At 37.8% G+C, this 72089-nt stretch overlaps 1 protein-coding gene and 1 long non-coding RNA gene across 3 annotated transcripts in view; one reads left to right on the top strand and one right to left on the bottom strand.

Moving 5' to 3' along the window:
* Positions 1-2113: 2113 nt before the first annotated feature.
* On the bottom strand, positions 2114-55051 carry IREB2 (iron responsive element binding protein 2). Of its 2 annotated transcripts, XM_086364024.1 has the most exons (22): positions 54782-55051; positions 53220-53309; positions 35195-35360; positions 32043-32180; positions 30938-31156; positions 28564-28633; positions 27877-28060; positions 26756-26895; positions 24444-24615; positions 22292-22392; positions 20436-20552; positions 19201-19360; positions 17946-18081; positions 15214-15298; positions 14711-14867; positions 14276-14400; positions 12225-12329; positions 11984-12126; positions 9440-9587; positions 9233-9355; positions 5960-6145; positions 2114-5232 (listed from the first exon to the last, which is right to left on the bottom strand). In XM_086364024.1, exons 1-22 carry the CDS (start codon positions 54798-54800, stop codon positions 5122-5124), a joined length of 2895 nt encoding a protein of 964 aa, XP_086220150.1. In that variant the 5' UTR covers positions 54801-55051; the 3' UTR covers positions 2114-5121. The 2 variants fall into 2 exon arrangements, with proteins under 2 accessions (XP_086220150.1, XP_086220152.1); XM_086364026.1 differs by lacking the exons at positions 2114-5232; positions 5960-6145; positions 9233-9355; positions 9440-9587 and adding an exon at positions 10380-11729.
* A 13365-nt stretch (positions 55052-68416) lies between these two features.
* LOC147349455 (uncharacterized) overlaps positions 68417-72089 on the top strand; it is a 4552-nt gene continuing 879 nt past the window's right edge. The window contains exon 1 of the long non-coding RNA XR_015149836.1: positions 68417-70449. This is a non-coding gene — a long non-coding RNA (uncharacterized LOC147349455). The remainder of the gene's footprint in view (positions 70450-72089) is intronic.

Consider the following 72089-nt stretch of genomic DNA (forward strand, 5'->3'; position numbering starts at 1 on the left):
CTTACTTCACTCTGTATAATAGGCTCTAGGTTCATCCACCTCATTAGAACTCACTCAAATGCATTCCTTTTTATGGCTGAGTAGTATTCCAGTGTATATATGTACCACAGCTTCTTTATCCATCTGTCGACGGACATCTAGGTTGCTTCCGTATCCTAGCGGTTGTAAATAGTGCTGCAATGTTTGTTGTTTCTACTTTTCTTAGGATTAAGAGATGGGAATGAAGATCAAATCTGGAAGGTATGGTGAGAATTGAAGAGACGGGACTCTAGATCCACAATTACTTCCTCCAGCAAGCATCTTTCCACTCACTGAACCTTTTTTAGAAATACATTTTGCCACTTGCCTTTTTCACTTTAAACAAGATTTCCTTGTCTTTAAGAATAATATTCTTACACATAAATTTTTTGTCCTTTATGAGTCTTTAAGATACACTGCTCAGTCATACACTGAGTATGAGAGAATGACCATTTCTAAGGCTCTTAATACATGTTTTTTTTTTTTAATAATGCCAAAATTGGATACCATGATAATGAATAAAGCTCCAATCCGATAGACAAGAAATGTCATCACTGTTGTACTAACAATTTTTTTCCTGTTCCACCTGGCCACTAGGACACTTAGGTAGTGGCTCTCAAAAAATTCAGTGCAAAAAATTGGAGTGAAACAAAATGAACAATGTGCAGGGTGAGATTATATATATGGTTTTATATTACGATATCCTATAAAATGGCCCACTAGTCTTATGACACAACTATATACCTACATTGTCTAAAATGCTAAAACCTAGTGCCATCCCGTGAACACAAATTCACAAACACAGTTATCAGTATACAAGCAAGTTTTGTGGGGATTAGACACACATCTGCTTCTGCAATAAATGCTCCATTTTTGAAGTATATAAACCACAAGCTTTATAATCTGATATTTTGGAAAACTTATGAGCTAAACTCACATTAAATCAAAACAAGCTGAAGCTAAATTATTTTATAATTAAAAACCGACATCAAGTGGAAACCATAAATTAACAAAGTACAACACTGGTGTTGCACTAGGCTTCCTTGAACTCTGGGTATTCAAACTACACCATGTGCCTGTCTTGGTACTGAGCAAACAAATTTCTTAGGATACTGGAGTCCTTAGAATACTCCTAATAATGTACCAGTTTTAATTTATGAATATCAAGTTTTAACAAACTTTACTCATTTAGGTTGCTGTTGAGGAAAAGGGCAGTATTTTTAGGTCAATGGGCAGCTGACCATATTTACAAAACATTTATCATAGAGACTCATGGTCCTGGTTCACTGCTCCAGATGACTCACTTCACGGGTGCTTCATCAGTGCTGATGAATGGCCAGTGGAAGGAGGAAGTGACGCCATCAGCTAGATCTAAAGCATGGAGGCTCATACAAACATAGCACTTCCATCCTGCACCTCTCAAGGAAAGGCCCTTTCCTCCAGTAATACACAACTTCGTAGCATGAGATGAATTTAGTCCTAAATGTTCACTTTAACATAAGTTACCATTAAAAAAAAGATCTATAGTATGAAGGTTATGTTCAGAGCAATTTGTGGAGGGTCTAACTTATTCATTAAATTTGTATTTTATATATAGTTGTACTAAAGCACTTTAAGAGGCAAAGACAAATTAGGGAGAACTAGAATCAGTAGGTATAAGCTACAAGGAGGTGAGTTCAGCTTGAAATAAAATTTAACCATCAAAACTCAGTCAGTGGGCTACCAAGTGCAGTAGACAGTCTCCCATCTCTTGAATGTTCAAGAAAGGATTGCCCAGTTACATGATGTTATTTGTACAAAGGATCCTGCTTTGGGTGAGAGATGTCTTTTCAACTGTAAAATGTGATTTTATGAATCAAAGTACCTGTTAGAATGACCTTTGAATCAACTTCAACTTAATTGTTTCCTCAAGGCGATCCCTATTGCAAGCTTTATCTTGGCTTTCCTTCTCATTTACCAGTCATAGTGGGAATAAATCATATCTGAACAGCTAGATAACATGTTTGAAGAGAAATTTCTGGATGGCATCCTATTTCTTAAGTTACGGTATTTTATTTTCAATTATCACAAAGTATTTTATAATAAGAGTCAAATATGTGATAATACAATTTTCTTTATTAAAAATAATTTACAGCATCAGTAACATATACACAATTGTCATCAACTGAACTTTGCCTCCAATATATTTCTATACAATACTTAACATTACTGAACTTAAAACTGTTATACTGTTTTGTTGGCTTTAAATAATAGACAATGATTTATAGTTACTTAAGTGAGATATATGGTTTCATAATGACATACTATGTGTAAAACTGATAAACATCGGCACTATCACACTTCAGGGAAAAAGTCACTAAAGAAGACTAAGTCCACCTCCTTCCCCTCTCTTTTATTTAGTATTCCAAATCAAACTAAGATAGGGTCAACATCCAGTATCTTAGCACTTTCTGCTAAACCTAAAGGCAAAAGAACGATGTCTTTTAATTCAACTACAGAAAAAGGTTAGTCAAATAATTTCTCCTCATCCTGTCACTTAACACTGAGCGGGTGAATGCGCACAACACTGTTTCCCTAGCTGTAAACAACTAGAATTTTCATTTAGGTCTTAGCTGTGCTTTTTGTCCTTTAGTACCAATGAAGTTTGATTCCCAGTGAAACACTGAGCACTTTGCTAAAGGGATTCTAATACCTCTCATTCAAATGTCAGCTTGGAGATACAACAGGAAATAACAACTACTATCTCCGAAACTTTTTAGGTATATTAATGGCATCCAGTGACTGGATGACATTTTCACCAATTAGAAAAACCAAAGGCATGAACTAGTGCAATGGTATGTAGCATAATGTTTTTTAAAATATGACATAAATGCTGTTGTTGATAATGACCTTTGAAATTTTACTTTTAAGTTCATAGCACTAATTTGCTTATTTCATGGGCCTATTATATTTCTTCCCACAATATCTGTGTATTTTTTTAAAAACACAAAATTATCCAGATATAGTCAATAAAGGAGATATGAAAAACAATAAAAACCAAGAGGTGCCACATTTTTGCAAACACAATTTGGCTGGAGGAAGAATTACAGGTGCACTCAGGGTCATACACCCACAAGTCTCTCCCCAATTGATAGCCACTGCTTATCAAGTTTTTTGGTTCACTGTATATTAACAAGAGATTTTAAGACAACCTTTTTTTTTTTTTTTTCCTGAAATAAAAGATCTGCTTGTACTTTTACTGGACTAGGTAGACTGGAAACATAAATCCTTAATTCATAGCTTGCTAGCTTTATCATCTCTTCATTTCCTGGATCTGGTGTTCACGGTGATGTCCAGGCCTCTGACCACAGGCTACACATTGTATTACAGAATGGCTTAGAAATAATACAGATGTTTTCCCCACACACAATCTGGATTATCATCTCCTCAAAAGCCTATAACTGATATTTTAACTTTCAACTTGTAAATTCTCCAACCTTAATTCATGTTTTCATGTAAATTAAAAACACATGCACTGACAAATACACAGCATAATAAAATATCAAGAACACAATCTGACTTGAAAGTACCAAAGAAAATACTTATAAAAATTTTTAAATAAAAGGGAAATCGTTTTACCAAACTCTAGTCCATCTAATTGTCTAAACACAGAATATTTTCGAAAGATTGTATGACGGATTATGTGCAAAGTTCTCAGTGGTCTTTACCCACTGGTTTGGTAGTTTCAGCATTTTAGCTTAAAACAATTTATTTTGTGCAATGTAAGCTAATTCTGAATTGCAGTAACTTAACCAGGTCATATGATGATCTCCATGTGGGGGTTGGGGGCGGAAATCACTACAATGAACCTTCTGCCTGCTAACTTTAACTTCTTAATTTTTTAAAAAAGGTATAGGACTTTCGGAATTAATTATCCAACCTTTTCTTAAAAGTCACCAAACTTTTTGTTAACAGAACATTTGATGTGGTAAACAAACATGCATACAGAGAAAATATGGTATTCAGACAGCAATAATGTAAGTGTTTTATCCTAACGGTCAGCAAAAGCATATATAATTAATAGTATCATGCATCCCAGGTAAAATGATGACTCAAAATGACAGGAAATTGATTTATATAATTAAGAAGAAACCAACATTTAAAAAATGTTTAGGGTTGAACAACCATATAATTTAGGGTGGAAAATTTTAAAATCTAGAGGAAATCATGTTAGTGTTTAATGATTAAATAAAGTTCTCCTTAGCAACTGTAAATGAGTGTGGAATTTTGGTTAATGATACCTAAAATATAGGTCATAGAAGTTACAGTATCACATAAAGTGAGCAAAGTAATCTAATCCAATTAACATAATGCCATCTGAGACTTGCCAGGGTCACAGGAGCAAATTACTGAAAAAATAAGGGCTGCATATGTGGTACATATTTTCACGGCTAATACATGGTGCTGCACAATGAATTGTATTCTGTAACAGTCCATCTTCAGATGTGGAGGGAACCTCGACTGGATTGGACAGAATGATTGTGTCCAGGGCAAGTTCTATCCTTTGACTGAGACTTAGGAAAACCCTGGCTTATATTACAAATTAAGAATGCCACTACGTCCAGCTCAATTCTGGAAAGGAATGAACATATCTGAAAGTCCATTTATAAATCAGATTTCACTTTCCACAATTTTAGAATTATCTGGCTTCTTAAATTTCCATCCACTACTCTTAAACCAACAAACAGTAGTATACAGTTTTATAGGTGCAAAACTAAACAGGAGACTTCAGGAAGGTTATTCATATAAGAATCTTCAACACAAGTTCAAATTCTGCCTTTATTTACAAAATGGTCTGATAAAATATTCCCCCTTACTTATAAGCCTCTTCCACAACACACTTCACACATTGATTTTAGCAATGTTATTAGCACCATTCGTATATTATTTAAAATCAAGATTTCATTTCAGTCACTACATTGATTCATAATCATTTACATCCATGGATGAGATAAGTGGGCATACTGGGACTATCTGCAGCTCCATGGTAAGGATTCCTGGGTCCAGCACAAAAGGCTTTGTTTGCAGTCACCAGTTATGAAAGGTATTCATGGTGAGTAGATACTATGAGAATTTCCGTGCCACAAAGTTTAATAATCCTCCATGTTTGTACAATGTTATCTCCACATCATTTTCAAATGAAGCAATCACGCTGAATACTTTTCCAGTGCTTGTCTTTAAACAAACAAAAACATCTCACATGAGTGGTAAAATCTTGTAATGTTACTTAGTGGTTAAGACTATTTGTCTTCCTATTCAATGACTATACTCATCACATATTCTGTCTGAGAAACATTTCTCTTGCTTGAGAAACAAGTAAGATACCTAATTATAGGCTTCACAGCTAAGTAGAAAAACAAATATTTCATCCCTAATTCTAAAGAACAAGTACTGTTATCATTTAAAGTATTAAATCATTCAGATTTTGACTTACTAGTTAGGGATGTTATACTAATTACTCATGTTCATTTTGTTAAAAATCAAATATTCACTGCATATAATATCTGCTACTCATTTTCCTTTTTTCTTAGTTGTAAAGTCTGTGATACTCTAACCATGAACACTCAACTCTGGCTTCTAATGAAGTGGTGTACATGCCTGGACTAAAAATTACATTATCACAGAGAGCTGATAACAAGGAAAAGGAAGTTGAAACATGTAACTGGAAGTTCATGTTTTTTTTTTTCTGGACTAAGTATATACATTTTCTACTTTTCCTCAGAGACCAACTATATTAACACAGGTTTAAGTACCAACAAAATAAAGCCTTCTTAAACTACAATTTGTTTACTAGCTGACATTAATATGTAATTTACAGACATTGTTTATTACTCAGTTTACAACCATCTAGTTAAACATATAGTACTGTACATGATCATATATTTGAGAAATTTAGGTATACCTTTATATTTAATGTAACTCCAGGAGACAGTTCTTCAGGAAATGTTAAAGAAAATGTTTCTCTGCCAGAGAGGCCCAGGGAATCTGCACTTTCTCCTGGAAGGAACTGAAGTGGAGCTATGCCAATTCCAATCAAATGATCTTTGTGAATTTTTTCATAACTTTCAGCCAAAACAGCTTTCACACCCTGTAACAAACATGCATTTTATTTCCTTCATTCTACTACACAATTTTAAAAGGGAAAAAACTCTACTTTTGGCTTTTCTGTAAAAACTTCAAACCCATTACCCCATATGAAGGTCAATGTTATATCAAAGTATTTAAAGAAACCTTTTACAGATTATTTTCCTGTATCTCTAAGTAGCTCCTTAACTCTAACTGCCCCTCTGCCACTCCAGGATTAAGTACCGCCAGTGCCTACCACATACTAAATGTTCTCCATAACTGGGGGCAGTTGCTTGAAACTCAGAAAGGGCTAAAGCGGATTTCTGTTTAATTATGGTAGATCTAACATATGTGTTTATCAACACTCCCTCTTAAACTGCCATTAAAATAAGGGAATAGAGAAGTATAAATCCACAGCAACAAAGAGAACAGGATGTGCAAATTCTGTAAATATTTAGAAAACAGAGATGGGTGACTGACTTAGCAGAGAATGTTGAAACTACAGATTGACAAACTGAAATTAGAGTGATACCCAATCTAAGGTTTGAGTCACTCTGCAACAAAGAACCTAGAAATGGCTTGAGGCTCAGAGGCATAAGGTTCTCAGAATACTGGGATACTAGTGAGAAGTCTGTAAAAAGAAGTAAGATCTCCAGCTCAGTCCCCACTCAGAAAGAGTGGAGGTTATTCTCTGGAGAAAATAAGCTGAAGACTTGTGTATCTCTCCTTTTTTCCATTATTATCCTCCTAAGGAGCCTTTTTTTTTTCTTTTTTAAGACATTTCCCTTCTAAACACATCTTTCTCCTATCTGCCCACCTCCCAAAATTTAATGTCACAAAGATACTGTGTATCTGTTTAAGTATATATATGTGTGTGTACTTTACACATACAAAGAGTAAGATTTTGTGTCACCCCTTGGGAGTGCACCACCCTGTAGAGCAGGGGTGCTCTCCACTGAGGAGGAACACCAGGCTCACAGGAAGGCCAGGTGAGAATATTATCAGATTCGGGGCAGGAGTAAGTCTGTTTCTTCAGTGGGTCTCCTTCCATGAAGAAACTGCATGGCCTCAAGTGAAAATATTTACAGATACTGATATACAGGGCTCTCTCAATGAAAAAGGTAGCTTATAATTAGTAAGGCCCACTAACAAAACCCAGCCCACAATCCCAGCTTGTAATCTTTTTTTTTTTTTTTTAACATCTAACTGAATAGACAGCCAGGATCAACAACTATATGAGGAAAGCCTGAAATATTAAAAAACAAAAAAGGGGGGGGGGGCTAAAAAACTCCAGAAAAAGAGAACTTATAATTAATATTTTGTGATACAGGAGATACCACCTTTTTACCGAGCTTTCCCAATAGTGCTTTTTTGTTCTATTTTTAAAAATTGAAGTTTTGTGGCAACTCTATGTCAATCAAGTCTACAGGTTCCATTTTTCTAAGAGCATCTGCTCACTTGTCTTTGTCACATTTTGATAATTCTTATACTACAAATATTTTCATTATTATTTTATTTGTTGTAGTGATCTGTGATAACTGATCTTTGATGTTACCAAACGACGCTCAGATGATGGTCAGCGTTATCATTATTTTTTAATTAAATGTACAGTTTTTTTGATTCAATGCTGTTATACACTTAGTAGACCACAGTATAGTGTAAACAATTTTTATATGCACTGGGAAACAGAAAAACTTGTGCAACTTGCTTTATTGCGATAACTGCTTTACTGCAATGGTTAAGAACCAAAACTGGACTATTTCTGAATTACGTTGGTACTTAAAATTATTATTTTACAAAGATGAAAGAATTAGGCTTATTCCTGCAACTCCTTAAGAGTATCCACATTTTAAGGAGGGAGAGGTTAAAGATTAAAACCAAATGACATTTGTACGATTATGATAGCTAAGAAGGCTATATCTTGACCAGCCTTTTTCACAAATACAACTGTAAAGAGAAACACAGATAAGGAATGGCAGAAAGCACGTATCACACGACTATTCTCCCCAGCAGATCCCCTACTTGCTCAACAAAGAAATGGTCTCAAGAGAGAGGTCTTTTAGCTGATAGCCAGGGACCATCATCCTCTATTTGAAAACAAAACTAAATTTTGGCTCACTATCTCTAAGTCTGTTAACCCTTCATGGAGCAAATCAGAGAAAATTAAATGAAAAAGGGGCAAGTAAAACTACCAATAGGTATAATTATTATTATAAAGCAGTAAGCTGAGACAGAATCTCCTTTCCCTCTATTATATTTATTTTCACAAATAAGACTGATGTAGGTTTAATCAAATTCAGAGTACTAAGATGCAATTAGGGACTTCCCTGATGGTTCAATGGTTAAGAATCCACCTGCTAATGCAGGGGACACAGATTCAATCCTTGGTCTGGGAAGATTCCACATGCCAGGGGGCAACAAAGCCTGTGCACCACCAGTGCTGAGCCTACGCTCTCGAGTCCTCATGCTGCAACTACATAATCCCTGCTGCTGCTGCTGAGTCGCTTCAGTCGTGTCCGACTCTGTGCGACCCCATAGATGGCAGCCCACCAGGCTCCCCCGTCCCTGGGATTCTCCAGGCAAGAACACTGGAGTGGGTTGTCATTTCCTTCTCCAATGCATGAAAGTGCAAAGTGAAAGTGAAGTCGCTCAGTCGTGTCCGACTCCTAGCAATCCCATGGACTGCAGCCTACAAGGCTCCTCTGTCCATGGGATTTTCCAGGCAAGAGTACTGGAGTGGGGTGCCATTGCCTTCTCTGACATAAGCCCTAGAGTCCTGCAAAAAGAAAAGCCACGGCAATGAGAAGCCCACACACAGCAACTAGAGTGCCCCCCATTTGCCACAACTAGCGAAAAGCATGCACAACAACCAAGATCCAGTGCAGCTAAAAAGAAAATAATAAAATACATGAATAAAATCTAAAAATTTTTAAAGCACTAGTACAATGCATATAAGATCACCTAAAAAAAAAAAAACCTATAAATGAGATCCAAGTAGACATAAAAATAAAAAGTCTAAATAAACAAAATAAACTTTGATAGAATGTTACTGACAAAAAGGAATATTTAAAACTCTTTGAACTTTAAGATAAAATTTAAGAAGCAATACCAGCAGGTATGGTCCTTTGGCAGCCCAATCTCTTGAATTTCCTGAACCATATTTCTTCCCTGCTAAAATAATCAGTGGGATACCTTCCTTCTGGTACAGCTCTGCAGCCTCAAATACATCCAGCTGTAGATTAAAACAAACATAAAAATTTTAATACAAATTTTAATCTAGTTAGCAACTGCTTAAACACTCTGTATATATCCTTACCGTCTGTCCTGATGGAAAATGAATTGTTTTGGGAGCTGGTTTTCCAATAAACTTATTAAAAAGCTTGATATTTGCAAAAGTGCCTCTTGTCATTACAGCATCGTTACCTCTTCGGGCTCCGTAAGAGTTGAATTCACGAGGGGTAAGGCTGCAAGAGTGTTAGTTTTTATTTCAGATGGAAAATAATCACATTATTTAACTGTAAAACATTTAAAAAAACCACTTTTTTATGAAGATATCACATTTTAACTGGACATGTTTCAGTTTGTTTCTCTAAAAGATATGGACTTAAAAATACTACCTTGATACAAATAAACAAAACCTCTAAACTTCTTAGTATCAGCTAGCCAGTAAATACTCAAATCTCCCTGGTTTTCCTTTTTAGCTGTTGGTTTGCTCAAATCAGATCCAGGTATGTTTTATAAATTCCTTCAGTTTTCTCAAGACTTTTTTATAATCTGTATGTTCCTTCTCCCTCTTTGTCCCCTTATATACTTTATGTAAAGACATAAGGTCATTTGTAGTACAGTTCCTATATCTAGACTGCACTGACTACATCGCCACACTATCATTTCATATGTTGTTTTCCCTCCTGTATTTCTTGTTAACCAGATGTCAAATCTAGTGACCTGCTAAGAGTCAGGGTTTATATTTTTGCAATGATGCTTTATAGATCTTACTTCCATTGCTTCCATGATACCCACTTTTCTTTCTGAAATGCTACCAGTGACTGATCATCATCATCTAGACTGCATTAGGGACTGCAAAATGATGATGTTGTATTTCCATTATTCCTTCATTTTTCAAGCTGGAAAACCTCTATAAAGACAAACTTTCCTTCATCAATGATTTGGTTATATTGAAATACATTCCATACACAAAAGCCTTTATTGTTAAATAATGAGATGGTTCCTCATCATCTTCCAAAGGTAACTTGGTGTTTTTAATTTTTTTTCTTCTAGTATCATTATGAACTCATGGATTTAAACATATTCATTATGTTTCAATCCACTCCAGTTATTCTTTATTGATGCTCAATATATCCCATCTTTGAGCAGTGACAGATTTCAAGTTGGGTCCTGAGACCTTTTGACAGAAAGCCTGGTAGTTTTTCATAGCTCTTGCTCTTTCTTGGTTTAAGACATAGAATCAGCTTGTACATTTTCCAGTGCCAAATCTGGAATCAACCATTTCTACATGAAGAACTGGTTGCCTGTACTAAGAACTGGTATTTAGACAGCATAATCTGTGTGCTGTGGGTGTTTTTTTGCTACTGGATTGGTCACTATATAAATGAACTTTTAAGGACAAGAGAAAACTAGGCACAAGCATCTCAGCAACCAACAAGCAACTTCCATCTATCTTTAATTTCCTCTTCTTTGTTAAGACAACAACTGTTCTTCTAATTTAAATATCTTACCTCAGGATGTGCATTTAAACATTGGTGGTGGGGGGTTTGAGTGTCTTTTAAAAATAAAAATTCAAACTGACGACTACTGTATTAACTATGCTAAGAAATCCATACCAGAAATTACAAAAAATATAAAAATTGTGTATTTGAGAGACTTTTTTTGGGGGGTGGGGGGAGATGGAATCTATATCACAATTATGACCAAGATGGGAATTACAACCTATTAAACAATATTTGGGAGAAAGAAAATTTTTATTTCTCACCATATAAAAAGCCGTATGTAAAACAATCTGATTTGTTTTCACTAAATCACACCAAACAGAGTTGCTATTAGCGATTTCTACCAAAGTGTTTTAATTTACACCAAACTACAATTAACTAGAAATTCAAACACAGATTTCACAATAGGACTAATGAGATTATAATAAGAGCTATGCAGTATTACATGTCAAATCAAGCTGTCAAATGTAGCACTGATTTTTATTAAGATATTTTCAATGAAAATGTCGTTTGCATAGCTCAGGCATCAAAAAGCTGATCAGGCAGTGGTACCACAAGTTCTACCTTTACCAAAACTTTATCTCTGGTGTCAAAATAATTCTTTGAAGAGGGAGCAACTCTTATGTTATTAACCATGTAGAAATGAAACAAAACGTTTCTAGTTTTGGGTTTATATATCCTATGTAAACGATTTTTACATTCACATTTATTATTCTTGTGAAATTCTTCAGCTCAAGAAGACCAAGCCTAGCCTGTGCATGTATATTTTTATAGCCCCCGATACACATTTAAACTGTGCAGTCCAACACTGGAAGACGGTTAGCGCCATCAGGCTTCATTCGGGAGGTGAAACCAATTCGACTTTTCAACAAAGTAGCGCTGAAAAAGAAAAGTCTTGTTTCCAATCATTTGTTTACTTGAGGACAAGGGCTCAATTTAAGATCGGAACTTCCATTTCTAAAGTTACAAGCAAAAGCAAATACAACAGGTATTCCAGTTATTGCTTAGGTCAAATACACTGACAATCAGACACCCATGATAGCATGTGATTTTCTGAATAAAGGAACACGACGCAGTAAAAGTCTCTTAATAAGGATGATAAAACAAAACAGTCTATAAGCATACACACATACCCTCTGTTTGTCAAATACTTAGCAGCAGCACTACTCCTAGCGATGCTTCCAGCAGGTGATATGTGATCTGTTGTGATAGAGTCTCCCAGGTATAATAAGACATGGGCATTTTCAATAGGCTGGAGTGCAACTGGCTCTTTGGTCTAAAAGGTAAAAAAATGTTGAAGGCGATTAACTCTTCATGAGGTTTTTTCAACTTCCTAACAATTTTTTAAAGATTAAATAGTAAAGCAGTACTTACAAGCTTATCAAAAAATGAAGGACATCTGATATAAGTAGATTTTAAATCCCATGGAAACAAAACTGAATCTGGTGCTTCTAAAGAATTCCACCGCTTATTTCCCATCTGTGAATATGGTTTTCATTGATAAACCAAAAGAAAGATAAAATGGAGTCAGAAAATGAGGGTTATGAAAACAATCAAGAAAATTAAAACAGTACTTAAGCTAGAACGAAAAAAAGAAAACAGGCCTCATCCATTTGCAAAGAAAGCCAAGGTGGTGCATTCTATAAAATTATGACATCTTTGGACAGAATGGATAAAATCTGCTCATCAAATGCCAGCACATCAGATTTTCAGGAATACCCAAAGAAATAAATTTCAATACAAAGTGAATGTGAAAGGCTTCACAGAACTCCAGAAAATCCAAAGAATTTAGAAAGATCTAAACATGTTGCTAAAGAGATTAAGTGTGTTTTGAGGTATACTTTCAATCTTTAAGAATATTATCATGGAGAAGAACTTGTGTTTTTCAAAATATCTGTCCTATATCACTGCATTATTAGTCCTGCCTTCAAACTATATTCACAACTTCACCATTCACCACCTCCATTTGGTACCTAAAATGTTCCATCCTATTACCATTTTTTATTTTGGACTACTACATACAACAGGTTCTCCTGATTCTATCCTTCTCATCACCCAACCCTCCTGCCCCAAGATATTTTCAATTTCAAGACAGCAATCTTTTTTGATTATGACACACCTGTTCCACACTTTCCAATGACTACCCATCTCTCTTCAATCAGAGTAAAAGACTAAATTTTAATAATGGCCTGTAATTCCATATATAATCTGGACATCATTTCCTATCACCATCTTTCCTATTTCCTATGTTCTAGTCACACTGCCTTCACTACGGTTCCCTCCCTAAGGCCTTTTACACTGGTCCCTCTATCTGCTTAGTCCCATTCTTTGTTTAGATATATGACTAACTGTTTACCTCTTAAAAACTTTGCTCCAATACCATGTTTTCAACTATCCTATATATAAAACTGCAATCTACTTTCTGAATTTTACACAATTGGTTCTTTTTACCCTGCTCTTTAATTTTCTACAGCACTGATTACTTTCTAACATGCTGTATAATTTACCTAATTATTCTGTCTACAGTTTGCTACCTGCCTCTCCCCTTCAGAACTTTGTGTTTTCTTCACTGATACACTGCAAACAGCTAGAAGAGTGCCTGGCACATAGTAGGGGCTCAATAAGTATTTGTTAACTGACTAAATATCATTTTTGCTCTCATATTTATATTCTAAGTTCTTTTTAAAAAGTATGAACATACGTATTTGCTTGTAGATACACAAAACATCTCTGAAACAACGCTTAAGAAACTGACATAAACTTGTTGCCTTTGAGGAGGTAAACTAGATGGCTAAGGAATGGGTGGGAGAGAGACTTCACTGTCTGCTCGTATTTCTTTTGAACTTTGAATCATGTAAATGGGAACAATAAACAAGGGCAGTTTCTATGAAGTGTGTCCATGTTCAGGATGCCAAATATAAATGGTTGCTATACATTTCTAATAAGTAAATAAAATCAATTCTGATACTCTAAGTCTCTTAGATATTAGAGATTTCAGATACAAAATGACCATCATTCATCAAAAACTGTGTATTCAAAATAATATAATTTTAATTTTGATCCTATTCAGAAAGATGCATAAAATAAACACACACTGCCACTTCACTACGGAGAAGGCAATGGCAACCCACTCCAGTACTCTTGCCTAGAGAATCCCATGGATGGAGGAGCCTGGAAGACTATAGTCCATGGGGTCGCTAAGAGTCCGACACCACTGAGCGATTTTACTTTCATTTTTCACTTTCATGCCCTGGAGAAGGAAATAGCAACCCACTCCAGTATTCTTGCCTGGAGAACCCCAAGGACAGAGGAGCCTGTTGGGCTGCCATCTGTGGGGTCGCACAGAGTCAGACACGACTGATGTGACTTAGCAGCAGCAGCAGCAGCCACTTCACTAAACTATTTAAGAAACAAGTGAGTCTTACCTCTATCTTCTCTTTTAATGCTTTAAACATGGATAATACAACATGTTCTTCCTCTATCTGATGAACTTCTTCTCGACTAGGCCAAATATCATGCAGGTAAATGTTCTTGCCAGTAGGGTCAGTACCTGGTTAAAATTTTTTAGTATGAAATTCAGTATAAAAAGTAATTACATCAAAATGTTCACATCTTTTCAGACATATAGAAACCAAGTATATTATTCAACAGAGTGCTTCAGGCATAAACAGCTAAAAAAACTGATTACTTGTACATTTTATATTCTTCATATGAATCAAAAATTAATAATGCATGCATTGTGATAAGATTTCTTGAAATAGTTCAAAGAATGAATGGTCTAGGAAACATTTCAAAAATATAACTTTTGGGGAAAAAAGTATGTGCAGGGTATATATGCATACATACAAAGGAAAACATACCTAAAGGCTCTGTCTGGAAATCTATATTCACTGTGCCTGCTATGGCATAAGCTACCACTAAGGGTGGAGAGGCAAGATAATTGGCACGAACACAATCACAAAGACGACCTTCAAAATTTTTATTTCCAGATAAAACCCCACAAGTAACCAAATCACCCTAAAAAAGAAAAACACACACACAAACAAATATATTCAAGAGATGGTACAAATGTGGATACTCACATATAAGCAATCTCAAAATATTATATTTCTGAGGAAAAGATAACCAAAAGTATATTTCTAATTATTAGGCACAGAACTATCAATTCTGTAAACTAGGAAGGAATTATTTCAAGGATCTAAAAATGATTTCAAAGAATCATTTTATGATTGATAAGTTACTTTTCTCAAGAGATGCAAAGACTATAGAAATATAAATACATCAATATGTATATGTGATAATTTAATAGTGAAATACAGTTAAGGAAAACCATTTGGATGTCCTAGTGATCCACATAGTTTACCTGTTTTACTGCATTTAAAACTGCTTCTGATAAGGGTGCTGTATTTCCCACACATGTTGAACATCCATAGCCAATGATTTCAAATCTGCATTTCAAAAAATACAATGTGATTGGATAGAAAAATCACAACATTTTCTGGTAAAGAAAGGACCAGTCTTATCTTTCATTTGCAGCACTATAATAAGATTGTTGAAGAGAATATTAACAACACATGAACCTTCATCAACATGTTCATTTCAGAGCTCCTGAATAATCCAATCAGACTCTCAGGCATGCTGTCTGTACTGAATGCAAACTTCTAAAGAGCTGATACTTAGGACTCGCCCTAGTTAGATTTGGTTAACTAAATCTGACACAGAAATTATCACACTACACAAGAAAATTCCTCAAATATTACCTGCTAGGAATATAACGTGACCATTCAAAAAATGGATATTATACTTCCCTACAAAGAGGTTTAACTGTCAAATATCAAGAGAACCTGTCTGCAAAAATTTGACCAAAGGACCCAAAGAGGCACTGTAATTGGGTACTCTGATAGGAGTAATTTTCTAATTCTCAACCAACTAAACTCAAGGAAAGTCCCTGACAAAAATTCCACGATGATACTAGGTTGGCACAAAAGTAACTGCAGTTTCAGACTGTGAATTTTAAATCATTACAACTAGGCTTAAACACATTTTTATTAAAATCAAAATAGGAACAATTATACCAACACATTTTTGCCTATGAGAAATAAGTTGGCTTATTCCTGCAGTGTAAAAATCCATGTTTCAGGATTTGACGAACTGGAAGCATTTTCCCTGTAAAAAGTTGTCAAGATGTTTGAAGAAGTGGCAGTCAGTTGGCAAGAGGTCAGGTGAATATGGCTGATGAGGCAAAACTTCATAACCCTATTGGCTCAACTTTTGAAGCACGTGGCAGGATGTTGTTGTGGAGAATTGGGCCTCTTCTGTTGACCAATGCCAGCTGCAGGCGTTGCAGTTTTCAGTACATCTTATTGATTTGCTGAGCATACTTCTCTGATGTAATGATTTCACCAAGATTCAGCAAGCTGTAGTGGATCTGATGGGCAGCAGACCACTAGTGACCATGATCTTTTTTTTCAGTGCAAGTTTGGCTTTGGAAAGAGCTTTGGAGCTTCTTCTTGGTCCAACCACTGAGCTGGGCGTCACTGGCTATCGTATAAAATCTACTTTTCGTCACACGTCGTAATCCAATCGAGAAATGGTTCGCTGTTGTGTAGAATAAGAGAAGATGACCTTCAAAATGACAATATTTTTGATTTGCAGTCAGCTCATGAGGTACCCAGGAGAAGGCAATGACACCCCACTCCAGTACTCTTGCCTGGAAAATCCCATGGACGGAGGAGCCTGGTAGGCTGCAGTCCGTGGGGTCGCTAAGAGTCGGACATGACTCTGCGACTTCACTTTCACTTTTCACTTTCATGCATTGGAGCAGGAAATGGCAACCCACTCCAGTGTTCTTGCCTGGAGAATCCCAGGGATGGCAGGGCCTGATGGGCTGTGTCTATGGGGTCGCACAGAGTCGGACACGACTGAAGCGACTTAGCAGCAGCAGCAGCATGAGGTACCAACTTAGCCTAGCTTTATCACCTTTCCAACTTGCTTAAAATGCTCAATGACTGTACAATGGTCGATGTTGATTTTTTTTGGCAACTTCTGGTGTAGTTGTAAGAGGATCAGCTCTGATGACTTGCACTCAGTTGGTCACTATCAACTTCTGTTCCTCATCTTCAAGGCTCTTGTCTCCTTTACAAAACTTCTTGAACCATCACTCCACTGTATGTTCATTAGCAGTTACTGGGCCAAATGCATTGTTGATATTGCCGAGTTGTCTCCACTGCTCTATAATCCATTTTGAATTCGAATAAGAAAATCATTTGAATTTGCTTTTTGTCTAACATCATTTCCACAGTCCAAAATAAATATGAACAGCAAGTACAAGTCATTAGAAAAAAAATGAAGCAAGAAATGTGCATTAAATGATGTATAACATAACCATATTTATTTAAGAATGTATTCCAATATCGAATGGCAAATTTCAACAATGTAAAAACTGCAATTACATTTGCACCAATAACTGAAAAACTGTACATATAATCCTCAAAATTACTTCCAGCTACTCTTCTAAACAAAGAAAAAACCCTAAAACCCTATCAGTTTTGCTTTATGTAAGACAATATGTTTCTTGATACACAGTGAAAACATTGCTAGCATCAATTATTTTTTTGAAGTACTTAAGAAATATAAGAAAAGTTATTTTCTCCAATGTTCAGGGACAACTTAACCTATGCTTAATGGATCAAATAATCTCACAAAACCACAATTAAGACAATTTACTCATTAATAATGCAACCTATTAGATTTCACTCAGTTCTGAAAACTGATCTACATGCCTCACAGAAATCATGCCATACTGTTACCATCCCTTATCCTGTCATTGTTACTTGGCTTTACTTGTCTGTCTTGTGTTTCTATCCTTAAACTAGAGATCACATCTACTTCTCTGTAGCCAACACACTGCCTTGTTGACTAAATACACCCAGTAAATGCTGCATGATACAGCCTCAAGGATTTTCAAGCAATGGCAAGGCAACAAGTAGAACCCTAAGTGTTTTTTCCAATCTTCTTTTTGCATACAAAAAGCCCTAACAAGTAGCTTCAATCACTGCTGAATACTAATATTAAAAAGTGGTAACCATCACTTACCCAAGCTTACTAAGATACGGTAATACTCCACTTGAACTGAGGTAATGTGTAACCATCCCACTGCCTGGAGATAAACTTGTTCTTATATAAGGTTTAACCTGTAGACCAGCTTCAACAGCTTTTTTAGCCAAAAGACCTGCAACAGTAAAGAAACAATAATTTATTATGGCAAAGTTTCTCTCCCTCTTTCCCTCATATTAAAGAACAAAGTAAGAAAGGGTTCATTTTACAGGTAACCTCCAATATAGGTTAGGGTGAAAGTCTGACATTCACAAAATTACTGTCATTATCCTGTCCATTTTATTCTACTGATTTATTTCATTTAAACAAAAGTTGTGGTAGATACACTAGTGCCTTTATATTACACATTGTTAAGATATGGTTGGGTATCAAGGCGTCATGCACACAAATGGAAGAGTATGTAATAACGTCATCCACACGGGGTATTAACGTGTATCATGATTTAATGGTCCATTAAATGAACCATTTTAAATGCTATAATCATAATGCAGAAGTGGCAATTTAACATTTATTATACTTGATTTTATAAAATTTGTGACCTGTTCTATGTATATAGTTGATTTCATGTATATTCCTTGACAATGATCTTTTACTTCCTTTATATCTCAGTGGAATCTAGCACACTGCTATGGTAAATGTCTAATAGATTATCAAGAGATTTACTAATTAAATACACTTCTAAACTGATAGAAAAAGTAGATATAACCTAAAACTCAGATACATAAGTTACAATTTTGAAAATTTACCTTCTTCGTAATAAAAATAAAATAACATAAATCAATCTTAGGCTCCTTTAGACCTAATTAAAACCTCAGAAAGGCTCTCAAAATCAAACATAGAGGACTTCCCTGGTGGTCCCCTGGTTAAGAACCCAGCTGCCAATGGAGAAGACATGGGGTTGATCCCTGGTCCTGCAAGATTCCACATGCTGCAGGGCAACTAAGCCTGTGCACCACAACTACTCAGCCTGCGCTCTAGAGAGCATGCTCCACAAGAGAAGCCACTGCAATGAGAAGCCTGAGCATTGCAACTAGAGTAGTCCCTGCTCACTGCGACTAGGTAAGAGTCTACCTGCAGCAATGAAGACCCAGCACAGCCAAAAGAGTAAATAAAAATTATAAAAAAAGAAAAGCATCTTCAAGAAAACAAAATCAAGACACCTATACTTATGCATAATCTAAGAAACAGAATATGAACATAACAGAACACTGTCTCGATATAAACCACAACCTACCTGCAGCAAGCATGACAGATGGATTGCAATTATTGGTACAACTGATGACGGCAGCAATGACCACAGATCCGTGAGCCAGCTTATAGTCACTTCCTTCATAATGAATAGAGACGATATCATTTTGCTTTTCAGCTGCAATTTGGAAGCCTTTAAATCCAACCTACACAAATTTGCACATAAATATATAAACTAAATATTCTTGATATGTATAGAAAAAAAAGATGGGTAGAAAATATAGCAGATCCTTGACATCTGATAAGTTCTGACTATTTGGGAGTGATGCTGAAGGCCATGACTTTCAGTAGTTATAATTCAGTTGAAGCATGAATTTGAATAATTGTGACAGGAGTCTGGTGGTACTCCTAAGCTTTTATCTACTGAGTGAGTCCAGCCAGCTACTCAGGACCCAGGTTTTACTTGGCTTTGCTGTTCTTTATTTATTCTAATTAACAGGAATTCTCAAAAGATGGTAAACATTTTTTCTTTGTTTGAAAATGGCCCTGAAGATTTGCTTCAAAAGATCCTTATGTCTACAGGTGTGTAGAACAGATGAGGTAAGATGGTAATTGTTTAAGGGAGGTACATGGGAATTCATTACACTATTTTATTCCTGTAAAGTTTTAACATTTTCCACCAAAAAAAAAGGAAGAAAATAAAGAAATTACAAAAGGCTCTGAAAATAAAGCCAGCTATTAGTTCTCAGAATAGAGAAAGTGACAAGATTAAAGCCATGATTCTTAAGACAGAAAGTACAAACCCCAAAAGTCAAAGAGGTCACCTGGTATCCAGTTACTTTACCAGATTTAAAGACAGTCATTGCAACAATACGGTAGTTTTTTCCTAGTCTGGGAAATCACAGAAAGTCTAGACCACTGCTGCCCAATAGAACTTTCTGTGATGATATAAATATTCAATTGTTATGCTGTCCAATACAAGAGCCATGGCTACATGAAGCTATTCAACTTAAAATGAGGCTATAGTGACTAAGAAACTCAGTTTTTAATTAACTGAAATTTTTATTTAAATATACCCAGTCAACCTCTGGTCCTCACAGTGAATCTGGGAACAATCTCATGAGATGTCTGACTGACTTACATTTTGGACAGAGGAACAGTGAGCTGCTGGTGTGTGCCATAATATATAAAAATATAGCAGTAGATTGAGTTCATAGATCATCCTGCTAGTTCCTGGCTACTTACTTAGCACAAGGTGTACTGACAAATAAGGTAATCTACCTTTTCATTTAAGCAAGCTTGGAAATCACTTTTCATATCTGTCAAAGCAACTCTATCCTGAGGTCTTTTTGGACCACTGACAGATGGAACTATTGAATTCAGATTAATCTGGATCACCTAGAAAATCAGAGAGAGAGGGAGAAAAGGAATTAGAATTCATAAATACAGATTCCAACTTGAGTGCTACTTTCTGATGCAGAATGAGTATATTCATATTCGTTTTAATATAATCTGTTTCAATGATGACATACACTCCCAAGAAATAAATACATTAAAACCTATTTATGAAACGTATAAAAATTTGCTAAAAGACTAGACCAGTACACAAACTACCGCAACACCAACTGTATATAGTCTACATAAAATATTTTGTTTCTCAAATGTTTTTCCCCCGACAAAGGTAAGACTGTCTTCACAAATGCCTGGTGATAAAGTAGATGCTTGTGCCAGCTGTCACTTTATTGCTTCTGATGTCCAAATTCATCCTTTGCCTACTCTGTGATAACATGGGTAGCCTTGGTAAACATTTTTCTGTTCTCAGCTTGCATGATGTTAAGTCTGGTCTACAGAGGGTTCTGGGGGGACATAGCAGAAAAAGGGGTTTGCTAATCCTGGTTCTAATGCATCTAGCTAGCCAGGCCCCTGCAGACCATGCTTTTATTCTTTTTTTTTTAAGTCATATTTTATAAAAATCCCACCTCCCAGCTAGGTTTCTGTTTAATTTCTTCTGGTATTTCTACCATTTTCCAATATACATTTCATTTGGTATAATAAATTCAAATTAAATTTCTCTTCACTATGGCTTTCATCATTATTTAACAGCCCTGTTTATTCTGGTTCATCACAACTGAAACATCTGCTTTTTTTACACCTTTGTTTCACCAACCCAGGTGATCCTAGTCTGTGCCTTTAGTATGTGAATTTCTCTTGAAATGAACATTCTGATGAATTTTAATTCTATTTCTTATAATATGCTCAAGTTTTTTAATAGGCAAATTTATCCCATTTCACTATACCACCAAAATTTTTCCTTTAATTACATCTCTAAAAAAAATGTGGACAAAGCACTAGATTCAATAAACAGGGCAGAAAGGGACCAGAAAATAATCAAAGAAGTTCAAAGATTTACCCAAATGTCCCACAAATTCAATTCCGATGGGTTCTATCCAGCATTCAATATACCTATATATATTCACTAATTCACCTGTTACTGAACATCCGGCATTTATGTGCCAGGCATTTTTTTAGGAGCTAGGGATAGAGTGCCAAACAAAACAGGTGAAGTTCCTGTCCTCATGGGGCCTACTTGTATTCTGGCAATGGAAAGACAGGCAAATAATCATACAATTTAACAGACACAAGCTAGGAAGCAGGGACACAAGCTAGGAAGAAATTAACAAAAAAGAGCTTAATAGTTAACCATACCAATAACAACACCAACCTGATTTAGATCCCTGACACACTTTTAGAAAGTGAATTTTATTAAAACTTTCCTGCAAGTAAATTCTACCTACCTCAATAAAAGTTTCCAACAGAGAAACATTTGCTTAGACTATAAAGATATGTTTAACATTAAAGGCTACATAACTATCTTCTTATTAGATAATAATTGTTATCATTTATTGAGTACTTACTATGTTCTTAAAACTGTTATAATGAATTTGCATTTAACCTCTTAAAAATCCTGAGGCAGATACTATCCTCATGTTTCAGAGATAAGGAACTGAGGCAAAGAAGCTAAAAAAGTACCCAGGGTTGCATAGCTGATAAGTCTTAGAGCTGGGATTCAAACCCAGGAGGACAGGCTCTAGAATTTACAGTCTTAACTACTATTAGGTGGGTTATTTTGTAGATACCTGGGAATATTCAGGTTCTCCTAAATTATCTTGCTCATTTCGAAACAATTTCACAGCTTTAAGGTATGCTTCCATTGACTCGAGTTTGGCTTTGTCAAAACCTAAAAAGATGATTAAAACAAAAAAAATCCTGTCAGGAATTTCTGAATCTTTGGGAGTAAGGATGCTGAACTTCAATGATGAGTAAGAAACAGATGTTACTTACAACTAAGCACTCAGAAAAGATTTCTTTACAAATTTATAATATTACAATTACAATATTGATATTATAAATTGATAATAACAATAGTAAAAATTTTGCTCTTCATGAAAACTCTACTTTATAAAATACATACCAGAACCCCTCTTTAAAAGTTACTCAATCACTCTGGTGGTCCAGTAGCTAAAACTCTGTGCTCCCCATGTAGGGGGCCCAGGTTTGATCCCTGGTCAGGGAACTAGATCCCGCACACTGCAACTCAAGATCCTGCATGCTGTAACTAAGATCCAGCACAGCCAAACAAATAAATATTTTTTAAAAAGAGCTACTCATCACAGACAAGGTAAAAAATACTGAGCCAGTTATATAATACTCACAAAAATATTGTTTGCAAGAGAAAAACCAGTGATGAAATTGAACCTAATAAATTACTCATAACCACCACGAAAGACGAAATTCAGTACTTTCCCTAAACAACAAACACCGCTAGTGTACCAGTCAAAATGAGTCAAGTAAATGAAAGAACAGTTTTAGAGAGCAGAGAGATTTAACAGCATCTTCCAAAGGTTCAAATAATTTAGATGTTAAGAATAAAAGCTTCCGATTAAACATTTTGGTAGTTATCCGTAAGCCTGATGAAAAGTAACTGTGGTAGATTATATTTGCCAATTACTACCACAATTTATATCCCAAGATATATGTTCTCTTACAATGTGACAGAGGCAGAAAATATGTTCATTCCCCAAATGCAGGCAATGTGATTTCTAGCTGGCTAATGCACCCTCTCTCTCTCCCCCAACCCTCCTCTCTCGGGTTACTAACCCTTGAAAAGCCACCATGACAGAAAGCCCAGATTACATGCAGAAACCACATACGGGTGTTCTGGCTGACAGTCCCGGCCAAGTTCCCAGCTGACAGCTAGCATTCACAGCCAGACATGCACGTGAACAAGCCTTCAGGATTCCTGGCCCTGGCTTTTTAAGTCTTACAGCTGAGGCTCCAGACATCACGAGGCAGAGACAAGCCATCCTGGCTGTGCCCTGTCTGAATTACTGATCCACTGAAACCGTGTAGCAATAAATGATCATTGCTGTTTTAAGCCACTAGTTTTAGGACAATTTGTTACTCAGTAATAGTCATTACTACATTAACTCATATTAATGTGAAGAATGAGGCATTTCTCTCTTGAACCACTCTACAACCCAAAGAACAGTTTAGAGAAAACTCTGAATTCTATGAGGACCACTCCCTCCAAGGTTTCAAATGACCAACCATCCATTTTGCCATTTGATTCAAAACTTAAAATAATCCACCCCCAAACTGAATACTAGAACATATCTCCCCAATATACTTAATGATTAGAGATTAGTATCAATAGTTTAGTAATGACCTCTTGAAAAATACAGAAACTGACTTTTAAAGAACAGGGGTCTTATAAAACCAACATGTTCTCATTTTGTACGTATTTTCTATATTAAATGGTCAACAGAAGAGTGGTCAAAGTTGCCAGTCAAGTAGGCTACAATAAGAATCTGGAACCTGTAACCCTATGCTATTTTACACAAAATTAAGTGCTGCTTATTCTTTAGAGAGAGCACTGGTTCTCAAATAATCTTGTCTTGTGACTCCTCTCTTCCTGGATGTAGAAGACAACAATGGTGAATGTGGGAAAGCATGACTTACATTAAACTGCAACGTCTGATCACTAACAGGGTGAAGGTATCCATTATTATGGGGAAAAAGTGAAGCAAAGAGCAGCAGTTTGAATAATTTCTCTAAATTGTTGTACTGGGTCACAGTGGACTAGTTTGAGGATACAACACTCTTTAAGCACAGCTGATGCAGTTTATTTCAAACTTGCTATTTCAAAATAAGATCATATCATGAATATTAAATAACATGTACAAGGTAGTAATTTATTGTAAAATATTTCCTAGTCATCTTACATCTTACCTGTATGTTCTAAATGTTTTAATGTCACATTGTCAACAGGGAAAAAGCTGAGGATAGCACCATATTCTGGACACATGTTTGCTATTGTAGTTCGATCTACTATAGATAATTGTGAAACTCCACTTCCAAAAAACTCAACAAACTTTCCAGCCACTCCTACTTGCCTGAGATGCTATATAAAGAGATAGATAGAAACACATACAAAATTAGCATGGATTCTCTGAAAACCATAAAATCTAATTTTTAACCCATTACTAGTGACAGTGAAGGAAAGAGGTCCTCTGTTATTTTTATGAAACATCAACTCACTCTGGTTTCCAGCTAAAAGCAAATAGTCAATAGAAGAGTGGTCCAAAGTTACTAGTAGGATAAAAAAGCGCTTGAAAATTCAAAATGTCTCTGATATCAGGGTATACCATAGACTCTATTATATATCTGCTAACTGGCAGTCTTCTTTTTTTCTTAGCTTCTAGCCAATGAAAGCGTCTTAGATTTAGTGAAATACTAATATACTGATGAAACTGTGTATTTAAGTTTTAAAAATTATATACTGCTATAAAGATTTTTCAAATTCCAAATACTGGTCCAAATATTTACAGCATCATTAATTATAGGTAAATTTCATTTTGATAGAATTTAACATATGGCTTCAAACTTAATTCCTTCTAAAATTATTTTTATTACCAGGTAACCAAAACAGCTACCCAGCTTTTCTGAATTGTAAAATGGTTGCAGAATGGCAGGGAGTGTGCTCAGGACAATGACTAAGTATGAAACAACCTTCAGTCTATGAATAATATTAAGCTCTAACATTTTAGAAGCACTAAGGATCATTTAATCCTAACCTTTTTATACATGCAGAAACTCAACCCTAAAAGAAACATGTTTATTTTCACTGTTGTATTTTTGATGGTAAGAGCAATATAGATTAGAAATACCAAGTCAAATGCTGCTTTCACCAAATTTATGAGGTACCACAATATACATTTTGAAAAACAATGATTAATTCTATAAAGATATGACTAGAACAGGACCTCCAAAAAGGGACAAAATATTCAAAAAGGTACGCACACATATAGATTTAACTTTCATTATCAATAAGCAAAAATGTCTAAAGTAGATGTATAACACTGTTAAGAAAAAATACAGCCAGAGGAATCTAAAAAGCAGCATTAGTTTTCAGGATATGCGAAGGAAAAGAATTGATTTTTCTAAAAAACATAATAGGCTATTCCTTTCCTCTAGGAATAATCCTTCAATTCTCAATTTAACTTCTTGATCTTTTGTTACCATACACTGAATCAATCATTTCTGCAAGATGTCAATTTTTTTTCTAATTAGGGAAGAAGGATCAATATTAAATGGTGAGAAGGAGGCAATACCGTTTTCTTTCCCTGCGGAGTATTCTAAAAGCCTTTAGCCCAGAAATCTAAGCAAAAATGCTGAGACTCTGGGATCCAAATATGAATTCTATTTGGAACATTTGCCAGGTTCCTTCATTTAATGAAATGGGACTTAATCATAACAATAAAGTTAGCGAAAATGAAATTTAGGGTGGAGAGTTACAAATTATTGTCTTTAAGAAACCCTAGATTACATGTATTAAACGCATGCAGCCAACATTTTAAAAATTCAGAGAAAAAGTTTCTATAGTTTCTTTTTGTATTGAAATACAGTTGATTTATACTGTGTTAGTTTCAGGTTTAGGGCAAAGTGACTTTATAAAAATGTTGAAACAGTCAACAGAAAAATTTGACACTACCACACTTTTACCCATAGTTTTTAGTATTATCTAATACAGTAATAGTTCCCAGAAGACAAATGATTCAATTAAATATTAAAGGAGATGCAATTAGACATTTCCTAAGTGGGATTTTTTAAAATTCAAGTAGGCAACAAGTATTTACTGAGGCAATAAGGCATAATGGTTAAGAGCATGGACTTAAGAACCTGACTGCTTCGATTAGAATTCTTGTTCTATACTTAATATTCAACCCTATGACCCTCTGGTTAAGTCACTAATCCTTACCTTGTCTCAGAATTAAAATGAGGATACTAACAGTACAATCTCATAGGCTTGTAACGAAGAATAAATGAGTTAACACTTCAAGGGAACGATGACACAACAAACTGCTTTGTACTTACCAGTATAAAGTATTACTATGGTGACAACTACAATGACAAAGCTAATACCAGCACCAGAGTGCTGAGGATAAGGGGATAAACTGAAATGCCTGCTTGCATGGGGCTCTTCCACTTACAAAACAAAATCATGTCTACTGAGTTATACAGCTAGTAAAATTCTAGCTTACCTTTGTAATACCAAGAACAACATCTATGGACGTAACAAAAGGATTCGATGAACCAGTTAATTCACATCCAACCACCTCTGGTAAAGTAAGAGAAACTGGCAGGCCAAGCATAACTGCTTCTGTTTCAATGCCTCCAACCCCTAATGTAATAAACACAGGTATATGAGTATGGTGCATTGAAAGATAAGTCATCTTTTCAACATCTAAATCTCTAGTGTCTCACGAGTTTGTCTTAACACAGTACCTTACACAGAATTGCTATAATGCTATCATTGTAGATAATGAAACTCAAGTCCTCTCAAAAGAAGGACTTCACTCACAAGGTTGAAAAAATTTTACTTTTACCATTATTTTAAATTCAGAAAACACTTAGTGTCTACAATGCTAGTTACTGTACTGTGCTCAAGATACAGATATGAATAGAACCCAGCCCCCCTCAATCTCAAGAAGCTAAAAGCCAACAATTTAAAAACCCTGTAAAAGAGTAAATGCACTCTGAAAAAGGGAACAGCTGGCACAAAGCCATGAGGTGTAAGAGCACAGCCTACTCAGAGAAATAAACAAGCCTTTACGATGTGTTTGGGTAAATGGCTAGGGGCACCAAGTTGCCAAGGACCCTATTAAAAGCGTGAAGAAATTTGGATTTATAAAGAAGGCCAGGAAAAGCCACTTGAAGGACTTTGAACAAAGGAGTAGCCACATCGCCTTCACAGACATCATCATCATTAGAAAAGTGAAAGTGTTTCTCGCTCAGTCCTGTCCAGCTCTTTGCCACCCCTTGTACTGTAGCCCACGAGGCTCCTCTGGCCATGGAATTCTCTAGGCAAAGATACTGGAATGGCTTGCCATTCCTTTCTCCAGGGCATCTTCCCGACCACCATCACTAATCACACCACAAACGGCAGTGCTGTGCTGGTCACCGTGCACTGTTCTTTTCATAAATTCTCTCTTACGCCACACTGTCCACAAACACTTGAATTTAGATTTAATTTTTGTTGTTAACTGTTATAGGTGAAAAAACAGCCTCAAATAGGCTATAAAGACCCTGCTATTTACGTTCTTTTATAATGTTCCTGACATCCTCTCTCAAAAGAATTAAATGTATTTAGTCATTTACTTACCCCACCCCAGAATCCCCAAACCATTCACCATGGTTATATGAGAATCTGTGCCAACAACACTGTCTGGGAAGAGGAGGTCCTTCTCTTCAAAAACCACTCTTGACAAATACTCTAAGTTTACTTGATGAGCCATTCCGGTTCCAGGAGGGATCACAGCCACATTCTTAAAAACTCTTGAACTCCACTATATTTTATTCAAATTTAAGAAATCAACTGTTAGCATATATCTGAATTCAGTTCACAATTAACATATAAATAAATATTGAAATGGAAAATATTTTACCAATGTTCATTATGGTCCAAGTTTACAATACATAAAAACAAATATGCAGGTACTAAACCTACATGTATTCATTTTGCAGATTATTCAGACAAAATAAAGTCAAAGAATAATGTTCTAACAGTCCAGATAAACAGCAGCTTTCAACTATGTTCCAAGGATTTTGAGGGATAGAAAAAGGGGAAGGCTCAAGTAGAAGACTCTGCAGGCTCACCTGAACTAGAGCCACTGCTTTTAATATTTTATTATATACTAGGGTTTCTGATTAAGATTTTACTTGAAGGAAAAAGGCAAAAAAGGGTTCTACTGCTAATATTTAAAATTTTCTGGTCTAAAGATATTAAAAAATTGTACCTTTCAATATTTTATAAACTTCTATTAAAAAATTTCCCCCAAATCATTTATACCTTGAAAAATTGAAGCCTCTCTCGATTTCTGCCAAATTCTACTTCTTGATTTTTTAATACTGTTTCAGGTCTAAAAAGAAAAAAAACTGGCATTAAATGGATGTATTATAGAAAAGAGGTGTCTTGTTTCTAAGTCTTCATTCTTATGCACTTACATACAAACACATTTTTAAAATTCTAGAATAGTAATTTACTAGACTTTTCAGAATCAGTTATTTTCTTTTCAACAATGAAGTTCTGCTTTAAATAAGACCAGAAAGCTATTGCAAGGGCTTAATATTTAAGTCACATCCACACCAGTGTCCCAAACTGTACTTAATATGCATCACTGTGAGATTTGGCTAAAATATTAGAAGTAGCATGGTAAGCTTTGTTGGATTTTCTAGTGCAAGGAAAAAGGAGAGTAGTTACCTTAATGAATATACAATAAGCATGTATGTTTCCACCCACTTGACACTTATACCACTTTAACTAGGAGATGATTGTTAATTATCACTATGTGGCAGTGACAAACAACATCATTTTATAAGTTTAAAAAGAGTTTTGGGCAAAAATCTTGTATTCATCCCACCACAAATCGAAGGTTCTACTTTATGTAAAGTTTTAGTTTAGTTTACATGGATTATATTTTATATAAATTATTTAAACTAAGAGATAAAAACAATTCACTGCCAAGCAGTAAACATACTGCCATTTTTAGGAAACTATTTTTATCTAATGGATATTTAAAAAAAAATGATTTCTAACGGCTTTAAGTTGTTTATTTCATCTGCCAGCTGGTGATTTAAGTTTTGACTAGAATATCAATATAACCTAAATTATACATGTCCTCCAGGGTTCAGATAATTATAGTTGTTTAATTGTCAACTTTTTTTAAAACAAAGATTAATAATTCATTGCTGAGTGATCATCTGAAGCCATAGCAGACCTTAATGAGATTTTTCTTAGGACCTCAGGGAACAAAGCTTTCTAGAGCCATTCCAATTATTTTAGCTTTCCATAGTACATGAAAGCTACAAAGTACTTTACCAACATTTATTAGCTCATAACCTGACTCCAAATTAAGCAATGATTTCAAGTGCCAGGTGTATGCTCTGAATTCTCTACCCCTCCATTTTCTGTCTACAATACTTCATTGATGCATTAAAGCACGTGAAAAGAGTTACTATTTTCATACAGCGAGACAATATCTAGTTTTAATATTTTGCAATTTAGAGTTAAAATTAAACAGAAATGTTATACCAGATTGGATTTTTAGAAATAAAAACATACCACCTTAGGGCTTCATACCATTTATAAAAAGATAACCAAGAAAAATCAATGGTTTTTTGAATTAATAAATTTTCCTTTTCAGAAAATTAATTTCTAAACAAGAGACATCAATCTCAAAAGTTCAACAAGTCCCTAAAAACCAGGAAAATTAGGTAAGAGGAATAGAGTACTTACATAGAATTGACATAGCAAAGGACCCACAGACTATACTCAATTCTTAGGAAGAGCATCTGAGGTCACTTATAACCCAAGGTTTTATAACAATACTGAGCACAAAACTGAGAACCACCTATAACTTGAAAGATCTAGTTTAGGGACAAATGACTTAAATGTTACTATTTGGCACTTATGATGAAATATGCATTCATAATATCCTTAACCTATACCTTAAATTTGCTAAATTTTTTAAACCTGAAAAAGTCTAAGTTATTTTTAACTAACCTTTAAAAGATTTGATAGTATAATAACAATGGGACAAACAACATAACTCTCTTGAAGACTTTGGAAACTTTATAGTATACAAAAACGTATCACGGAGCTTTTATTACTTTGAAAAAATTACATAGTAGGAAATTTAACCAACTCTTAAGAAAAGGATTCTTTTCCAGACTGGTTTACTACTTTCCATAGTACCATTTAGGAAACTGCTTTTCTAAAACAGCTCAGTAAGTCTGTGACATGTGATAATGAGAATATTCTTAACACAGAGGTCCCAATGCAATAAGAAAGAATAAGAAATCTCCTAGAAGGAAAATAAAGCTAAAAAATATAAGTAGGGATTTCTACAAAAGAAATGTGAATGAATAATGAGCATGTGAATGAATGGTATAAATTCACTAAAATAAAAAACTCAGTTTAAGATATTTCTCTGCCTACATTAGTTACAAAAATTAAATATATTTATAGAAAATTCTTAAAAGTTTTCTTCTGAAGAAACAGAAATAGATTATGGTATTTGGAGACTACCATTTTAATTATTTTTGCTTCTTTCAGTACAACAGGAAGCACAATAAATATGAAGGCAATGTAACTGGGATCAGGAGGAGAAGGAGAACTGAAAAATAACTTGGCACTAACAAATATTTTAAAAAACATGTCATACTCAGGCACTGGTTGCAAATGAAAAGGACATAGGATGGGTGTGTTTTCAATCTGCGAAGAAAATTTTCCTGAGTTTCGGCCTAGTTCTCCAGAATCACACGATCCTCGGCAGGTAGTCTGGCCTCTGCAGGGAAGCTTCTTAGGCTGCACTCTAAGTGGAGAGAGCTTTCCTGCTTTCTGTAGGTCACCACCTCCAGGATTTGGAGCATTCTGTATTGCACTATCATTCCAAAAAAAAGGAGACAAAATAAAACCATTTAAAAGTGACAGAAATTTAGCTCTTCAAAAAGCACACACCAGCAATGCTATCTGGAAGTAACAACTGAATGTTATTCAAAGGTTAAAGTATCATTTAAATCAGGTTTTAAAAGCAAATCTCAGATTACAAAAAGGAGGGGAGTTAATTTACGACGATTAAAAAAATAATTCTAAGTGCCCATTAAAATCATTTTCCTACAATAACTTGTGGCAAGTAGCAAAATTGATCTTCCCCCCCATCTAACAACTTAAAAGAATCTGGGAGCCAGAGTTTAACCTACAGCAAAAGCTTTAATAAATTGTCTTATTCCATTACTCCAGGGAAACTAAATAAGCTGGTGCATGAAAACATAATCATGTCTTCTCAAGTTTGATTTTGATCAAAAGGATCATTTAAATGTAAGAAAATTTATTTCAGTGGAAGGAAAATACAACTGTAGTAAGCTCAGTGTTTACAATCATCAATTTAATATAATTAAAGACGTCCATCACTCATATCTTTAGAGTCTCTCTGGAAGGGAAATTAAAAAACAAAAAGGAAATGAAGGCTTTTTTCAGATACCCACTCTTTGAAAAGCAGGTTCTAGGCTGATACATTTCTATAAAAATGGCAGCAAAATACACAAACAGGAAAATCACTTTAAACTCAGACTTAGTTAAATATAAATTTCACCAATCCATCAATTTTCACCAATTTTTCTTTTTGTATATTAGTCAGTATTAAATGTTGCAAACTTTACTCTGGCACAAATTATCTCTATTCCCTTTCCTCTATACCATATACTCCTAGTGGACTGGCTGGCAGTCAACTTGCATGTCTGTTTTTATAAATATCAGTATTAAAGTACCATTTGTTGAAGTCAATTTGCAAGGAATGGTCAACCGTGAGATCTGTCGGACAGGCAGGATGGACTTTCTTAGGGTCACCTCCAAGAGTTTTCACTGCCTCCCTCATAGCAGCAAAATCCACCATTGCCGGTATTCCACTAAAAAATAAGGAATAATTAACTTCTAAGTCTTCTTTTATATGTGCTCAAGTGACCAATATGCATTTATTCATTTTTAAATTTAAAAAGTATCCCTTTTTAGTTTGCATTCATGTTTGATAATGTATCCAAAGTTATATGTAGCTTAGTTTCATGAGAATATTAAATATTATCTGAGAACTTGGGTGCTAAAAGGTCATGTGCCAAAGGTAATACAACAGATGATTCTTAGAGGCATAAGGTAACTTCAAGGAAACTTCTGACGCGAGTCCTTTTTCTTGTCTTAAATTTTAAGATATCCCGTCCCTTTTCCCCAGCTCCAGCCTCTTCACTCCCAGTGCCTTGTCTCCAAAGTTATTCACTCAACATAGCAATCTATAGATAGATCTGTATCTGCATACGTATCTCCAGCCAACTATATAACAAGCATTTACCAAATGACTTTGAGGTGCTAGACACCAATAGTACAAGGCTAAATAAGGGAGAGTAACTGTTCTCAAGGAATTTGTAGGAAAGATACAGTAGCAATTACAGAAGAGTATTTATACACAGGGTACACAGAGAAGTAACATACTAACCAGATACAGGTGAGTGGGTAAAGAAAATGTTCTTATTTGTTTAGCCAACTCCTACACCTCCTTCAAAACTCAGCTAATGGTTAAGTCTTCCAATAAATAATTCTTGGACACCCAAATTAGGCAAAGTCTTTCAAGCTATAGTAAAGACTTCAGATTTTATTCTAAGTGTGATGGAAGCCTACTGGAGAATGGAGGAATGATATGACCTTTATCAACATTTTTTAACCAAGTCACTTCACCTACTGCGAAAAGATAAAACTATCCAATCCAACTGTGGAAGCAGGGATACTTGTTCAGAGACTATTATAGTCATAGTCCAGGTAAGTGAGAATGGGGTTAGAATGAGAACAACGGAGCTGTAGACGGTAAAAAGCATTTGGATTAAGGACATGTGTACTTCAAAGGTAAAGCTCACAGAACCTGCTGATAGACTGGATTATGTATGAAGGAAAGAGTGGAAGCAAGGTTAACTTCTAGATTTTTGCTCTAAACAGCATTATTCACTATGATAGAAAAAACTTAAAAAGGAGTAAGTGAGGGGGCTGGGCAATGACGTTTAGGACATATTAAGTCTGAGAAGCCTATTGGCTATGACAAGCAGCTTATTAGGATGACAAGTAGCTTATTGGGATGACAAGTAGGCAGTTAGGTAGAACCAGTTTTTAAAATAAATGGCTACAGGAAAATAAGCTTCTAATTTTTTGAAAAAACTTTTAATTTAGTATTGGAATATAGCTGATTAACAATGGAGTGAACAGTGAAGGGATATATGTGTGCATGTGTGTGTGGTTGTGTGTATCCATTCCCCCAAACTTCCCTCATCCAGGTTGCACATAACATTGGGCACAGTTCCATGTGCTATACAGTAGGTCCTTACTGATTATCCATTTCAAATATGCAGTGTGCACATGTCCATCCCAAACTTACTCTCTCTTCCCCTCAGCAACTGTAAATTTGTTCTCTAAGTCTGCTGAGTCTGCTTCTAAGTTCATTTGTTCATTTCTTCTTAGATTCCACTTATAAGGGATGTCATACGATATTTCTCCTGCTCTGTCTGACTTACTTCACAAGTGAGACAAATTGCTTTAGTTTCAGTTCAGTTCAGTGGCTCAGTCGTGTCCAACTCTGCGAGCCCATGAATCGCAACATGCCAAGTCTCCTTGTTTATCACCAGCTCCCAGAGTTTACCCAAACTCATGTGCATCGAGTCAGTGATGCTATTCTAGCCAACTCATCCTCTGTCATTCCCTTCTCCTCCTGCCACCAATCCCTCCCAGCATCAGGGTCTCTTCCAATGAGTCTACTCTTTGCATCAGGTGGCCAAAGTATTGGAGTTTCAGCTTCAGCATCAGTCCTTCCAATGAACACCCAGGACTGATCTCCTTTAGAATGGACTGGTTGGATCTCCTTGCAGTCCAAGGGACTCTCAAGAGTCTTCTCCAACACCATAGTTCAAAAGCATCAATTCTTCGGCACTCAGCTTTCTTCACAGTACAACTCTCACATCCATACATGACCACTGGAAAAACCATAGCCTTGACTAGACGGACCTTTGTTGGCAAAGTAATGTCTCTGCTTTTGAATATGCTATCTAGGTTGGTCTTAACTTTCCTTCCAAGGAGTAAGCGTCTTTTAATTTCATGGCTGCAGTCACCATCTGCTGTGATTTTGGAACCCCCAAAAATAAAGTCTGACACTGTTTCCCCATCTATTTGTCACGAAGAGATGGGACCAGATGCCATGATCTTAAGTTTTCTGAATGTTGAGCTTTAAGCCAACTTTTTCACTCTCCTCTTTCACTTTCATCAAAAGGCTTTTTAGTTCCTCTTCACTTTCTGCCATAAGGGTGGTGTCATCTGCATATCTGAGGTTATTGATATTTCTCCTGGCAATCTTGATTCCAGCTTGTGCTTCTTCCAGTCCAGCGTTTCTCATGATGTACTCTGCATATAAGTTAAATAAGCAGGGTGACAATATACAGCCTTGACGTACTCCTTTTCCTATTTGGAACCAGTCTGTTGTTCCATGTCCAGTTCTAACTGTTGCTTCCTGACCTGCATATAAGTTTCTCAAGAGGCAGGTCAGGTGGTCTGGTATTCTCATCTCTTTCAGAATTTTCCACAGTTTATTGTGATCCACACAGTCAAAGGCTTTGGCATAGTCAATAAAAGCAGAAATAGATGTTTTTCTGGAACTCTCTTGCTTTTTCGATGATCCAACACATGTTGGCAATTTGATCTCTGGTTCCTCTGCCTTTTCTAAAACCAGCTTAAACATCTGGAAGTTCATGGTTCACGTATTGCTGAAGCTTTAGTTTAGAGAAGGGAAATTTTCAAATTTATAAATGAATCTTCACAATTAAGAGACATCTAGGAGTATGACTCTAGAAAGAAAACGCTCTGAAAATTCATCATGAAAAATAAACCTACTACTCACGTAAAATCTTGAAGAAGAACACGGGCAGGGAAAAAGGGCACTTCAACATTGCTCTGTTTGGTTTTCCAGTCTAAAATGTTCATAACATCTTCCTTTTTCATTAAAAAGCCATCACAATTTCGCACAGCAGCTTCCAAGAGGACCCGTATCGAGTAAGGCAGAACATCTGATTCAAGAGAAAATATTACTATTAATAAGGGAATAATCTTAACTACATATTGTAAAAATTATAATAGCAAAATGTCAGACAAAGACACAGATGTACTGTTTCTCAATTTAAAAAATTTTAGTCAATAAGAAATAACGATTTGCTGTAGAGTACAGGGAATTATAATATTCAATATCATATAATAAACTACAATGGAATATAATCTGAAACATATATATAAAACTGAATCACATATATAAAACTGTGTATACCTGAAACCAACAAAATACTGGAAATCAACTATACTCCAATATAAAAAAAGTTTTTAGTCCAGTAAACAGGAAGTAAAACACCATTCTTGTTAATATAAGGCTTTCTATAAATCTGACTTTCCTGTATGTAAGCTAAGACCCTGAAAAAGCAGAGATAAAGCCTTCACCTATACTTTAATAAAATAACTGGAAAATTAATTAATTAAAGAAAACCTTTACACAAGAGCTGCACTAACTTGGGCATATAAGACTGACAAATACAAATAATTCAGGAAAGACACAGAAAAACTGAAAAGCACAGATAATTAGAATGAATACAATAATGAAAACATTTCTATTATGTTAAAAAATTGTTAGTTTGTAATAAATTTAAAAGAATCTTTATAAAAAATAGTTAAGGTTTAAAAATAAATCAGGGTGCTTAAGTGAGCAAAATTCATTTCACGAAAATTGTCACTTAACTCTTGATTACTAGTTTAAGAATACTAGAGAGAAATAAATTTCAATATTTAAAAAATTTTTGATTATATTAAGTTCTCACAACAGATTTTGCCACTTGGAAAGTATTTCCTTAATACTGAAAGGAAAGACTGAATCAGTATGAAATTAAGGAATTATGCTAAGCCACAGTAACCCACACAATGGATTACTATGCAGCTGTTTAAAGGAATGATAATCTCTAAATACTAAGAAGTGATCTCCAGACTATATATTCATTAAGAGAAAATTAATGCAAAACCATGTTTATAATATATACCTTTACAGTAAGAGTAAAAAATCAAGTATAAGAATATGAATGTATTAAATATAAAATTAAAAATTATATAATTTAAGTGTATTATATCTAATTTAAAATATTACCTATTAAAAATGTAATAATGTACATACACCCCCCCAGAAAGAACAATGAAAAGATAAACTAAAAAAACTCAGTATGTATTCCACACAGTATTTTGGTTGCACAGTATTTCATTGTGGAACATATACTAGGGGCAAAAACATCCATAAAGAAAAAATTATATTCAGTTATTAGTATTGTTATCTGCAATTTTGAAATTCTCATATATAAGAGAAGAAAGTAAAAAGTTACTTTCTTTTTACCATTTTTACTATGGTTGGGAACCAAGATTTAAGAGTAATGACACAAGTGTAAAATCAGAGTAGCTAAGTTAAAAAAAAAAAGAAAAAACCTTACATTTTAATTTGTATCATCAGTACAAATTCATAATTTTTTCTTTAAAAAGAACATGTACTGCTTACCTCTGATCAATGAAAATGCCTAAAATGATGACAATCCAATAGTAATGAACCGCTAGCAACTCAGCCTGCTGTTTCTAAATATTATTTCCCATTATAAAAAAAAAGAGTTCCTTGCAGAAATGATTGGTTCCAAATTCGGAAAAGGACATGCACAAAATGAGCCTGGAACATTTGGTATCAGAAACCAAAGAAGTTATCAAAAGCTAACAGGGACACTAATGGGTCAATGTGAGCAATAAAATGAGTAATGACCGTAATACATTAAAATATATCAAATATATAAATAGCCCTTAGTTCATAATGACTCTTTTGCTACAGAGAATACTCCAAAAACTGACAAAGAGGGGAAAATAAATCGTCAACCCCATCTTTCCTGATTTCAAATAACAAAATAGTTAAGAAGAGAAAGTTTCTTGTAATAGAAGAATTACAGCTAATAAATGTAGAAGGGCAGTGATATAATTAGAAAAATCACCAATGTGAAGCATCTAATGAAATAATAGATCTATACAAGGATCATAAGTGGATGATAAAATCATGAGGTAATATATGAATGGGGAACTTATAATGGATGGATCAAGCTGAGAACAATTACACCCAACTCAGCATCACCAAAAGTAGGACATTATAGATGTTAAATGCCTCTTGATTTAACAAGAAGTACAAGCCCCCAACTATGAAATATTCTTTGCAAAAATAATACAAACATGAATCTAATCAAACATCCAGTGACCAAGAAACATGGGAGATAGTACGACAATAAAATGAAACCATGAAGAAGCAATCAAATCTACAATGTAGTACATTCTACAGAACAAAGAACCTGTTTTTTTCAACATAAAAATGGCATGGAAAAAAGAGAGAGGATGAATATTTTTATTAAAAGAGATTTAAGAAACACAAAGACCAAGTGCCATGTGTGGACCCTATTTCGATACTGTGTGAATAAACCAACATTTACATATTTCTTATATAAATATATAAGAATATACTTACATAATTATATAAGAATATATTTATACCAGGGAATCCACATTAAACCAGAGAAATGTGAATATGGACTGGATTTTAGAGCATAATAAAGAATTATTGTTAATTTTGTTAGTTACAAGTCCTTTTGTACATCGGAGATACATACTGGAGTACGTTTACAGATTTTTTAAAATGGTGGAATATTTGAAACAAAAGACTGACAAATGTTGACAACTGACTGACAAACATACGGTGGGTTATTATGCTATTTTCTCCCTACTTTTATGCTTGAAAATTTTAACACACACACATTAAAGCATAATAAAGTTGTAAGTAAAGAGGATAAAGGACTACATAATCAGAAATACTAAATTCAAAGCCACTATTTGCTATCTGCAATAGGTATGACTTTTGGAAAGTGACTCAAATTGATGCATTTTCTCATTTAAAATGGGGATGCCAGCTACATAGCAGATGTGAAGAATACCTTACTTCATCATCTATCTAGTACATGTAAAACCCTCTAACAAACATATGACAAATAGTAAGTACTTAACGAATATTCATTTCCATTTTTCCTCAATCAAAAATAATGAAGCCCACCCCCCGTCTCCCCCGCCTCCAAACCAAGAGAAATTACAGAGGGGACATTTTTACAACAGAGCATTTGGAAATAACAAGAAGTAAAATTTATCACAGAAGCCAACACACAAAATTAACTTTGGTTAATTATTCTGGAAAAATATCTCCTCAGGAAGCTTTTTTGTTTCAAGTATCTTCATAAAAAGCATTTTGTCAGATTACTAGCAAAATACAGTAAAAATAAACACCAGTAATTATCTCCACTCTCTCCTGAAATCCACTAGGGTTAACAGTAAAGAAAGTTATAAACCCACAAGAACAAAGAAACAGAAGCAAAGCTAACAAAAATTTTGGAAGATGGTCCTTAATTGACTGGTAATAGACTGAGCAGATGGAGAAGGCAATGGCACCCCACTCCAGTACTCTTGCCTGGAAAATCCCATGGACGGACGAGCCTGGTAGGCTGCAGACCATGGGGTCGAGAAGAGTCGGACACGACTGAGCGACTTCACTTTCACTTTTCCCTTTCATGCATTGGAGAAGGAAATGGCAACCCACTCCAGCGTTCTTGCCTGGAGAATCCCAGGGACGGGGGAGCCTGGTGGGCCGCCGTCTATGGGGTTGCACAGAGTCGGACACGACTGAAGCGACTTAGCAGCAGCAGCAGACTGAGCAGAACAGAGAAAGCCGAAACTAAATGCCCACAAAAGGAAAAGGCGATCAGAAACAAAGACTAGGAATCAGGATAGCCTGCAATAAAAGAGGAATGTGAAAAACTAGAAGGCAAAATCCCTTCAAAATCCCAAGTGAAAATAACTTTCAGCCTAGAAATCTGTAAATAGATAAACTATCAATTAATTAGGCAAGGTCTCTGTACAGCACAGGAAACTGCTCAATGTTATGTGGCAGCCTGGATGGGAGGGGAGTTTGGGGGAGAGTGGATATATGTCTATGTATGGCTGAGTCCCTTTGCTGTCCACCTGAAACTATTACAACATTGTTAATCAGCTATACATACGCCAATACAAAATAAAAAGTTTTAAAAAAGAAAAACAGCCAAGCAGTGACAAATTAAAAAAAAATTAGTCAAGTTCTCAAAAACGTACTTCTCAGGCACCCTTATGTAGGAAGCTATCAGGATATGGTCTATAAAATAAGGAACTGGAGAGTAAAAAATCATGAAATTTAGGAAACAGTCTAACATAAGAAAGAGCAGAGACTCTTCTAGGGCAATACTGTAAGCCAGCCACAGTGCGGCCAGCCTCAAATGCAGCATAAAATGAAGTCCAGATGGTATGCTGCCAAGAGATGGGGGAAAAAACTAACTGATAGATTACTTGGTTATACCAGGAGTTTAGTTCTTCTGGAGAGCATGGAGATGAATTATTGATAAGGACACAGAAAACTAAGCAAACAAAAAAGGACAATCATTAATTTCAGAAAAAAAAATATACAAAGTTGTAGGAGAAACGAGATGCAATCGTCATTTACTACATGGACTGGTTGAGAATATTTATAGTTATAAGTACCAAAATCAATGCAGATGGTGATTGCAGCCATGAAATTAAAAGACGCTTACTCCTTGGAAGGAAAGTTACGACTAACCTAGATAGCATATTAAAAAGCAGAGACATTACTTTGCCAACAAAGGTCCATCTAGTTAAGGCTATGGTTTTTCCAGTGGTCATGTATGATGTGAGAATTGGACTGTGAAGAAAGCTGAATGCTGAAGAATTGATGCTTTTGAACTGTGGTGTTAGACTCTTGAGAGTGCCTTGGACTGCAAGGAGATCCAACCAATCCATCCTAAAGGAGATCAGTCCTGGGTGGTCAACGGAAGGACTGATGCCGAAGCTGAAACTCCAGTACTTTGGCCACCTGATGCAAAGAGTTGACTCACTGGAAAAGACCCTGATGCTGGGAGGGATTGGTGGCAGGAGGAGAAGGGGACGACAGAGGATGAGATGTCTGGATGGCATCACTGACTCAATGGACATGAGTTTGAGTGAACTCCGGGAGTTGGTGATGGACAGGGAAGCCTGGCGTGCTGCGATTCATGGGGTCATAAAGAGTCAGACATGACTGAGCGACTGAACTGAACTGAACTGACTGACTATTGTTTTAACCAAAATTATAACTATATTAGGAAGAGGTACGTGGTATATACGCAGAAGAAAAGTGCCAAATTCTCATTTTCCACAGTAAAAAGTTAGTAAAGTCTAAAACTGAAAGATCAAGAAACAGCTGTATAGGCAAGGGTATTTAATAATATGGAGGAAATTATTAAAAGAAATGACCAAAAGGATTAAAAATTGTATTCTCTGCAGAATAAAAATTTGGGGCAGAGGTACTCTTTCGGTTATAGTTTCAGTGGTCTTACTGTTTTTTAACTCTCCCATTTGAAAACTAGCATTAAAGTAAAAAGCAATTATCAAATAAAGAGTGTGCTAAGAGTGGACATTTCGTCATTAAGGAGTACTGACTTGCAGATCTGTCTAATTTCATGAAAACTACTAGAGGCCCACAGCAAGGAAAGATGCAAACAACGCCTTCTCCCACAAACAAAACAATTTATTTCTTATTTCTCTCTGCAGTCACCAGCCTCCAAGATGATACCAGTAATCTTCACCTCTCAGCATTCATGCTCTCACACAACCTACACTGAAAATCAGCTATTTGTATTACCAAGAGTATGGCAGAGACGACAGTGGGTTTTTCTTTCTTTCTTGCATTGAAGTACAATTAATTTACAATGTTGAGTTAGTTTCTGGTATACAGCAAAATGACTCAGATACACACACACACACCATTATGGTTTATTGTAAAATACTGAATCTAGTTACCTATGCTATACAGTAGGTCCCTCTTGTTTATCTATTTTATAAATAGCAGTATATATCTGCTAATACTAAACTCCTGATTTATCCCTCCCCCGTCCCCTTCCCCACTGGTAACCATAAGTTTGTTTTCTATGTCTGTGAGTCTATTTTTGTTTTGTAAATACGTTCATTTGTATCATTCTTTTAGATTTCATATACAAGCAATAACATTCTGTACTTGTCTTTCTCTGCCTGACTCACCTCCCTTAGTATATATAACTGCTAGGTTCATGACAGTGCATGACTTCTAATGCTAGGTTACAAGTATTTCAGCATCAGCCTTCTTCTCTTGGATAGCTCACTCTGGGAGAAATTGACAGTCTGTTATAAGGACAATCAAGAAGCACTGAGGAGAGGCTCATGTGGAATAAAACTGAGGCCTCTGTGCCAACAGTAAGCCCGACTTGCCAGTCATGTGAATGGGCTGCACTAAAAGCGGGTCCTCTAGCCCATCAGGCCTTTAGATAACCGCTGCCCCAACTAACACCTAGCTGTAACTTCATGAGAGATCCTGAGCCAGAACTATTCAACTAAGACATTTTTAAATTCCTGACCCATAGAAACTGTGGGATAATGTTTACTTAATGCTTTAACCACAAAGCCTTTTGATTTAAAATGTATTATGCAGTAACAGAAAACCAATACAATTTTCTTCTTCAACTTTTTAGACAGTAATATCTATAGTTATTCATTTAAGATCTACTATGGCTGTATATTGTCACCCTATTTATTTAACTTATATGCAGAGTACATCATGAGAAACGCTGGACTGGAAGAAACACAAACTGGAATCAAGATTGCCGGGAGAAATATCAATAACCTCAGATATGCAGATGATACCACCCTTATGGCAGAAAGTGAAGAGGAACTCAAAAGCCTCTTGATGAAAGTGAAAGTGGAGAGTGAAAAAGTTGGCTTAAAGCTCAACATTCAGAAAACAAAGATCATGGTATCCGGTCCCATCACTTCATGGGAAATAGATGGGGAAACAATGGAAACAGTGTCAGACTTTATTTTTCCGGGCTCCAAAATCACTGCAGATGGTGATTGCAGCCATGAAATTAAAAGACGCTTACTCCTTAGAAGGAAAGTTATGACCAACCTAGATAGCATATTCAAAAGCAGAGACATTACTTTGCCAACAAAGGTTCGTCTAGTCAAGGCTATGGTTTTTCCTATGGTCATGTATGGATGTGAGAGTTGGACTGTGAAGAAGGCTGAGCACCGAAGAATTGATGCTTTTGAACTGTGGTGTTGGAGAAGACTCTTGAGAGTCCCTTGGACTGCAAGGAGATCCAACCAGTCTATTCTGAAGGAGATCAGCCCTGGGATTTCTTTGGAAGGAATGATGCTGAAGCTGAAACTCCAGTACTTTGGCCACCTCATGCAAAGAGTTGACTCACTGGAAAAGACTCTGATGCTGGGAGGGATTGGGGGCAGCAGGAGAAGGGGACGACAGAGGATGAGATGGCTGGATGGCATCACGGACTCGATGGACGTGAGTCTGGGTGAACTCCGGGAGTTGGTGATGGACAGGGAGGCCTGGCGTGCTGCAATTCATGGGGTCGCAAAGAGTCGGACACGACTGAGTGACTGATCTGATCTGATCTGATCTGATGGCGTATGTATCAAGGTGTTTTATATACATTACCTCATTTAATTCTTAAAGTATATCTATAGGTGGATACTCCAGAGCCCTAACAGCAGAGACTAGCTACCTCGGCTTCTTCCTACTTTACACATAAGCCTAGATACCTCTGGATTTATCCTTTTCCCAATTAAGAAGGCAGCTGTGGACCTCTTCCTACCAAATGCCAACTTACTATAGGAGCTCTGTATGCAATTCCCAGTTACACATTAGGACTCATCTGAGATGAGTCTAACAATTTTCTCACCTTTCCTCTCCTTTTCTATCCTTGAACTGGATTTTTCCCATCATCATTTAAAGTTCCTACCTCCAGTTTCACACAAACTTGTGTACACAAGTACACACACAGTTTCCAAGTACTGCTTTCTTCAAACTTTCAACCAAGTTTTTTGAGTCCCTCATATTCCCAATGTCCACTTTCCTACACATTTCCTCTTATACTTCTAAACTTCAGCCCAGACTAATCTGATTTCTCAAAGTATCAATGAAAGAGTTCTAACTAGAATTACAATATCTTCTCTACAATATTCAACGGAGCTAACAATTTCCTCCTCTTTGAAACATTCTTTTTCTACTGACTTTCACAATACCATTTTCCATGTCTCCTATCTCACACTTCTGCACCACTTGCAAGCAGAAGCGATGACTGGCTTTGTTCCAGACTGTCTTTAAAAAGATGTTAATATAATGACTAGCCTTGGGAGATAAACACAGTGTCTCTTATTGGAGCAAAGGGCAGGCATGCAACCGTCCGTTGTGAAAGATTTGGGTTCCCTAAGTCAGATTTCCTCTTCGTTAACACAACCTCGTGTGCAGGTTTTACCTGACCCTCTTCAACAAATGCTGGTACCAAGCACACCGCTTTGCTATGGGTAATAAACTATCCATTGTCTCTGATCCAACAGTTTTGTGTCTTCTGCCAGCATTTAGGAAACTGTCAGTTTAACTTGCAAGGACAGCAAACTGTTCGCTCCTTTACAGTTCTTAACATTTTCTGGCAGCCCTGTTTTGGTTTCCTGGCCGACCTCTACTCCTTTGTCGTTGTTAAGTCACTAAGTCACGTCCAACTCTTAGCGACCCCACGGACCCCAAGCCACGGCTCCTCTGTCTACTATGTCTCGGAGTTTGCTCTAATTCATGTCCATTGAGTCAGTGATGCTAACTACCCGGCTCATCCTCTGATGCCCCCTTCTCCTTTTGCCTTCAATCTTTCCTTTACCTGATCTTCAAATGTAGGAGTTCTTCAGAGTTCATATCTAGGCTCACTTCTTTTCTCACTCCATACTGTCTCCTCTTAGGAGCTTCAGTTGATCCCGTGGCTTCAACATACTATCTCCACAGTAATACCAAAATATTCTTCTGCAGTCCAGGTCTGTCGCCTGAGCTCTAGAACCATGCAGCTAATTGCCTCACAAACATCTTTACTTGAATACTGGTATGTGCCCAAGCTCACTAGTACCTAAACGGGACTCAATGATCTTCCCTCTGCCCTGTCCCATATCACTATCATCTTCTGTGTTCCGAAGCTCAGTGAACAGCACCACCATCCACCCACATGCTTATGCCAAAGCATCTAGGCATCATCCTTAAGTTATTTGCTTTTCCCACCATTTTGACATATGTACTGAAGGTTCAAAAACAATGGTGGATAAAACTGCTGGTGCCTTACAGGACTCAGAGCAATGGCACCAACTGTACTTGTACTCACTGTATTCTTCATTTTCACTGTATTGTTCACTTTCATACAAAATACCAGGTTCACTTAAGAATGTCCTTGATGAAGCAGAAAAAGTATTAATTGTATTAAATCTCAATCACTGAGGTCAAGTCTCAATATTCTGTGTGACAACAATTAAGTGTATAAAAGCATTTCTGCTCAAAACCAAAGTACAATGGTTGCTTGAGGGAAAAACACTTGTGTGACTGAATTACAAGCTAAATTAGCCAGTTTTCCCAAAGAATACTATTTTTACTTGAAACAACAACTGACAAACTCTGGTTATTCAAACATGGATATCTGGCTGACCTTTTTTCAAAAATGAATGAAGTAAGCCTGTCTGTCTCTTATCTAGTCCCATCAACATCTACTCACTGTGTGCACTGAAGATCTTTGAGAAATAAAGTTTCACTGAGTTATACAGATCTGTCAAATGCAGACACATGTTATTATACAATATATAAAAAATGCAGACATACATCTTTATTAGTATCACCACAGCCCCCCTTTAACATGGGCACCGAGAGCCCCCAGGCAGCTATGCACTCTGAAAGACTCCTGCCTGTGCCAGTACCTGGATCAAGAAACTCCGCACAGAACAGCCTTTGCCTTGCCACTGCCTGCACTTTCCCTGCAAGCTGCCTGCAGGGTCACACAATGAGCAGCTGCTGCTTCTGCAAGCCCCCATGTGTCCCATGACTCTGAAGGACTCTTGCCCCCACCAGCATCTGTTATCCATACACATCTCCACACCACCAGATGCGGCTTGCCCAGTCCCCTGCCTGATCGAGGATGGCCTACTGCTTGTGCAGCAACTCCAGACCAGCTCCAGCCTGACCAAAGCAGCAAACGTCTCTGCTATCTAATGAGTTAAACCACAACTTCTCCAGTGATCTCTGACTCGCTTCCAATCTGCTGTTCCTTGGGTATTCTCTGTCAGCCTTACAGTAACATGTAATACAGCATTTCCAAACATCTTACAGTTACTCTTGTATCACAGTTAATAATTATTTATATTAAATTTCCCTTTCCATTACTAAACTGTGTGCTTTCTTAAGCACAAAGATACCATCTCAGCCATCTTTCACTCGCCAGGAACATGTCAGTACTCCATGCTAACTGAATGAATTAAACAGGGTTGTTGAGAGATACATGCACCAAGCAGAGAACTGGGCTGGATTAATGCCACCTGTTCTAACCAGGAATTTCTAGAATCCTACCAATCTGGAAAGCTAATCCTTTAAGGATAGGTAATCAAAAAGACACCTGGGGAACCAGAACAAGCCGGTGACTTAAACTGAAAAAGTACAATAATGTGTGTTATCATACTTCTGAAATGAACTGATAACAATAGATATCCTTTTGATCAATTACTCAGTAGATCTAAGAGGTGGTTCAACCTTTAAAGAAAAGATGCTGAGGCCTGCTGTTTTACATGGGAGGCGGCTGATGAAAAGCGTCTCCAGGACTGCAGATCTTACCACTGAAGGTTAAGTGGCTGCTACCAAGATTAGGCAATGTAATGCATCTCTCAGTGCCGGGCTCAGAAACCGGCCTACAGATACGTTTTGTTTTACACAGAGTTTTAACATTTTAAAGTTCAACTGCCAACACTGAAATATTAGAGATTTTTTTAAACAGGAAAACCCAAATTTCTGGCTCCTTAAGATAAAGAGAAAATTTTATAACTCCAATCTCACATTTTTGCTGGAACTGAGTAGCATTTACTCCTTTATATAGGGCATCTGCTCTCCAGTGTAACACAATTACAGCCAGAGCCACTCTGCTTGTATATGGTGCCTCTACAGTCCTGTAAGCGCGAGCATACAACCCCCAGCACAGCAGTTTTACACACACAGGCTTTGGATTCACAGGTCTCTGTTCAAACTTCTCCTCCACCGCTTATTACGTAATACTTAGGAGCAGTATCTTGGCCAAGTGGATAATAACAGAACTTATCCTAGAGTGAACACAGTAAATAATAAACACTAACTAGCACTTTATTAATGCCATTAAATTGGGAAACAGAATGGTATTAAGGGGGGTGGACACTGGTCTGAAATCAGAAGATACAAGTCTAAGACTAAATCTTCTCACTTAGAAGATATGTGATCTTAGGCAATTTATTCAGATTTTTAGTCTAATTTCTTTATCTGCATAAAACTATCTTCCCTGCCAACCACAAAGCAATGTGGTAAAGACAGATAATGTAAAAGGGTTTTGTTATTTCTCAAAAGTGATCATTCCAGGTTTAAACAGTAGATGGAGAAATTACCCATAGGAGATACCAGTATTAACAACAGGCTTTAGGTAAACTAAATATGAAAGAGTAATATACTGAAGACTGAAGCAAGGAGAAATTACTCAAACACTCTAGGCCTGCCTAAAGCCTCATAGAGGGTATCTTTGGAGTCCAGACTAAGAGAGTAAGTGGACTGGTAAGAACCTGCTTGAGTAGCTTTAGGGTAAACCTAAAATCCCTGTTTGAGGCCAGGAGCCTAGAGAAAAGATTAAGAAACTGTTTTAGAAGGCCCTGTAACCCCAGGTCTAAGAGGTGGTTCAACAACAATGATTTTGCAACAGTATTAACTCACCCCCATGTCTCATTAGTCAAGGTATTGTTTCTCTCTCCCTAACCAGTACCAGGCTGGATGGGATTGATTTCCAATAAACAACTCTGACCTTTGCTGCTGCTGTTTTAATTTTGCTATGGAGCACCTAAGGCGGCGGAAAGAGAAAACAGATTCCTGCTTCTTTAAGATTTTTTCTTGGCACTCACTGACAAAGGTAGAGAAAACCAAACAAAACAGTATCTATTATTGACAAAGGTACAAGCAAACTCACTCTTCTCATCTGCTCCTGGTAAGCATGTGATCTTGCACTATCTGCTAACACAACAGGCGGACTTCATGATGCCTGTCCAAACTGCCAGCTGTGGAATGGAGAGTGCTCAGTGTCCCATTACCTCCCTGGCTATAGCACTGAAGCAAGAGCCAACCCCTTGGCAGGTCAATGACCAATGGCCTAGTGGAAAAAATACACTAGGACAATTAGATTCCTCTCTCAGGAATTTGCAGTCAGGACACAGACTGAACCAGAAAGTTGTTAAGCACTAAGCTAGAGACAGAGGCTGCCATTTGTGGCCGTGTATCAATGTAGCAAGCGGAGGCAGCTTGTCTGCAGTGAAGCAGAGGGAGCAGAAGAGTGGAGAGGGGTCAGGAAGCACTGAGAGGAACATTAAAGAGCTCTCTTAATTCCAGGCCCACTGCCCATTTTCTTGAGATACAGCCACCTTTCATTGCCTAGGAGCTCTGTAATATCAGAATAAATCTTTCTTCACTTGAGCTAGTGGGTGTCTGTTCTCTGCTACCAAAAGGACCTAATCCAGAACAGAAACTATCTACAAAAGCAAGTTAAAACCAACAGACCACTGGACAAAATATGGAAGGCTGGTGAATGCATGGTTATAGATGGAATAGAATCACATTGTGCTAAGTCGCTTCAGTCGTGTCCGACTCTGTGTGACCCCATAGACGGCAGCCCACCAAGCTCCCCCGTCCCTGGGATTCTCCAGGCAAGAACACTGGAGTGGGTTGCCATTTCCTTCTCCAATGCATGAAAGTGAAAAAGTGAAAGTGAAGTCGCTCAGTCGTGTCCAACTCTTAGCGACCCCATGGACTGCAGCCTACCAGGCTCCTCCGTCCATGGGAGTTTCCAGGGAAGAGTACTGGAGTGGGGTGCCATCGCCTTCTCCTGAATCACATTAGGTAAAGGTAATCCTTAGCAAGTTATGCCTTGTGTATAAACATTATAAGCAAACTATTTCATTGCTTACCCAACTTACTGCCCTTTCCAGAGTCCATGGGAGAGACAAGATTAGAAAACAAGGATTTGTGCTCCTGTCAGTAAGATAACTGACCAGCAACAGATGTCTGATTTGCCCAGTCAAACTATAGGTTAACTGTAGTCGCTCAGTTGTGTCCGACTCTTTGCGACCCCATGGACTGTAGCCTACCAGGCTCTGAGGAGCCTCTCAGTCCATGGAATTTTCCAGGCAAGAGTACTGGAGTGGGTTGCCATTTCCTTCTCCAGGGGATCTTCCCAGCCCAGGGATCAAACCTGGGTCTCCCGCACTGCAAGCGGACGCTTTACCATCTAAGCCACCAGGGAAGCCCTTAAAACAATAGGTGAAAAAGTCATTTAGGGATATAGGCATTATCGGGCTGGTAAGCCCAGCATAACATACAGAGAGGGCTGGCAGTGGCAATACTGTTTATTACACAATACCAGTAAGTAAAGTGGGCTACAGAGAGAGAAGACTGGAGAGCAGACATTCAAAAAGAAACAAGGGTAAAGAGAACAGGCAATCTCCACATGACAGAACGAACAGCCTCTGGCTTAGAAATTCTAGTTTCCATGAGGCCTGACTGAGCTTTCTTCCTTTGCCATTGGATGTCTGGAAACTGCAACAGCATCTTCTTTCTTGAATGCTGAGTTAAGTGAGTTTTTGTTCCTTATACTGACTGAAAGGCAATGACTGGAAGAGACAGTACATATACAGTACCAGTGAAAAAGAAAAGTACCTGATGGGGATGGAGGAAACAATAATGTCAATCCAATAATGCTATATAATGAGCTGGCATCAAAACTTAACTACCTCACACACAGCTTTGTTTATAAATACAGAAAAGATGGTAACAACTTCAATATTCAAAGATCTGGTAACTAAACCATGAGGCTTTCATATAGACAATACTGTGCAGCCCTGAGAAGCTGTAGAAAAGTGTATATAACCCTTTCTACTCAAAACTCACACTCCCTGGTTCATAAACCACACAGATTGAGAGAGCAAGGGATACTTGTATTCAATGACAAACAAAGATGTTCGTGATGTATTAAATTAAAAAAGATTACAAAACAATATACATTGTATTTTTGTTAAAGTAGCACATTTACATATATTTATATATGCACATAAAAATGAAACTGTCTCTACACTGCTTATAATGTTTCTGTCTGTGATTTTGAATCCCAACCTAACTTCTTATACTCAATAAAAACTCTCCTAAAAAATTAAATACAGATTTTCTTTTGGAGATTGTAAGGTAGGATTTGGAAAACCAAGTCCTAGCTCCACTACAGGATTGAGCAGTACTACGGTTACAAAGGAAGCAATTAGGAAGGGAAAGAGAAAGATGAATGAGATAAAATGAGATAAAGAAGGCAGCCTGAGGCTTTATACCAGCCTGAAAGCCCTTTTGCCCAATAACAGCCACTTGCTAAAATATGTTTCACTAGAGCCAGGCCAGCGTCTTCACCGCCCTCCTCCTCACTCATTTTCATTTATGTCTTCCATTATGCTTGCCAGCCATTCGAAATCCCCCAAGTGTTAACTGGCCTCTGTAATCCCTCTGCCATTCTAAGCAACAGTGATTTCTCTCTTCCTGGGAACCAGGTATATTTTCAAATTCAGAGATCTACTTAAGAAAATCACTCAAAATTTCTAAGGTTGTAGTCAGCGCACTCAAGTGCCAGGTAAACAGCTCCAGATGGTTAAAACAGCATTTTGCCACTAGTGAGATTATATAAGTTTAAAATGTGATCAATATGCATGACGTGCATATTCCACTACTGTAAGGTAGTCGCCAAGTTGTGTCCGACTCATTTGCAACCCCGTTTGCTAGTCCTAGCAGGACTAGCCTGCCAGGCTCCTCTGACAATGGGATTTTCCACTCAAGCATACTGGAGTGGGTTGCCATTTCCTTCTAATGGGGATCTTCCCGACCCAGGGATCCAACGTGAATCTCTTGCACTGGCAGGCAGATTCTTTACCATTGAGCCACCCAAGGAAGCCCTTCCATAAGGATCCGTTGAGTATAAACTAGAGAAGCAAAAAGGTAAAATGGCAATAAAAAAGCAAAAATCAAATAATTTGTGTTGTATTCTATCTAAGAACAGACTTAATAAAGGGAAGCATTGTTAGTGAGTCAGACAGCCTAGGCTAGTTCACTCACTTTTCCCTTGTCTTTCTCTATTGCAAAAGTCAGAAAACGGAATCTTTCAGGCTTTAAAGTTGAGAGAGCTAAGAAAATTTTGGCCAAGGAGATAAGCTCCTGGGGAGGGTTTTTCTTCCTGTTTTGCCCTTCCACCTGCTTATAATATGTACATAATGCCTGGAGGTACAACAGCTATTTGCAACCCCCAAAATGAAAGCAAACAGAAAAAAAGAGAAAAGCCTAAGTCCCTGCTGATGTTGGTGCTATATAGTCCCAGTATGTCCACACCCAGACTTCTTATTAGATGAGAAAAATAAACCCCTATTTGTTAGAGTCACTGTACAGGAGGATTCTGGTTCCTGCAGCTGCAGGCATTCCTGACACAGTTAGCAGGGAGCTTAGAAGAGTGTTCTAGACTACATTTTCTCCCCAACACGTAAGAGAGCCAGAACGTTTTCTCTTCATTAAGTTACTCATTACAACCATGATTCTCAGCCTGGTAGGTATCTGAACGTGGGAAGCAGAGAACACAGTGGTCAGGAACCGTCGTGATCACCAAAGTGAAAATGAAGTCCCTCAGTCGAATCCAACTCTTTTCGACCCCATGGACTGAAGCCTACTAGGCTCCTCCATCCATGGGATTTTCCAGGCAAGAGTACTGGAGTGCGGTGCCATTGCCTTCTCCGGGTGACCAACAAAGCAATGTCTCTTAAGCACAGGTCTGGGAGGCCATTCAATTTGGTCCCTCCACAAAAATCCAACAAGGATTTTTCTGTTTTTCTACTCAAGTTTCTACTTTCTTTCAATATCAATTCTTCCAAATTTTATTCCCTATTAAACACTCATTAAGAAATTATTTTGGTAACTATACAATAAACCTCTCATAGTAACCATTCTATTAAAAAAAAAAACAACAATATCTTAACCCCAGAGAAATAAAACCCAAATTTCTGTTTTAAAGGCATTTATATATACAGGTGTTCTATTATTATATTTATCATGGTTATAAAAACCCTGGTACTCTGGAATTCAATTATGTACAGATGCTCACAACAGCTTATTTTCCAGAGATAATATAGCTCTTACACTATTGATCATTCTCTCAACGTATTTTATAGTTGTTTTGATTTCCTGCATTTGGGAAATACAGGCTATCTTCAAGTAGGCACATTTCCACAAATTATCCACAGAAAGAACTTATACTCAAAACTAAAAACATCCCCACATATGTTCTTTTACTTTACTAAGCTATAAAATGTGGGTTAAGAAATTTCCAGGCTAGAATCACTAGATATTTGAGATAAGTGAAAGTCACTCAGTCATGTCCAACTCTTTTTGACCCCATGGACTACAGTCCATGGAATTCTCCAGCCCAGATCAGAATACTGGAGTGGGTAGTGTTTCCCTTCTCCAGGGGATCTTCCCAACCCAGGGATCGAACCCAGGTCTCCCACATTGCAGGTGGATTCACCAGCTGAACCACAAGGGAAGCCCAGATATTTGAGATAAGTACAGTGGGAAAAAAAAGATCTTTCTTGTATATAATCAACTTAGCTGTTCCCTTTTCAAAATTAATACAAACTCATCAGTGAAGAGATAAAATAAATGTGAATGAACAACACATAGCACTAAGAAAAGATAACCTCTCAAATCACAGCAACTAAATATGCACAGTAAAAGATTTTGGTGAAATGTTTATTTTTAAATGGCAACCTAATTCTCAGACAGGCATCTTCTCCAAAATACACTCTAAAATATCTAAATCTTCTCAGAATACACAAGAAAATACTGCTAGAGTATAAAACCTACAGAAAAATCAAAAGCAATCTTAACCAACACAAGAAGGGAAAAAACAAAAACAAAAAATCCCAAGGTTAAAGAAAACTTTCCAAAACTACAACAGATTTGGCATTTAATTTCTCTTTTCACTGAAAAGTCAGAAAAGAATAATCTAAATTACTCTTTCAAACATGTCTTCCCTTTAGTAGCCTGGTTGAGAAAGTTACTCAGTTGTCAATAAAGTCAAGGCTTCATCCAATACTATGCGGTTCCGCCAAATTCACTCTTCTGAGGCTTCAGTGAAAGGTTTGATCCTGATCAGGAGCCTGCAAAGGTCTGCCAAGAGGGCTGGTGCACAAGCCTGGGCAAACCATGCCCTGGTCAACAACTCAAATCAGTGGGCCCTATTGATGATTCCTAATAAAAGGACACTAGATAAAGAACTCTTGGAACTGTTCACTTGAAAAATTAAAATATACATTTAATAGCTCTAGAATATCATCAGTCAGGTTTTTATTGCTTTTAAAAATGTATTAGTAGTTTCTTCAGGGAAAGAAAAAATCATTACAAAACTAACAAGATTTGAAAATAAGAAGCTACGGTATGGGCTTACATCCTCCTCTCAGGAAAGCTGTCCCAATGTTAGAGATATGTGTAGGTGTGCCTACTATGACATGGTGGGAATAAACTTAAAATTTCTTCAACTCAGCTTGACAAATGCATTTTTATTATTAGAAACTAAATAAACCCAAGAAAATGTAAGCAACATTACCATACTTGGTGCCTCCAAGTCTAGGAACATTGAAGAACTTCTTATGTGAAGTGTCATTTAATGTTTCAATAAGGTACTCAAAGGCATATCCTGGGAAGAAAAAAAAAACCTTTCATTATACACTGTTACAAAGTGCCTTATTCAAAGTGAAAACACCTAGAAACCAGATTTGTCCAACAGAATTTTCTCCAATGGCACAAATGTTCTGTATCTGAGCTGTTCAATAAGGTAGTCATTAGACACATGGGGCCACTGACCACTTAAAATGTGGTTACAGAGACAGAGGAATCCTTTCAAATTTTATTTAATTAATTTAAATAGTCACACGTGCCTAGTGTCCACTTTACTGGACAGTACAACTCTAAACCATGACTCCTTCAAACAAAAACTGGCAAAATAACTCCTGAAACGCGATAATAAAGAATATCTGGAAAGGGACAATAAGAATGATTTAAATGATGTATACACACGTTTGTGAAGACATGTCCTGAAAATTGCATAAATACAAACAGGGCAATTTGAGAACACCACAATTATGTTAGAACTGATTTTTTTTAAATAATCAAAAGATAGACGTTTACACAGCATTCAACAACATGAACAAAATCAAAAGCAAACCAAACAACTTATCAGATAAGACCTTAATAGGCCTTAAGCCTAAAGGTAAAAGTGAACAACAAAATATCTGGGTAAAATAGCAGATTTTCCCTAAAAGACCCGTCTTTCTGGTTATGCACGAATTGAAGCTTATCTACGAGGACCCACGGGTCTCATCTGAATGTGCCCCTGCTTCTCAGGTTCTTGGGGGAAGTGGCAGAGAGGCACCCTTGAGGTTACAGAACCTTGAGATCTTTTGTGCAGACTCACTGCGGTGGGTGGGCAGGACCCCCAACACTGTTAGAACCTTGGTCTGAAATGAGATGCGATAAGCATAGCCCACTTTCTGAGAGTACATAATGTTTTTCTTTTTCTGCTGAGGGGGAAGAGAGGAAGGTGGATGGTGGGGGAGGAGGCCCAGCTCTGCAATAATTAATGGTCAAAGAACCGGCTGACCAGTGATCGGCCTTGACCACCCCCGACCCTGCTACTAGAGGCAAAGAGAGAGGGAGGGGCTTGAGTCTGGACAGCGGAATAAACAACTAGCTGCGTGAGACCCAAGCGATGAGACACTGGCCCCCATCCTCATCTCTTACAAATGGGGGAGGGGGAGGGCGGGGAGAAGAAGATGGTGGGCCTTTCCTCGACCTTAGGGCCACTAAGGAACATAGGGAAGCCCTGGCAGCCAACAGCGGCGCCAACAAGCTGAGGCCGCCAAGGGTCAAAGCCAGCGGCGGAGCAGACGTCCCCGGCGGGGTCACGCTGAGGGGCGAGGGCTGCGAGGCCGGGCTCTCGCGGCCTAGGCGCAGAGAGTGCGGCCCAGCAGGCAGGCCCCTGGGGAGCAGGACCTGAGCCCGGAGGGCCCCCGCGCCGGCCAAGCGACTCCAGGCGACAGAAGCAAAGAACTCGGAGCCCGGGTAGCGCGCGTCTCCACTGCCAGATCCAGTTGGTGGACTGAAACTAACCTGCACTTGGGGCGTCCATCGCCGGAGACCATATTATCCCTGCGGGGAGGGGGCCCGCGGGGGAAGGAGGGGGAGGCCGGGCGGGGAAGAGGGGGAGGAAGGCAAGCGGACCGGCACGGGAGGAAGGAAAAGAGCAGTCTCGCGCAAACACCGCGAGAGCTGCAGAGCCGGCCGCAGGTCTCAGCTCGCGGGATTTGCCTCCCAACTCTCGCGAGATCCTAGGACGTGGAAACAAAGAGAAGGGGGCGGAGCGAGGCGGAAGGCTAGTCTTTGCGCAGTAGCTTCTGTTCGCGCAATTTGGGGCAAAAGGCTGGAGAGGCGGTGGCGTAGGCGTCACTGCCTCTGCCGTCTTAAAGATCTGTTACATAGTTGTAGCCTCAAGTGTCCAGTTGAGGTTGTGAGGTCCAGCGGTGTATGGGCTCCTACAGGGTATCCGGTGGGGTGTATGTGTGGAGGAGGAGGAAGGTCGGAATTGGGACTCTTAAGAAAAACAACAGGGAGAACCGCTTTCTCCTGAAGATAAAGCTTTAGGTTAAATCTGTCACATGTGTAGCTTGTAGGTCACTGGAGAGGGTGGTAGGACTGATAGGCACGTAAGAAGCGCTCAACTAATTGTTGAGTGAGTTTTCCTTACATTCTTGTAGCTTCAATCTCTCCCATTCTACTGACTTCTTCTTAGTGGCACCTACATGCTTAAGTCTCTATCCCTCTTCTGCCTCAGCTCCTCAAGTCCCTACGTTCTTGTCTTATCTCGTCTTATCTCCCGTTGGCAGCCAACTTTACGGAAAGAGCTGTTTGTGCTTGCCGTTGCCCTCCCACTCCTTATCCCTCTCCAATCTGCCTTTCACCCCCTAGAAACACCTCTGGTCAAAGTCAGCCACAACTCCATTTGCTAATCTCACGTTTCTCAATCTTTACTTGACCTCTCCCCTTGTTGAGAAATATTCTTCCGTCAGCTTTTGTGATCTCAGACGCCTATTCTTACTGTTATTTTTTTCTTCCTATCCTTTAAGGGTGCTCCAGCTCAGTTTCCTCTTCAGGCCCCTCCTTCTCTTCCCTGGCACATCCCATCTTCTCCTTTGACCTCAGTGATTGTATACTGTTGCTTCCCTGTCTACCTGCAACTTAAACACAGCGCCTGAGCCCAGAGGTGTATATTTTAGTACCTACTACATGCCTCCACTCCCACAGGCATCCAGACTCAAAATCTCCAAAATGGAACTCATCATTTCCTCCTTAAAGTCCACTGCTCCTTTTGTATTGCCTGTTATCAGTGAATGGCACGTCAACCACTCAGTTACCTGTGCCAGATACACATCATTCTTGATACTGTACCCTCTACATTTAATCACTGATGCAACAAGCCCTGTGGAAGTAGACCCCTTTATGCTTCCTCTATTGATGTGGGGGCTTCCCAGGTGGAGCTAGTGGTAAAGAAACTGCCTGCCAATGCAGGAGATATAAGAGATGTGGATTCCATTCCTGGGTTTGGAAGATCCCCTGGAAGAGGGCATGACAACCCACTCCAGTATTCTTGCCTGGAGAACCCCAGGGACAGAGGAGCCTGGAGGGCTAGAGTCCATAGGTCGCAAAGAGACACGATTGAAGCTACTTAGCACAAACGTACAGCTTAAAAGCTGATTCTGGGCTTTCTGTACCCAGCCATTTTAGATTAACATGTTATTATAGGCTTCCCTGGAGGAGGAAATGGCAACCCACTCCAGTATTCTTGCCTGGAGAATTCCATGGACAGAGGAGCATGGTGGGCTACAGTCCATCGAGTTGCAAAGAGTCGGACACGACTGAGCAACTTGGCACACATTTATGTACCGTTCTAACCATTTCTCCTGCCATCACCCAAGTCTAGATTTGAACATTTCCTGTATAGGTGATTATGACAGTTATCCTCTCAAAAAGAGCCTAGGACACGAGTACTACCATAATCATCATTTTCATGATGATGAAACCGAAAACTTAGGAATGGTCAGTGGTTAGTTACCAAGTGACTGAGTCAGGACTTGATCTTGTATCTCATACCTATCGTTAATAACCTTTTTGGAAAACTTCCTTTAGGCAGAATCACTTCTATGTGACTCTGTAGTATCTCACTTGCTGTTCCCTCTTTATGAAACACCCTACTGTGCCCTATCCTGCTAACCCCATACTCATACTTCAGGTCTTGGTCCAAATATTTCCTACAGGAAATAGTCACAGCCCTGCAGCCCCCAATTTGGGTTGGGAATGTGATGAAATGCTTCCCTATCTTCCCATAGTTCAATTAGATCTCTTTATTACACTCCGTTGTAATTGCCCATTTACTGTATTCTCATATCCTGGTTAGATATATACTTTAAGTTGCATGCAAGAGAATACCCAACTAACAGTGACTTAAACAATACAGACCTACAATTATCCACGGGTGGCAGTTCGAGGATTAGTGCAACAGATCGATGACACCATCGAAAACCCAGGCTCTTTCCTTGTTTTGGTCCCATGCTCCTCAGCAATTTGTTTTGTTTTGTTCCCTAACATTTTAATTTTTATTTCTCAGACTTGTTGCCACCTGGTTCCAAGATGAGTGCCTCATACAAAAGCATCATGTTGTCCTAGAACTTCTGAAAGAGTGAGGGAAAGTCATGCAGAGTCCCTCTCTTTTTTAAGCAAAGAAAGAATTTTCCTAAGGATTCTCCACAGACCTCTCGTTGAACAGAAATTAGACCAGTAGTTCTCCCCTCTGTCCCAACACCCCCTTTTCAAGACAGATATTTTGTAATATCTCCTTTACTATCCTGGCATGAAATCATAGATAATATCATCTTCAAAAACAAAAAATAATCTCTATAATAATCCATGTATGCCCTAATGGCAATATAGAGGAGAAATAAAATGAATTTATTAGAAAATAATATGTATCACAATATGCAGGCACACAGGCATATCTATACTATACAAAAAGATGTAGTCAGATGCTTGCACCTGTTTATAATGATTTCACAGAACATAATATTTAACCAAATGTAGTCAATGTTTTTTTCTTTTATTTTGACATTTCAAAATATATCATGCAAAAATATATATCATGAATGCATATGTATAATAAATGCATTTATATAATTATATGTGCATATATATTGCAAATGACTATATTAAGTTGAGGCTAATGGAATGTATTGGTGACTCAAATATTATTGGAAGCACTGCCACTGCTAATTTTCTGGAATGATAAACAATTCTTGGCAAAGTTCCAAATAAAACAATAATCTCTCCTCTTTTAATAGGATATTTGCATTCCTGGAAAATTCAGAGTATATTAAAACCATACAGAAATTACCTTTGCAGTTATTTGTAAATGGGATTAAGGTCTAGGTTCAGATAAGTATACATGTTACTGTTTTTGTTTTTGTGTGTGTTATTTACATGTTGTTACTGTTTTTATGTTTGTGTGTGTATGTGTGTTATAAATAAAACTGAGCACTGAAGAATTGACGCTTTTGAACTGTGGTGTTGGAGAAGACTCTTGAGAGTCCCTTGGACTGCAAGGAGATGCAACCAGTCCATCCTAAAGGAAATCAGTCCTGAATATCCATTGGAAGGACTGTTGTTGAAGCTGAAACTCCAATACTTTGGCCACCTGATGCAAAGAACTGACTCATTGGAAAAGACCCTGATGCTGGGAAAGATTGAAGGTAGGAGGAGAAGGGGATAACAGAGGATGAGATGGTTGGATGACATCATCGACTCAACGGACATGAGTTTGAGCAAGCTCTGGGAGTTGGTGATGGACAGGGAAGCCTGACGGGCTGCAGTCCATGGGGTCACAAAGAGTCAGACAACTGTGTGTTATCTCCCTGAATATCTGGCAGCATGTTCAGTGGGGGAGGCTGTCTTATTCTTCGTTGTGAAATTCTTTCCTATGCAATATGGGAATCTCATCCTTTAGTTGCTAAAAGTGCTCCCCTCCTATGGTGACAATCAACACACCTTCCCATTTTCTGTTGTGCATTTTTTAACAGCTTTATTGAGATTTAATTCACCCATTTAAAAACCTTTTTATTTTGTGATAATTGTAGGTTTACATGCAGTTATAAGAAGTAAAGGAACTAAAGAGCCTCTTGATGAAAGTGAAAGAGGAGAGTGAAAAAGTTGGCTTAAAACTCAACATTCAAAAAAAGATCATGGCATCCAGTCCCATCCCTTCATGGCAGATAGAAGGCGAAAAAGTAGAAGCCGTGACAGATTTTCTTGGGCTTCAATATCACTGCCAATGGTGAGTGCAGCCATGAGATTAGAAGATGATTGCTTCTTGGAAGGAAAACTATTACAATCCTAGACAGCATATTAAAAAGCAGAGTCATCACTTTGCCGACAAAGGTCTGCATAATCAAATCTACAGTTTTTCCAGTAGTCGTGTATGGATGTGAGAGTTGAACCATAAAAAAGTCTGAGCCCTGAAGAATTAATGCCTTCAAATTGTGTTGGTAGAGAAGACTCTTGAGAGTCCCTTGGACTGCAAGGAGATCCAACCAGTCCATCCTAAAGGGAATCAGTCCTGAATATTCATTGAAAGGACTGATGCTGAGGCTGACGCTCCGATACTTTGACCACCTGATGGGAAAAGCCAACTCATTGGAAAAACCCTTGATGCTGGGAAAGATTGAAGGCAAAAGGAGAAGGGGGAGATAGAAGATGAAATAGTTAGGTAGCATCGCTGACTCAGTGGACATAAACTTGAGCAAACTCCAGGAAATAATGGAGGACAGAGAAGCCTGGTGTGCTACAATCCATGGGGTGGCAAAGAGTCAGACACAACTTAGTGACAGAACAACAACAAATAAGAAGTAATGGAGATTTCATACAACTCTTCGCCCAGTCTTCCCCAGTGCTTACACAGATTTAAGAAGTTTTACAAGTGCTCTTTTGTTGGGAGCATATATATATTTAATTTTTATATCACATGTGTAGGGTTGTGTGACCACCACCATAGTGAAGATACAGAATATTTCCAAGGATCCCTCCTGTTTCTGTTTTATAACCATATCCACATTCCTTCTAGGCTGTACTTCATCATCCCCTAACCCTGATCATGGAGTGTGATCTCAGGTGGGCCTTAGGAAGCATCACTATGAACAAAGCTAGTGGAGGTGATGGAATTCCAGCTGAGCTATATCAGATCCTGAAAGATGATGCTGTGAAAGTGCTGCACTCAATATGCCAGAAAATTTGAAAAACTCAGCAGTGGCCATAGGATTGGAAAAGGTCAGTTATCACTCCAATCCCAAAGAAAGGCAATGCCAAAGAATGTTCAAACTACCTCACAATTGCACTCATCTCACACACTAGCAAAGTAATGCTCAATATTCTCCAAGCCAGACTTCAACAGTATGTGAACCGAGAACTTCCAGATGTTCAAGCTGGATTTAGAAAACGCAGAGAGGGGAGGAGCTAAGATGGCGGAGGAGTAGGACGGGGAGAACACTTTCTCCCCCACAAATTCATCAAAAGAACATTTAAACGCTGAGTAAATTCTACAAAACAACTTCTGAATGCCGGCAGAGGACATCAGGCACCCAGAAAAGCAACCCAAGTCTTCGAAAGGAGGTAGGAAAAAATACAAAAGACAAAAAAAAGAGACAAAAGAGGGAGGGACAGAGTTCCGTCCCCGGAAGGGAGTCTTAAAAAGAGAGAAGTTTCCAAACACCAGGAAACCTTCTCACTGCCGAATCTGTGCGGAGCTTTGGAAGCACAGAGGGCAAAGTAACTGGGAGGAAAAATAAACAAACAAAACCCGCAGATTACAAGCCCTACGGTAACTCCCCCAGCGGAGAAGCAGCGCAGACGCCTGCACACGCCATTAGCAAGCGGGGGCTGGGCAGGGAGGCGCGGCGCAGGCTGCATCGCTTAGAGTAAGGATCTGGCCTGAATACCCCGAGAGCTATCTGAGCGAAATAATTTGGGCTAGCAAACCAGACTGTGGGATATCTACCACGCGAAAAGCCAGCCCTAACCTAAGACACCGCCAGGCCCGCGCACAGAACAAAGGACTGAACAGAGATAGCTGGCTGCAGACCATCCCCCTCCGGTGACAGGCAAGCCAGAGCCGGAAGGGGGCAATCGCAGCCCCAGAGAGACATTATCTATAAAACTGTGAGCAGGCTTCTTTGCTAACTAAGACTTCTTGGGGGTCTGGACGGTCAACATCTGCTGAGAATGTGCTCCGGTTGTACATCTAGATAACTGAGCGGCGGGGAGGCGATAAGTCACAGCAATCGTGCTCGCCAAACACCTCATCACCTGAGCTGCTCGGACCTGGGAAGGGCACAAAACGCAGGCCCAACCGAGTCTGCGCCTCTGAGGACTACCCGAGTGCCTGAACCTGAGCGGCTTGGACCTGGGGGTGCAAGCAGCCCAGGGCCGGCCACGGACGGTTCCCAGCGGAGCAGCCTAGAGCCTGAGCAGTGTGGGCAGGGAGGCTACACGCGCCGTGAGCGGGGGCCGACCCAGTGTGGCTGAGGCACTGTGAGCACACGCCAGTGTTATTTGTTTGCAGCATCCCTCCCTCCCCACAGCGCGACTGAACAAGTGAGCCTAAGAAAAAAAAAAAAGTGTCCTCCACTGTCCCCTTTGTGTCAGGGCAGAAACCAGACACTGAAGAGACCAGCAAACAGAAGAAGCTTTAACAGAGGGAACCGCCTTGGAAGCTACAGGCAATAGATTAAAACCCTGTGGTTAGTACCGTCTACATAGGAAGGGGCCTATAGATCTTGAGAAATATAAGTCGGACCAAGGAACTAGCCGAAAATGAACTGAACCCACAATACCGACAACAAAACCAGAGAAAGTCCTAGATATATTTTTACTATTTTTACGATCATTCTTTTTTTTAATTAAAAAAAAATTTTAAGTCCTCTATTATTCCTTTAATTTTCACTTTTATAACCTACTATTTGCAAAAAAAAAAAAAAGACCCTATTTTTTTTTAAAGCAAACTTCATATATATATTTTTTATAATTTTTTTTGACCTTGTTTTTTTTTTTTTCTTCTTTTCTTTAACATTGTATTTTTGAAATTCCAAACTCTACTCTAGATTTTTAATTTTAGCTTTTTGGTATTTGTTATCAATTTTGTACCTATATATATATATTTATAATTTTTGTGACTTTTTTTTCTCTCTTTCTTTCTCTTCCTCTTTTATATAACATTGTATACCTGAAATTCCAAACTCAACTCTAGATTTTTAATTTATGCTTTTTGGTATTTGTTATCAATTTTTTACCTATATTTTCTTTATAATTTTTGCGACTTTGTTTGTTTGTTTTTTTTTTTCTCTCTCTTTTTCTTTTCTTCTTTTTTTTAACATTGTATTTTTGAAATTCCAAACTCTACTCTAGATTTTTAACTTTTGCTTTTTGGTATTTGTTATCAATTTTATACCTATATTTTCTTTATAATTTTTGCGACTTTGTTTTTGTTTGTTTGTTTGTTTTTTTCTTTCTTTTCCTTCTTTTCTTTAACATTGTATTTTTGAAATTTGAAACTCTACTCTAGATTTTTAATTTTTGCTTTTATGTATTTGTTACCAATTTCATACCTTTAAGAACCCAATCTTCAGTACCCATTTTTCACTAGGGAGCGAGATTACTGGCTTGACTGCTCTCTCTCCTTTTGGACTCTCCTTTTTCTCCACCAGGTCGCCTGTGTCTCCTCCCTAACCCCTCTCTACTCTACCCAACTCTGTGAATTTCTGTGTGTTCCAGACGATGGAGAACACTTAGGGAACTGATTACTGGCTGGATCCGTCTCTCTCCTTTTCATTCCCCGCTTTTATCCTCCTGGCCACCTCTGCCTCCTTCCTCCTTCTTCTCTTCTCTTTATAACTCTGTGAACAACTCTGAGCAGTCCACTTGTGGAGTGCACATAAGGAAGTGACTACAGGCTAGCCCACTCTCTCCTCTATTGATTCCACCTCATCTCATCCGGGTCACCTCTAACTCCCTCCTCCCTCTTCTTTTCTCCATGTAACGCTGTGAACCTCTCTGGCTGACCCTCACGGCAGAGAAACTTTTCATCTTTAACGTAGATGTTTTATCAATGGTGCTGTATAGAAGGAGAAGTTTTGAAACTACTGTAAAAATAAGACCGATAACTGGAAGCAGGAGGCTTAAGTCCAAACCCTGACTCCAGGGAACTCCTGACTCCAGGGAACATTAATTGACAGGAGCTCATCAAACGCCTCCATACCTACACTGAAACCAAGCACCACACAAGGGCCAACAAGTTCCAGGGCAAGACATACCAAACAAATTCTCCAGCAACAAAGGAACACAGCCCTGAGCTCCAAGATACAGGCTGCCCAAAGTCACCCCAAAACCATAGACATCTCATAACTCATTACTGGACACTTCATTGCACTCCAGAGAGAAGAAATACAGCTCCACCCACCAGAACACCGACACAAGCTTCCCCAACCAAGAAACCTTGACAAGCCACCTGTACAAACCCACACACAGTGAGGAAACGCCACAATAAAGAGAACTCCACAAACTGCCAGAATACAGAAAGGATACCCCAAACTCAGCAATTTAAACAAGATGAAGAGACAGAGGAATACCCAGCAGATAAAGGAACAGGATAAATGCCCACCAAACCAAACAAAAGAGGAAGAGATAGGGAATCTACCTGATAAAGAATTCCGAATAATGATAGTGAAATTGATCCAAAATCTTGAAATCAAAATGGAATCACAGATAAATAGCCTGGAGACAAGGATTGAGAAGATGCAAGAAAGGTTTAACAAGGACCTAGAAGAAATAAAAAAGAGTCAATATATAATGAATAATGCAATAAATTAAATTAAAAACACTCTGGAGGCAACAAATAGTAGAATAACAGAGGCAGAAGATAGGATTAGTGAATTAGAAGATAGAATGGTAGAAATAAATGAATCAGGAACAAAGAAAAATGAGTTAAAAGAAATGAGGACAATCTCAGAGACCTCCAGGACAATATTAAATGCTACAACATTCGAATCATAGGGGTCCCAGAAGAAGAAGACAAAAAGAAAGATCATGAGAAAATACTTGAGGAGATAATAGTTGAAAACTTCCCTAAAATGGGGAAGGAAATAATCACCCAAGTCCAAGAAACCCAGAGAGTCCCAAACAGGATAAACCCAAGGTGAAACACCCCAAGACATATATTAATCAAATTAACAAAGATCAAACACAAAGAACAAATATTAAAAGCACCAAGGGAAAAACAACAAATAACACACAAGGGAATTCCCATAAGGATAACAGCTGATCTTTCAATAGAAACTCTTCAAGCCAGGAGGGAATGGCAAGACATACTTAAAATGATGAAAGAAAATAACCTACAGCCCAGATTATTGTACCCAGCAAGGATCTCATTCAAATATGAAGGAGAAATCAAAAGCTTTACAGACAAGCAAAAGCTGAGAGAATTCAGCACCACCAAACCAGCTCTCCAACAAATACTAAAGGATATTCTCTAGACAGGAAACACAAAAACGGTGTATAAATTTGAACCCAAAACAATAAAGTAAATGGCAACGGGATCATACTTATCAGTAATTACCTTAAACGTAAATGGGTTGAATGCCCCAACCAAAAGACAAAGACTGGCTGAATGGATACAAAATCAAGACCCCTACATATGTTGTCTACAAGAGACCCACCTCAAAACAGGGGACACATACAGATTGAAAATGAAGGGCTGGAAAAAGATTTTCCATGCAAATAGGGACCAAAAGAAAGCAGGAGTAGCAATACTCATATCAGATAAAATAGACTTTAAAACAAAGGCTGTGAAGAGAGACAAAGATGGTCACTACATAATGATCAAAGGATCAATCCAAGAAGAAGATATAACAATTATAAATATATATGCACCCAACATGGGAGCACCACAATATGTAAGACAAATGCTAACAAGTATGAAAGGAGAAATTAACAATAACACAATAATAGTGGGAGACTTTAATACCCCACTCACACCTATGGATAGATCAACTAAACAGAAAATTAACAAGGAAACACAAACTTTAAATGATGCAATAGACCAGTTAGACCTAATTGATATCTATAGGACATTTCATCCCAAAACAATGAATTTCATCTTTTTCTCAAGCGCACATGGAACCTTCTCCAGGATAGATCACATTCTGGGCCATAAATCTAGCCTTGGTAAATTCAAAAAAATAGAAATCATTCCAACCATCTTCTCTGACCACAATGCAGTAAGATTAGATCTCAATTACAGAAGAAAAACTATTAAAAATTCCAGCATATGGAGGCTGAACAACACGCTGCTGAATAACCAACAAATCATAGAAGAAATCAAAAAAGAAATAAAAATTTGCATAGAAATGAATGAAAATGAAAACACAACAACCCAAAACTTGTGGGACACTGTAAAAGCAGTCCTAAGGGGAAAGTTCATAGCAATACAGGCATACCTCAAGAAACAAGAAAAAAGTCAAATAAATAACCTAACTCTACACCTAAAGCAACTAGAAAAGGAAGAAGTGAAGAACCCCAGGGTTAGTAGAAGGAAAGAAATCTTAAAAATTAGGGCAGAAATAAATGCAAAAGAAACAAAAGAGACCATAGCAAAAATCAACAAAGCCAAAAGCTGGTTCTTTGAAAGGATAAATAAAATTGACAAACCATTAGCCAGACTCATCAAGAAACAAAGGGAGAAAAATCAAATCAATAAAATTAGAAATGAAAATGGAGAGATCACAAGAGACAACACAGAAATACAAAGGATCATAAGAGACTACTATCAACAATTATATGCCAATAAAATGGACAACGTGGAAGAAATGGACAAATTTTTAGAAAAGTACAATTTTCCAAAACTGGACCAGGAAGAAATAGAAAATCTTAACAGACCCATCACAAGCATGGAAATTGAAACTGTAATCAAAAATCTTCCAGCAAACAAAAGCCCAGGTCCAGACGGCTTCACAGCTGAATTCTATCAAAAATTTAGAGAAGAGCTAACACCTATCCTGCTCAAACTTCCAGAAAATTGCAGAGGAAGGTAAACTTCCAAACTCATTCTATGAGGCCACCATCACCCTAATACCAAAACCTGACAAAGATCCCACAATAAAAGAAAACTACAGGCCAATATCACTGATGAACATAGATGCAAAAATCCTTAACAAAATTCTAGCAATCAGAATCCAACAACACATTAAAAAGATCATACACCATGACCAAGTGGGCTTTATCCCAGGGATGCAAGGATTCTTTAATATCTGCAAATCAATCAATGTAATACACCACATTAACAAATTGAAAAATAAAAGCCATATGATTATCTCAATAGATGCAGAGAAAGCCTTTGACAAAATTCAACACCCATTTATGATAAAAACTCTCCAGAAAGCAGGAATAGAAGGAACATACCTCAACATAATAAAAGCTATATATGACAAACCCTCAGCAAACATTATCCTCAATGGTGAAAAATTGAAAGCATTTCCTCTAAAGTCAGGAACAAGACAAGGGTGCCCACTTTCACCATTACTATTCAACATAGTTTTGGAAGTTTTGGCCACAGCAATCAGAGCAGAAAAAGAAATAAAAGGAATCCAAATTGGAAAAGAAGAAGTAAAACTCTCACTATTTGCAGATGACATGATCCTCTACATAGAAAACCCTAAAGACTCCACCAGAAAATTACTAGAACTAATCAATGATTATAGTAAAGTTGTAGGATATAAAATCAACACACAGAAATCCCTTGCATTCCTATACACTAATAATGAGAAAACAGAAAGAGAAATTAAGGAAACAATTCCATTCACCATTGCAACGGAAAGAATAAAATACTTAGGAATATATCTACCTAAAGAAACTAAAGACCTATATATAGAAAACTATAAAACACTGGTGAAAGAAATCAAAGAGGACACTAATAGATGGAGAAATATGCCATGTTCATGGATTGGAAGAATCAATATAGTGAAAATGAGTATACTACCCAAAGCAATTTATAGATTCAATGCAATCCCTATCAAGCTACCAACGGTATTCTTCACAGAGCTAGAACAAATAATTTCACAATTTGTATGGAAATACAAAAAACCTCGATTAGCCAAAGCTATCTTGAGAAAGAAGAATGGAACTGGAGGAATCAACCTACCTGACTTCAGGCTCTACTACAAAGCCACAGTCATCAAGACAGTATGGTACTGGCACAAAGACAGAAATATAGATCAATGGAACAAAATAGAAAGCCCAGAGATAAATCCATGCACATATGGACACCTTATCTTTGACAAAGGAGGCAAGAATATACAATGGATTAAAGACAATCTCTTTAACAAGTGGTGCTGGGAAAACTGGTCAACCACTTGTAAAAGAATGAGACTAGAACAGTTTCTAACACCATACACAAAAATAAACTCAAAATGGATTAAAGATCTAAACGTAAGACCAGAAACTATAAAACTCCTAGAGAACATAGGCAAAACACTTTCCGACATACATCACAGCAGGATCCTCTATGACCCACCTCCCAGAATATTGGAAATAAAAGCAAAAATAAACAAATGGGACCTAATTAAACTTAAAAGCTTCTGCACAACAAAGGAAACTATTAGCAAGGTGAAAAGACAGCCTTCAGAATGGGAGAAAATAATAGCAAATGAAGCAACCGACAAACAACTAATCTCAAAAATATACAAGCAACTCCTACACCTCAATTCCAGAAAAATAAATGACCCAATCAAAAAATGGGCCAAAGAACTAAATAGACATTTCTCCAAAGAAGACATACAGATGGCTAACAAACACATGAAAAGATGCTCAACATCACTCACTATCAGAGAAATGCAAATCAAAACCACTATGAGGTACCATTTCATGCCAGTCAGAATGGCTGTGATCCAAAAGTCTACAAGCAATAAATGCTGGAGAGGGTGTGGAGAAAAGGGAACCCTCTTACACTGTTGGTGGGAATGCAAATTAGTACAGCCACTATGGAGAACAGTGTGGAGATTCCTTAAAAAAACTGGAAATAGAACTGCCTTATGATCCAGCAATCCCACTGCTGGGCATACACACTGAGGAAACCAGAAGGGAAAGAGACACGTGTACCCCAATGTTCATCACAGCACTGTTTATAATAGCCAGGACATGGAAGCAACCTACATGCCCATCAGCAGATGAATGGATAAGAAAGTTGTGGTACATATACATAATGGAGTATTACTCAGCCATTAAAAAGAATTCATTTGAATCAGTTCTAATAAGATGGATGAAACTGGAGCCTATTATACAGAGTGAAGTAAGCCAGAAAGAAAAACACCAATACAGTATACTAACACATATATATGGAATTTAGAAAGATGGTAACAATAACCCTGTATACGAGACAGCAAAAGAGACACTGATGTATAGAACAGTCTTTTGGACTCTGTGGGAGAGGGAGAGGGTGGGAAGATTTGGGAGAATGGCATTGAAACATGTATACTATCATGTATGAAACGAGTCGCCAGTCCAGATTCGATGCACGATACTGGATGTTTGGGGCTGGTGCACTGGGACGACCCAGAGGGATGGTATGGGGAGGGAGGAGGGAGGAGGGTTCAGGATGGGGAACACATGTATACCTGTGGTGGATTCGTTTCGATATTTGGCAAAACCAATACAATATTGTAAAATTTAAAAATAAAATAAAATTAAAAAAAAAAAAAGGCAGAGGAACCAGAGATCAAATTGCCAACATTTGTTGGATCATCAAAAAAGCAAGAGAATGCCTGAAAAACATATACTTCTGCTTTATTGATTATGCCAAAGCCTTTGTCTGTGTGGATCACAACAAACTGGAAAATTATTTAAGATATGGGAATACCAGACCACCTTAACTTGCCTCCTGAGAAATCTGTATGCAGGTCAAGAAGCAAGACTTAGAACCGGACATAGAACAACAGAGTGGTTCCAAATGTTGAAAGGAGTACGTCAAGGCTGTATATCGTCACCCTATTTATTTAACTTATGCATAGAGTACATCATGCAAAATGCCAGGCTGGATGAAGCACAAGCTGGAAAAAAGATTTCAGGGAGAAATATCATTAACCTCAGATATGCAGATGACACCACATTTATGGCAGAAATCGAAGAGGAACTAAAGAGCCTCTTGATGAAAGTGAAAGGGGAGAGTGAAAAAGCTGATTTAAAACTCACCATTCCAAAAACTAAGATCATGGCATCCGGTCCCTTCACTTCATGGCAAATAAATGGGGAAACAATGGAAACAGTGAGAGACTTTATTTTCTTGGGCTCCAAAATCACTGCAGATGGTGACTGCAGCCATGAAATTAAAAGATGCTTGCTCCTTGGAAGAAAAGCTATGATCAACCTAGACAGTGTATTAAAAAGTAGAGACATTACTTTGTCAACAAATGTCCATCTAGTCAAAACTATGATTTTTCCAGTAGTCATGTATGGATGTGAGAGTTGGACCATGAAGAAAGCTGATCGCCGAAGAATTGATGCTTTTGAACTGTGGCATTGGAGAAGACACTTGAGAATCCTTTGGACAGCAAGGAGATTCAACCAGTCAATCCTAAAGAAAATCAGTCCTGAATATTCATTGGAAGGACTGATGCTGAAGCTGAAACCAATACTTTGGCCACCTGATGCAAAGAACTGACTCACTGGAAAAGACCCTGATGTTGGGAAAGATTGAAGGCAGGAGGAGAAGGAGATGACAAACGATGAAATGGTTGGATGGCATCACCGACTCGATGGACATGAGTTTGAGCAATTTCCGGGAGTTGGTGATGGACAGGGAAGCCTGGCGGGCTGCAGTCCATGGGGTCACAAAGAGTCGGACATGACTGAGCAACTGAACTGAACTGATACAGATGGAATCACACTATTTTATAACCTTTAGAGATTGGCTTTTTTTTTTTTTTTCACACAGCATCATTCCCTGGGGATCCATCCAGGTTGTATCACTAGGTGGTTCCTTTTTTATTGCTGAGTGTATTCCATGGTATGGTTGTGCCATAGCTCGTTCAACCATCACTGAAAAGCATTTAGGTTGACTTACTTGAGTTTGGGGCTATTTATGAATAAAGCTGCTATGAAAATTCATGTACAGGTTTTAGTGTAAACATAAATGCTCACATTTCTTAAATGCCCAAGAGTGCAGTTGTTGACTTGTATGGTAGTTGCATATTTAGTGCTTAAAGAAACAACCAAACTGTTCTAAAGTGACTATACCATTTTACATGCCCTCCAGCAGCATCTGAGTGGTCCGCTGATCCAGTTTTCCTACTTCCTTACCAGCATTTGATGATGCCATTATTTTTTATTTTAGCTATTCTGATAAGGATGAAGTGATATTTCATTGTGGTTATAATTTCCAGTTCCCTAGTGACTAAGGAGATTGAACACCTTTTCGTGTGCTTATTGCCATCTCTATATCCTCTTTGGTGAAATGTATGTTCATGTCTTTTGCCAATTTTCTAATTGGAGTGATTTTTCTTTCTTTTTTTATTAATTCTTTTGAGAGTTCCTTATACATTCTAGATATTTCAAATCCTGAAAGATGATGCTGTGAAAGTGCTGCACTCAATATGCCAGCAAATTTGGAAAACTCAGCAGTGGCCACAGGACTGGAAAAGGTCAGTTTTTATTCCAATCCCAAAAAAGGGCAATGCCAAAGAATGCTCAAACTACCGCACAATTGCACTCATCTCACACACTAGTAAAGTAATGCTCAAAATTCTCCAAGCCAGGCTTCAGCAATACGTGAACCATGAACTTCCAGATGTTCAAGCTGGTTTTAGAAAACACAGAGGAACCAGAGACCAAATTGCCAACATCCGCTGGATCATCGAAAAAGCAAGAGAGTTCCAGTAAAACATCTATTTCTGCTTTATTGACTATGCCAAAGCCTTTGACTGTGTGGATCACAATAAACTGTGGGAAATCCTGAAAGAGATGGGAATACCAGACCACCTGACCTGCCTCTTGAGAAATTTGTATGCAGGTCAGGAAGCAACAGTTAGAACTGGACGTGGAACAACAGACTGGTTCCAAATAGGAGAAGGAGTACGTCAAGGCTGTATATTGTCACCCTGCTTATTTAACTTATATGCAGAGTACATCATGAGAAATGCTGGGCTGGAAGAAGCACAAGCTGGAATCAAGATTGCCGGGAGAAATATCAATAACCTCAGATATGCAGATGACACCACCCTTATGGCAGAAAGTGAAGAAGAACTAAAGAACCTCTTGATGAAAGTGAAAGAGGAGAGTGAAAAAGTTGGCTTAAAGCTCAACATTCAGAAAACGAAGATCATGGCATCTGGTCCCATCACTTCATGGGAAATAGATCAGGAAACAGTGGAAACAGTGTCAGACTTTATTTTTCTGGGCTCCAAAATCACTGCAGATGGTAACTGCAGCCATGAAATTAAAAGACGCTTACTCCTTGGAAGGAAAGTTATGACCAACCTAGATAGCATATTCAAAAGCAGAGACATTACTTTGCCAACAAAGGTCCATCTAGTCAAGGCTATGGTTTTTCCTGTGGTCATGTATGGATGTGAGAGTTGTACTGTGAAGAAAGCTGAGTGCTGAAGAATTGAACTGTCTTGAGAGTCCCTTGGACTGCAAGGAGATCCAACCAGTCCTTTCTGAAGGAGATGAGCCCTGGGATTTCTTTGGAAGGAATGATGCTAAAGCTGAAACTCCAGTACTTTGGCCACCTCATGCAAAGAGTTGACTCATTGGAAAAGACTCTGATGCTGGGAGGGATTGGGGGCGGGAGGAGAAGGGGATGACAGAGGATGAGATGGCTGGATGGCATCACTGACTCGATGGACGTGAGTCTGAGTGAACTCTGGGAGTTGGTGATGGACAGGGAGGCCTGGCATGCTACGATTCATGGGGTTGCAAAGAGTCGGACATGACTGAGCGATTGAACTGAACTATACATTCTAGATACTAGTCCTTTGTCAGATATGTAGTTTGCAAATATTTTCTCAGCCTTTAGCACACATGGCTTCCCCTCCCCACATACATTGCTCTTTGCACAAAATTGGAGTCTTATTAACACGGAAAAAGAGGAAATTTCTGTAATGTTGGCAATCCCTAGTGTCTGCCACATATCACTGCTCTGTAAACTTCATGTAGGCAGGTGCCATATTTGTGTTAGTCCTTGCCAAGTCTCCAGCATCTAAACAGTACCTGGCACCAAGTAGGTACTAAGTAAATGTTTTTGAAAAGTATGAAGTGACATTCAAAGTTGTACAACTGG

Source organism: Bos grunniens, chromosome 21, assembly GCF_055505025.1.
Source record: "Bos grunniens cultivar Pamir isolate PY7600 chromosome 21, Bosgru_T2T1.0, whole genome shotgun sequence".
Lineage (NCBI taxonomy): Eukaryota > Metazoa > Chordata > Mammalia > Artiodactyla > Bovidae > Bos > Bos grunniens.

Coding starts and splice junctions, on each gene's coding strand:
- IREB2 (XM_086364024.1), bottom strand. Junction 22,393..24,443: donor AAAACATTTAGAACATACAG/GTAAGATGTAAG, acceptor TCATCTTTTTAG/GTTTTGACAAAGCCAAACTC. Junction 5,233..5,959: donor GAGTTACATTAAATATAAAG/GTATACCTAAAT, acceptor GTTTGTTTAAAG/ACAAGCACTGGAAAAGTATT.